General features: G+C 53.9%; 1 protein-coding gene and 1 long non-coding RNA gene across 2 annotated transcripts; both read right to left on the bottom strand.

Annotated features, from left to right (window-relative positions):
* Positions 1-12,240: 12,240 nt before the first annotated feature.
* LOC140691721 (uncharacterized) lies at positions 12,241-15,743 on the bottom strand. Its single transcript, XR_012067409.1, has 4 exons — positions 15,669-15,743; positions 14,397-14,471; positions 13,945-14,113; positions 12,241-12,397 (listed from the first exon to the last, which is right to left on the bottom strand). It is a non-coding gene; the product is annotated as an uncharacterized lncRNA (long non-coding RNA).
* Positions 15,744-32,570: 16,827 nt separating this feature from the next.
* Positions 32,571-62,638, bottom strand: LOC140691652 (uncharacterized). Its single transcript, XM_072955518.1, has 23 exons — positions 62,622-62,638; positions 61,049-61,137; positions 60,489-60,563; positions 60,290-60,400; positions 58,579-58,651; positions 56,430-56,565; positions 54,966-55,064; positions 54,039-54,099; positions 53,891-53,926; positions 53,749-53,816; positions 53,533-53,627; positions 52,296-52,366; positions 51,165-51,327; positions 50,574-50,647; positions 48,864-48,975; positions 48,247-48,320; positions 46,512-46,648; positions 38,939-39,012; positions 37,229-37,340; positions 36,612-36,685; positions 34,902-35,013; positions 34,285-34,358; positions 32,571-32,686 (listed from the first exon to the last, which is right to left on the bottom strand). Exons 1-23 carry the CDS (start codon positions 62,629-62,631, stop codon positions 32,571-32,573), a joined length of 2,046 nt encoding a protein of 681 aa, XP_072811619.1. The 5' UTR covers positions 62,632-62,638.
* Positions 62,639-71,270: the final 8,632 nt, after the last annotated feature.

Raw genomic sequence — 71,270 nt, 5'->3', positions numbered from 1 at the left:
AAGACCACCTTCTTACCTAACATTGGTACAATTGTCAAATTAGGAAATGTATCGCTGATGCAGGACTGTTAAGTGATCCAAACTTTCAGTCCTTGAATTCCTGTCATTATTGGTCTTGCTCTATTGGCTTTCTGTATTTTGCCATTAGCTTTCAGCACAGGATTTGCAAATGTCATTTGGTGTCCCAGAGAATTACCTGGGTCCCAGACTGCAGTCAGAATATTAACTCTTCTCACTGCCTGTTGGCAAAATTGTTAACAGAGGTGAATGTCGTGTGATGAGGTGGCAGCTGGCATTCTTTGTGGGTGCATCTATGAGAGGTTTCCAAAGCCTCGTGTCTTTTTCATGAGCATGTAGCAGTGACATAATTAGAAAAATCACATTTTAAAATAATACACCACTATGGAATAAGCCATGAGCCAAGAGTGAAAAAAATGTGCAGAACATAGTAGTTCATAGTCAGCTTACTGCCGCTGTAGTTGTCCCCTCCTCTGTGCCCTGTCACCACCGCTGGGCTCCCTCCTGGCAGTGTGTGTCACTCACCCCTGTCTCCCACCTCTCCCTCCCCACTCAGACTCAGTCCCTCCCAGGTTTCCTCGGCCTCCGCTGCTTATCAAATACGATTTTCCCTTTTCCACTCAAAAACAACATTAGGTAACATACAAAGGTACGTTCCATGAATTATACATTTCATCAAGTCACAAAATATTGAGGGAAAGTGGATATGTGAGTACATGTGTTTCTTTTTCATAAATGGTGCTCATTGGTGGTAGAGAAATATATGTAACTTATAAATGAAGACTAGGTGTATCAAAGGAAGTTCGGTTGGGGATTAACAGACACACGTTACTTCACATAAAACAGATAAACAAGGACCTACTGTAGAGCTCATTGAACTATATTCAGTTTCTTGCAATAACATATAATGGAAAAGGGCCTGAAAAGAAAATGTATATATGTATGTATACGTGTAACTGAATCACTCCACTGTAACCTGAAACTAACATTATAAATCCACTACACTTCCATAAAAATAAATATAAATAAATAAAATTTGGGGTACTTAGATTATGTTACACCTTTGGGGTCATATCCTGGCCTCCATACTTGCTAACCCTATGACAGAGGGTAAGTTGCTTAACTTCTGTGCCTCACTCCCCCTCTTTTTTATTGACGTAGAGTCGATTTACAGTGCTGTGTTAGTTTCAGGCATACAGCATGGTGATTCAGTCACAATACACATATATATATACTCTTTTTCATTACAGGTTACTACAAGACACTGAATATAGTTCCCTGTGCTATGCAGCAGGACCTTGTTGTTAATCTATTCTGTACATAGTAGTTTGTATTGGTTAATCCCAAACTCCCAGTTATCCCTCTCTCCTCCCTCCCTTTTATTTCTCATGAAAATGGAGTCACAATAATACCTACATTATAAAGTTTTTAAAAAAGGATTTGTGTGATCATTTGCACAGGAAAAATAGTGCTCAGAAAAGTAACTGCAAACAGGGAGAACTTACACATTAAGTGTTGTCAGGTGTGATGCCCAAAGTCACAAATATGGGTCTATTCAGGGATGTAAACTGGCTTGCTCTGGGCTCGCTAGTACCCTGTTCATCCCAGAACTCTTCCCTCTGGGTAAAACATCTCAACATGTTCAAGAAACAACAATGTGGGAGTTTTTGTTAAACTAGTGCAGGACGAAATATTTAGGAAGTGGGATACTGTGTTCTGGAAAGCTGCGTTTAAAATGTACATGAAGAATAAAATAAAATAAAATAAAATAAAATAAAATAAAATAAAATAAAATAAAAAATAAAATAAAATAAAATGCACATGGTTGAGAGCATGATCCAAAGCCCCCTTTCTTCCTCCCAGTGCTTGCTGGTCTCTCCCACCCAAGGCTGGGGCAGAGCTGGTCCACTGAGAGCTACACAGTTTGAAGGCACTGAAGCAGCAGGTGTCAGGAGCTGAGACTTCCTGCACCCACCACTCTTGTGTGGGCTGGAGTTTATCCTGGGAGTCTGGAATTCTTTGCCGAGGGGTGCCAGTTCATGTGCCAATCATTTGCATTTTAGATTGTGCAGATGGTGACCAGAAGTATGTCGAGGTGAAGACTGGGACCGATGTTCAGCTATGACTTAGCTTATGGGCTGTTTGCCTTCCTCAGAAAGATTATAAAATAAATCATGCCTACCATCTACCCATGAAAAAAATGACACAGAAGGGCTGCTGCCTCAAAATGGTGTGTTTTCTCCCTTGAGATGAGCTTGACTGGTGATACCACCATGTGACACATGTCCTGTCTTTTCTTTTCTTTTTTCTTTTCTTTTCTTTCTTTCTTCCTTTCTTGAGTTATAGTCAGTTTACAATGTTGTGTCAATTTCCAGTGTGGAGCACAATTGTTCTGTTAGACATGAACGTACGTATATTCATTGCTTTTGTTGTTGTTGTTCTATTTATTTATTTAGTGAGTTAGTTAGTTAGATACATGTCCTTAACTCTTCTTCAGATGAAAACAAACATACTTTACAGGTCTTTTCCCTCTTTCAATTGAAACCACTCTTCCACCACCATCCTTTGAGTCCCAGTCAGGCCAGCTCCACGTCTTCACAAGCACCTGCCCTCACTCTGCTCTTGGCAGCGGGATTCCCAAGGGACACCTCCCAGTCTCCCCGAAACACTCCATCTGTGGCCTGAGGGCTACTTCTCCTCTTGTTCAAAGAATGTCAGAAACATTTCAAGATTCAGTTAAAATTCTTCTGTTTTAAAAATCCTCCAGGGGCCAGTTATTCTGTTTTGAACTTGTGTACTTAATTCCTTTCCTACTGGCCCCTTGGTTTGTTTGAATTTTGCCTCCGACCTGTTTCCCAGGGGCTGTGGAAGTTATTGATCATTCTGGTCATGCCAAGCTGCTTTCTCTCATCTCACTAAAGTGTCAATTTTCTGCCTCAAAAAATAAAATCAAAATAAAACACTGTTTTCTTCTCTTCTGTTAATTAATTTACTTCTCTTCAAATAGTAGCACAACCGAAGCTTCTACATTATGGTTAGTATCTTCCACATGAAAGATGATAGAGGGGAAAAAAGTGGAAAATAGAAAGGTAGTATGGTTTTAATAAAAAGTTTTAGAGACAAAGAGGAAAAGACAGGTAGAAAGAAGATGGAATAGCCTTAATACTTCCCTACAAAATGGCCTTAATCACAAATAAATCAAAGTAAGGCTAATAATAGCTACCCCAAAACAGAGAGGAAACAAAACCTAAAACTCAGTATTATTTTCAAATTTAGTCATTGTTATCATCAAGCCACAGTAGAGTGGGAAATAAAATCCAGAATTCCTTTAAGCAATTAGTAGTATTTCCAATTAATACATGTATCAAAATAATGGAAATAGAAAATCTTTTTTTGGCATATACCACTGTAATAACTTTTGCAGGAAAAAAACCATCAATGGATGCCAAAGTTTGTGGCCAAAATTTCTGTATAATGGGGAAAAGGATATTTTCACATGTTTGTGTCTCCCCCCAAAATACTTCATAAATAGAAAAACTAATTTTGTAGTGAAGAAACCTGCTGGATATCATTTTAGTCAAGCTTTCATTTAACAGCACAGATAATGAGACATATCACTGTCACACACACCTCAGTATGAGGCACTGAGGAGGGCACAGAGCCACGTCTCTGGTGTTTTTGAAAAAAAAAAGGCAATTTAAACATAAAACTGAGGAATGTCAGACAAACCCAAATGAGGGAAAATACACAAAATGGCCTCTCTTCTTCCAAAGTGTCAAGTTCATGAAGGACAGGAGGGCTGGGAACTGCCCCAGATTGGAGGACACTGAGGACAGCTGATGACTAAACCCAGTGTGTGTCCCGGACCAGAGAAGGGACATTGGTGACTGAAGGGTGAAGCTCAAATAAAGCCTGTAGGTTAGTCAGTGACATCTCGTTACTGTTAACTTCCTGGGTCTTGATGACTGAGCTATGACTTTATAAGACATTCGTCTTTGGAGAAGCTGGGTAAAGGCTAGATGGACAATATTTGTAATATTTTACCCTTTTTGAAAGTCTAAAATTATTTCAAAGTAAAATTAAAGTGTGAAATAATGGAGAGTACAGGTGACCTCTAATTAAGAATGGAGGTTTAAAGATAAATTCAGGATCTCCAAATAAAACTTTTGGAAATGGCCTCTTTCTTCTTTTATTAGTTACAAAGTTATAACAGACTTGTCCAGTCAGCAAAGAATGAACTCTCTGGGTGTGTATTTAACTAAAGAAGATTACATGGTTTATGGGGTGTCTCTGGAGCTGTAATGGTCTTGGATGACACTTGGTCAGCCTTCTATTTTTATTTTGAGGTTGTTTTGTTTTCTGCATCTAACACCAAATTAGAAGTTTAAAATTTCACTTTCATCCCAGAAGGAATGGCACACTGATGTGAGACCACTCACCTGTCCTTTTAATCTCTTCCTAAACTAGAAATACACACACACAACATATACCCTGAACATCCAGTTGCTTGGTATCCAAACTATATTTAGAAAGGTGTGACCCTAGAATTTTTTTCTCTCAGAGAAACTTCAGAGGAAGATAACAGGCTATTTGTACTCAAAAGGACAATAAATATTTTTGAACATTGGTAATACTTCCAGAACCTAAAATTTAAATTGTGAAAAATCCTACAATGTAGATACAACCAGTAGCTTAGCTTTTTATAAGTCATCTGTATCTAGGGAAACTCTCCAGGGTATTTCTTAAACCTGATGTTTAAAAATTTATCTATTTACTTTACAGTTGGAGCGCTGTGATTCGGATTTCGTAGGAGTGAGCACAAGGACCCTGCCGAGCGCCCCCCAGAGGACGGCTTTAGGATGGCCACGCGCTGTCCGGCCGTCCCTCCCGCAGGACGGAGCGTCTGTATCCCGCGTCTCTTCTCTTGCATTGAAGGCTTGTCATGTCAGTTTTGAAGTCTGATTGCTAAGAGCTCGACAGCTTCCCTTTGACATGGATCGCCCACTCAGCATCTAAGTCACCAGGTAGGAGAGCAGCTACCCGCGGGGGAGACTGTGTGGAGAAGCCCTGAGAATACGTGGAGAGGGACAGTGCGCCCACCCAGCCGACCTTCATATTGCGCCCACCAGAGTCTCGGGCACGTGGAAAAAGCCTTTTCGGGCTAGGGACTGGCTGCTGCCAGCTGAATGCCACCGTGTGACCCCAGCCAACCCCGGGAGCAGAAGCATCACTCAGCTGAGTCCTACCTAAAGTCCTGACCCATGGATCCTGAACACAGAGAGGATCATTGCTTTGGGATGCTTTAGCGTGCAGCCACAGGTACCCAGAACACACGGGTGTGAGGAATGCTCTTTGATGGGCGTGTTTAAGACTGCGCTTTCTGAACTAGTCTCACCTCACCTTTAGAAACTGAATCTCAAATACAAGTCTCAATACACCCAGAGTAAGACAGAGAAAGACAAACACTCTATGGCAAATACTATATGATATCACTTATATGTGGAATCTAAAAAATAATAGAAATGAAACTATATACAAAACAGAAAAAGACTCACATAGAAAACAAATTTATGGCTGCCAGAAAGGGGGATGCAAATTGGTCATATGGGATTAACAGACACAAACTACCGAACATAAAATGGACAAGCAATAAGAATTTACTGTGCAGCATGGGGAATTATACCCAATATCTTGTAATAATCCATAATGAAATATAATCTGTAAGGAAAAAGCCAGCAAACAGAATCCCTATACTGTACGCCTGACACTAACAAATATTGCAAATCAACTCTACTTCAATTTTTAAAAAAGGAATCATAATTTCCAGACTCCTTTGAAGGTCTCTGTATGTGGTCAAGTGACAAAAATTCCCTCAGAGATAGAAATGGAAACGCCGTTTGCACTCTCGGGAGAATGTCCTTAAACCATCTCTTCTCCCTTCTCTAGGAGGGGGTGTGTGTGGATGGGATTATTGGTGTCGCAGCCTCGTCAGGAGCCTTGAAGACAAGGACTTCGCCCTTGAGGTGTGAGAACTTAGTGCTGCCAGGATCAGAAAACTTGGTGAGTTCAAGAAGCTAGTGCAAGACAGGAAGCTGGGTGCCCCAGAGCGCCAAATGTGTCTTCAGATGAATGGATGTCTGCAGAGAAGGCACAGGCGCTACCCCCGAGCTGAGAGCATCACCTGGTCCCGTCCCGAATCCTCCTTTCCTCTGTTTTCTTTTTCATTTCCCCCCTTCCCCTTGCCTCCCCCTTCCTGCTTCCTTCCTCCCCTCCCCCAGCCCATCCACAAGGACTGGCTGTTGACCCTGCTCAGGCCTGGGTGCGGGTGTGGGGGGGTGGTGGGGACCGGAGCCCCGCAGCGGCCCAGCAGTGCCCTCTGGCGAGTCGGCTGCCTTGTGCTCTGTGAAAGGGCGGCCACAGGCTCCGCAGCCCAGCCGCACTGTTCTCCCCATCGCTGATGGAGATGAAGGAGAAAGACAGTGTCCTTTGCCTGTGGTTGTTAGCTGAGGCCACCATCCAGGGATGCGAGAGGAGCTCTGCAGGCGAGGGTGGACTCCAACATGAAGCCAGCCCCCAGCTGTCAGGGGCTGCGGGCAGCACGCACCTGTGACAAGGAGAAGCCGAGGGACAGCTGGCCCAGGCTGCAGGTTGAGGTGACTGTTGAAAAAAGCATTTAGATGCTGGATGGGGTGTCTGTGCCCACCCCTGCCTTTGTGAATGTACTGCGCTCTTCCCCAGCCTTCCTGCCCCCAAGGGTGTTGTTCAAAGCCGGAACCACCTGAGGTGGGGGTGAGTGGATTGTGCTGTCACCTTAACCGGAAGAGACAAAAGTTGAGGGTCCCCCACACCCTGCCCTTTTCAGGGAGTCAAATAGAAACTTTACTCCCTAGAGAGGACAATCTCTGTCCTCCAGAGATTTGGGGAAGCACCTCTTTAAAGGTGGGGGTGAGGCTCTCCTTCCTGATAACAAAGCTTCCTACTCTGCTGCGTCCTTCTCAGGCAGCAAAGGAGATGGATCCTAAGCTTTTAGGTCACCCAGCGAACGGCTCCATAAAGTTCTCTGTCGCCAAATCCCATTCGGGACTGTGGAAGGACAGTCTCATTTGCTCCCAGCAATGGAGAAGCAGGCCTTGCTGCCACTGCTGCCGCCAGTTGGAGGCCCTCGGCTTCCTGGCAGCTGTGCTCCATCGTTGGTCATTTCTCTCTGCACCAGCCAACCCCTGGTACCAGGTGTTTCGAGTGCTTGGGAAGTTAAGAGTATTCAGGGACACACAGCAGTGACTAGGCACGTGGGCTCTGTAGGTGAGCTTTTTGGGTTCTGTTCTTAGTTCTTCACAGATGTATTAACTTAGCAGGTGGCTTAACCTCTGTGTCTATTTCTTTATCCCTGCTTGGTGGGGGCAGATTAATGATAGTCCCTGACTCTCAGGTTTGTTTTGAGGATTAAATGAGCCAATCTATGAGAGATTTAGCAGTTCCTGGCACGTAGTAAATAATGGTCCCTCAAACATTAGTAACCTTAGGAGCTTGACTGAGACAAGAGTTATAGCAAAAAGTCACGGTGCGTAACACTTCCATGTATAATTCCATTTCAGATTACTTTCAATGCTTAGTTTTAGAGACATTAAGGTGTGGCTGTACTTTAAAGAGTTAGGTTTCGTTTCTGAGAGTTTTTAATGTCTTTCTATGAAGTCAGTGGATGGGGGAGCTTTTCCAAACAATGAGATTACCCGGGTAGTAAACAGAACAAAAACATTAGTGTTTCTCCTATGCTAGGTCCCTTCTACTTCACTCTTAAGGTCTGCATTGCGGTGAAGAATCATTTGCGCTGCCTGGTTCTAAAACAAATTGTAAGGAATGGTCATCTGAGAGGTTTGTAGTTAGTTCTGCTTTGCAGTGTCTAATTTTAATTTATTCTCATTCTAGGCTTTTGGTTTCTCCCCTCCACCCTATCCCTTAATTTTATTTTTTGAAAGAGTCTGCATTTCAAGCTGCCAATGAGAGAGTGTGATTACAGAAGGGAGGGCTCCTCATTCCAGGTAACTTACTCTGTAGCTGTCACTAGGAAAGCCATTCGGAGTCAGGCTCTGACATGAGAAGCCCTTGCTTACTCAGTAGTCAAATCATAAAGTTTAAATCAAAAGTAGCTTTATTTAGGTAGACACAAAATGTGAATGCCTTAACTTATAAAGCCAGCATTCTTTAGAGGTCCTAAAACTTGCATTACCTTTCCATTTAATTATGCTTTTTAAAAGCTGTTCTATGAGGAATAAACCTATTAAAATGAGAGATTTTGTTTTCATTAGGTCTTCATTTAGCCCTCAGTAAAAAGTAATGGGATGCAGAGTAATCAGTAAAATATATACATTACATTCAATGAGTTTTATTCTGTATACTGTAAATATTTATGTAATTTTAAGTCCAGAGAAATAGTAACTAACTTTCAGTTTATAGTTTATTTTTCAATGTGAACACACAATAATTAGGATACAGCAGAATTTTGTGTCTTGCAAAACTTTGAACTATGTTTGTGTGTTTTTGACGTAGCTCATCAGAACAGTTGCTACCCTTGAAAGGAGCCTTCAGATGTATAATGGTGTCAACAACGAGTGTGTCTAATGGCAGCAGGCAGCAGAAAGCTCAAAGAGATTCCAGGACACTGTATCCATGAAAGGGGATGGTAAATTTTGGCCCCATCCTGGTTTTGTAAACAGAGATGTACTGGGACACCCCTGTGCTCATCCTTTACCGTATTGCCCGTGGCTGCTGCCACAGCTACAAAGCTGGGTTATTGCAACACAGACCGTGGGGCCCAATAAAGTAAAAAATATTTACCGTATGTTCCTTTACAGGAATCGTTTGCCAGCCCCTGCCATGGAACCTCGAAGTCCCTTCCTTAAAAATACACTTATGACCTCTTCATTATTTCTTAGCCCAATGGTTCCCAAACTGTCTTCTGCACAATATTGTCTAACTTAATAAGTGTTGTGGGGAAAAGATCCATGCTAACAGTAGTTTTCCCTTTGTAGTTTATTTTAAAATAAAATTTAAGACTACCAAACTCATTGCTATGGCTTTTATTTTTATGTGATAACCTACCTTTATGAAAAGATGTCCCAAGCCTGAGAGCACCAGGACATCGAGTGAGAGATCACCCGATATATGAGCATGCGGTGCTCCACCTGTGCCTTGGTGCCCAGGCAGCACTCACACAGACACTGACGAGATGCTTGGTAGCATCTCTTTGATGATGGCTCATCCTCTGTACCCTGTCTTATAATTTCAACACATTTGTGATACTCAATGTTTATTCTAAATTAACCTTGTTTTGTACCACAAACACATTGCCTATGGATGTGTTGCTGAAACAAGGAAGTCTTAAACAAGAAGTAGAATATTTTTTGTTATCAAATTGTGTCTGAATCAAGTGATCAAAAGGTCGGAATATTACAAAGTAAAGATGAGCACTGCAGCCTTCCATTTCTAAAAATTCAGGAAGTGAGATTTCCAGGACCAATTTTATGTCCAATTCCAACAAAATAACATTTAGTAAGAAACCACTAAGAAGAAAATATGATGAAAGTTATTTGTCTTTTGGATTTACATACATTGGAAATAGAGTTACACCTCATGCTCAGTGTGTGTTATGTAAGGAAATTTTATCGAAAAGCTCTTTGGCCCCTACTAAGCTTTGAAGACATTTGGAAACCAAACATGCTGCATATAAAGACAAAAACATAATCTTTTTCAAGCAACATCTTGATTCATCTGAAAACTATAAACCCCCAGCACCTAAAATTGTCAATACAGATCATGGAAGCACTAGAGAAGCATCATGCAGTGTCAACTACCATGCAGCCCCGAGCGGAGAGGCTCACGCATCAGAGAATTGCTCACCAAGCCTTGTGCAAAAGACATCGTGATGCGGGTGTGTGACGGACAGTATAGTAAAAACAAATAGACGCGGTGCAGCTGTCAGACAGCACTGCTGTTGAATTAAGGATCTAGCTGCTGCCACTGAAGAAGGAAGGGCCTGTTTGTCGACGGAAAACCTGCAGCGCATTCTCACTGCAGCTACATGAACCAGCCAAAGTCTCAGGACGTGCTGTGCTGCTCATGCTTGTTCGTTGCAGGTTTATCGAGTGCACTGAGGACGACCTGCTCTTACATGGATCTTTGCAGGGAATGCCGTTGGTGAGGACATTCTCAACTGTGTCCACAGCTTTATGGAAAAATGTGAAATTGAATGGGGAAAATGTGCTGGTGTTTGTAGTGATGCTTCTAGGGTGATGGAAGGGAAAATTGCTGGGGCTGTCACCTGGATAAAATATGTGGCTCCCGAAAGCACCTGTTATACAGACATGCACTTGCAGTTAAAATAATACCTGCATCTCTGGAAAACGTGCTTGATCAGGCAGTCCAAATCATCAATGATATTAAAGCTCAGCCACATCGGTCCAGACTACTAACAATTTTATGTGAAGAATTGGGTGCCCAGCATACAGCACCTCTAAATACAGAGGTGAGGTGTCTTTCCCGATGTAAAGTTCTTGTAAGATTTTGTGAGCTTCGTCATGAACTATTGGTTTTTGTGGATTCTGCTTTTTGAAGATCTGATTAACAAATTCATAGTGGTTGCTAAGACTTGTATATCTTGCAGATATTTTTACTAAATTATATGAGGTTACTCTGTCAATGCAAGGGGGAAATGTGACAGATTTTACAGTATTTGATAAATTATCATCAAAAGAAAGCTGTTTTCCTACACTCAGTGACTAGTCCTATGGTTGATGGAGACACTCGCAGGGCTGCTGTGCAGCACCCCAGGGGTTTGTGTTCTGTTTTGTTAATATTTTCCTGTAACAAAGGGTAAGAGTGCTTGGGTTAGAAATCCATCTACAGTAACTTAAACCAGCCTCATTAGTGGCATGGAACTTTGAGAGCCTGATTGATTTAACATCTGATTCCCAGGTGAAGCAAAATTTCACTGAACTTTCAGGAAATGATTTTTGGAGCACCCTGAGTCAGGAGCAGCCAAGCGTTGTGAGGCGTGCAGGTTGTGTACTGCTTCGTTTGCTACATGCACCTGTGTGAAGCAGGATTTTCCTATTATGCTGCAAAAAAAAAAAAACCTTAAAAAACAGGAAAAGACTTGATGTGGACCTTACTTAGCAACACCACACCTAACATTAAGTGGATATGCCTCCTCAAGTCCGCTTCCCCCTACCTGGTGTTCCATCACCTCCTGTCCCTCTCTAGGACTTAACCCCCACCTCTCTATCACTCACACCCTCTCTCTCCCTGCCTGTGTCTTTCTGTCTCTCCCCCAGGCCCTCCGGCCCTGAGCTCAGGTTCAGCCCTGTCCAGGGTCACAGGGCCCCAGCTCTCCCAGCCCTCCCACCCTCACGGCCAAGTTTGAGCCCTGGCCCTGCTCACAGAGGTGGAGCCGATTACAGAGCTGCTCTCACTGGCATTTACTGCTGCACCGCTGTTCACCCCCTTCCCAGGCAGTGCAGTCTCACCTTGACCTGTTGGTGGCCCAGCCTGGACCCTAGAGCTGCTGCAGGGCTGGCCGCCTCCCCAACCTGGAAGGAGGGAGGGCCCCGCGGGCTCCAGGGACAGCTGGTGCAGAGTGGAGTGGACTCATTTTATACCCAACACCACCTCCCTGGCAGTGGTGGCGCCCCACCCACTGACCCTGCCCCGCCCACCTCAGAGTCAGGAGGCTGTGGGAGGATGAAGGGCGCTCACGGGCTCACTGAGAGCACTGCCGCCCTCAGCCCCCCTCAGGGCCTGCCTGGAGCCGGGGCGGCCGGGCAGATGACACGCAGTGTGGGGACACGGGCCTGGTTAGTGCGGGGCCTCTCGCTGGATGCCCGTGGCCCCTTCTGCACCTCATCTGTTCCTCATCATGAGACACGGCCACTTCATTCTGATCATCTGGCTCACGACCAGATGCCCCTGTGACTGACAGGTCCACCTGCACAGTGAGTGTTTGCAGACTGAATCTGCACAGCCGTCACTGGATCAGACACAAGCTGTGCCCGCCGCCCAGAAGCAGCCCCGGGGCCCCTATGGTCACTGCTGCCCCACAGGGGTGACCTTGCTTCCGCCCTGTCATCCTAGTTCCTGCTGGTTTGTGAATTGTGTGCCTGTGAATCACTGTGTGCCCTCGAGAGGGTGTGACCACTGGTCCTCCAGGAAACAGACACTGACACAGAGAACTGTGACAGATTCATTAGGGGTGACAATAGGAGACAATAGCAGAGGTGGCAGGATGGAGCAGGGAGACATTTAGGCCGTAATGCACCTCCGACATCGTCTCTAAACACATCGTTGCCACAGCTTGGGGTCCCCTTCAGCTTTCAAACTTACTGGGCTGTAAGGCAAAAAGAAATATTTATTTTAATAGGATCTTATTTTTTCCCGATTTTGTCTTCTCTAACGTATGCATGGCCTCTGACAGACACTGCAGTCTGTGGGTGCAGCTCCATGTCTATATATAATGGAAATAATTGTTTTCACATCTCGGACACAGATCTGAAAATGTGCACATTCTCATTATTACATTTCCTTCTTTAACTTGTAGGACCAGAGGTTTAATAGAAGAAAGTGACCCTTCACCTTATCTCTAAAGCAGAGAATAGTAAGCTCTGGGCCTGAGCTCTTAGATCTTCAGTTTAATTTAATGTACTTCCCGAGGTCTCTTTTGATGATTCTGTGTGCAGACACTTTCTTTTAAACTATGAGTATGCTGAGTGAGAAATATGTCCCAGTCATATTGCAAAACAATGTGTGTGCTTCACCTGATCCTCCTGACAATGACATCAGGAGCCAGTGTTACCCCCGGCTCACAGACAACAAAGCTGAGACCCTGTGGGGGCCCCAATGGGTCTTGGTGTTGGGGGCTGAACTGCAGGAATTCAAACAAAGAATCAGAAATTGGATCTTCACACATAAACTTAGAGATGCTAAGCTGGCAGTGGGCATGGTGACAGGAGGGAGCAGGGGTGTGGGGACGGGGTCTTGGAGGGGGTCTCCTGACCACTCCTGACTTCCCCTAAAGAACCTGCCTCATGCTGAAGAGCAAGGCACCTGCTCAGCTGATCTGAATCCTGCCTGTACTTTTCAAATCACCGGGGCAGAAGAAAACTTTAGCCACACAAAATATTCTGAAAAAAACAAGCTAAATTTCACTTTCTCTGATATCCAGAGATTTCTTTCATCCAGATCTAGGACTTTCAGAAACCCAAGAGAACAATCATTTGTATATGACGTTGTGAACTGAGGGCTTTCTGGAGGCAGTGGGTTCTGACGGGGATACGTGCATGGCTGCACTGAGTCCCCTGCACACACACGTGGCTCTGAGTGGACCTCACGTTGCATTCAGAAAGCCTGCCTGGACTGCCCTCCCAGCTAGGAGTGACCTTCCAGCTCCAACAAACCCTCGCTGGGCACCTCAATTTCTTTCTTCCCCTTCACACCGTCCTATTCACTCCTGTGTGGCTCACGTGTCCCTCTTTTGCACTTTGGGGCTTTGTATTGGCACGTCTGTTATGGTGATGACAAGCTGAATGTCTCTCTCCCTCAACCCTCGAAGGAACACCCTGAGACCCCAAAAGTTAGTGGTGTGCTTCATCAAAAAAAAAGTACATCACATGGTCCAAGCCGGAGGCACATCTGCCAAACAGGGACTTAAAACTCATTTGATATTCTGTCAAAAGTCTCTTGTACTATACAAGAGACACCTGCTTCCCAGGATAGGATGGGGAAATGACAAAGCCCATCAAATGTGTGTGCTAGGAAACTACATGAACATTATAATGTCCCAAGATGGGTTTCCTCAGGCAACGCAAGGCCCTGGAGTGCCATCTCCCCTTCAGAAAAGACTCAACAATGGAAAAGGACAACATGCTCTCATCTTACCAAGTGGAGAAACTGGTGGCTCTGCCTATGCCTGAGGACCCAGAGGCCACGTGGGTGGTCCAGGTGGAGGTGGCGAATAGCCCATGAAGGGTGACGTTTGGCCACTCATACAGGGGGAAACATGAGCTGGCCCTGAGTAAGAACGGGGCGCTTTGCCATCCACAGTGCCCTGTGGAACAGAAGAGAGATCTGCTGAATGACAGACAAAAGGATAAACACAGACAAAACCAGAAACATAATGCAGCACCTGTCAGCACCTGTCACCCTCACCTCCACCAGGTGGCCAGACAGCAGAGCACTACCACATGCTCCACCCAGCCTGGGTCGACAGAAGGACACAGGGATACGACACGGAGGCTGCACGTCACCAACAAATTCTGTAAGTTCATGCAGCCAAGGGTCCTAACCGATAAAAAACTCATAGAGGTTCCAGCAAATTGACTAATATTCACCTTATGAAAACGAAACTTCTCCATGGAGAACAAAATTTTAAGGAATCTTCCAAAGCTCCAACGACACGTAATGTTCTGCAGAACAAGAACACAGAGAAACAAAGAATGTTAAAACACATTCTCCACACGTGCAGAGTCACACCTGGGTTACTGCTCTGCCTGCAGCACCCTGCCAGGCCCTTTCTGCCCCCTCCTCATGTAGGGCCCTCCGCCACCCTGCAGGGGCTGCCCCTGGGTGCAAAGAGCCCTGGGGAGCTTGGCAGCCTGCAGTCCTATGGGGGAGCTGCTCAAGTGATCCTGAGGAGATAAGGCTGTCCTTAGGAGGTAGTCAGGCTCCGCTACAATCTCCGCTATCCCCAGGGATGTCTGGGTTTTAACTGTGCTACGAAGCACACACTACATGTGTCCTTTGGGAAATTGAAGAGGAAAGTCTTGATTTCACAACTGACACCAAAGGGACCCTACTAGCCCGTGCGAAAAATCCCGCGGCATCTCATGCTGAATCAGAAGATCAGCTCTGACAGCTCCCAGGACAGGACCAACTCGGAGCAGGGTGGGGAGCACAACGGGAGGATGCTGCTGAGCGTCGCAATTCCCCTGCAGGGAAGTAGGCCTCTTCACTGTGTGCTATTTCCCTTCAAGCCTCTACATCCTACTACAAAAGCAACAACTCTGAGAGTCAGGCTTTTCTACCCAGAGTACAACTGGAGGCAGTGGGCCAGGCACATATCCCTCCCGAGAAAAGACAGAGGTGGGTTGTGACATTTACCCCACCCAGGAAGACTCAAAGCTGCACAAAGCCCACGGAACAAAGCTGGAGGGAGACCTCTGCACTTTCCCAGTCATGAGGAATTGAACGGCCATGCAAAACAGGAGAATCACCTGGCATGAGCCGGGAAACCAAAGAAGGACAACAGGAATTTCGATAACTTAACCAGCAACAATCAGAAAAGAAAGTGTTAGGGAAGCAACAGAAAAGCGAGGAGACATAAGTGTGGAGCAAGGGCTCACACTGAAGACCCACATTCGACAAACAGACAAAGTCTACGATACTCAGCATGTAAGAACTCTGATGCTTCCTGAAGGCACCATCGAAGGTGATAGGCCTGAGGGGAGAAGACCACTGCGCCCATGGGCAACAGTTTGAACTTCTAATGACAAAAAAAACTTGTCTAAAAACACATGTCTACAGAAGAGGATAATAAATTGGCAAGGGAAAAAAAACAACACATTCCCTAGAGAGACATCAAACGGTATGAACACTCACTTTACCTGAGCCTCCACATCGGAATCAGGGGTCAGGAAGGGGCCAGGCTGAAGTTCAGACACGTCAGTTCCTGCGTGGGCTGAAAACCACAAAAGGGATGGAGGATTAAGCTCGCCTGCGAAGACTTTGCTGAAGCCACACAAAACCTGGTGAGACTTCCTTCCCCGTATCCCACTCGTCCCCGCATCAGACCGAGTGGGAGACAGGTCTCGTGACCCTGAGGGAGACACCACAGGCCACGGGTTCAGGTGTCTCTTCCATAGCCGATCAACGGCCGTGGAAGGTCAGGGCTCCACACGCTGCACACAATAGCAGGGGTGGGCTTCTCCTTCGGGGAGCCCGGAACGTGCTCCCTGTTGAAGCCCCGTGTGCAGAACTGACACGCCTGCCTTCTGCCACAGGCCTCTTACTCCTTACCACTCTACAAGAGACACCTCCTCCCCTGGGCAGGATGCGGGAGGGGAAGACGCGGTCCATCAATTGCGTCCGCTAAGGGACCAGGGGAGCACGGCCGACAGCCCAGTCAGGGTGGCCCATGGCCTGGGAGGGACCTGGAGAGCGATCTGCCCTTCTCCTGCAGTGACGCAAGGAACAAACAGAGGAATGGACGCTTTCATCTTACCAAGTGGAGCATCCGGTACTGGTGAGCGAGGCTGCACAGGGCCCAAGGGGGGCCCAGGTGCTGGTGGCAACACGGGCCGGTCCCTGCAAACGCCGGGACGCTGCAAGGTAACCTGCAGGGCAGAAGGGAGAGCCGTGTCAGGCGACAGAAACGGAGCAACCACCGACAAAAGCCGAAACCCAACGCATCAGCTGTCGGCACCGGGCACCCTCCCCACACCCCGCCGGGTGCCCACCCAGCAGCACAGTGCCCCACGCTCCACCCAGCCCTCTGGGGCCTGCAGCCGGCAGCCCGGGCCGCGCAGCAGGACACGGGGGGACAACAATGGCGCCACACGCCGCCGCCGCTGTCTCCAAGTGGACGAAGCCAAGGGTCCTGCCTGCGAGGAGGCACACAGAGCTGCCAGCACTCTGACAAAAGCAGCGCCTTCCCAACAGGCAGCCCCTTTGGGCAGGACAGCCCTCCTCGCCACCACCCCAGCTCCACGGGAGCTGGCCCGGCGCGGACCAGGAACACGCAGAAGGGACGGACGGGAAAAGCTCGTCCTCCACACGTGCAATCAGAGCCGCACCTGGGTCACCGCTCTGCCTCCAGGACCCTGCCTGGCCCTCTCCTTCCCCCCAAACCAAGTAATCTCCTCCGACCTGCAGGGGCTTCCCCTGGGCGCAACGTGCACTGGGGAGCTGGGCACCCCGGAGTCCTGCGGGGGAGCTGCCCAAGTGCTCCTGAGGGGACAACGCTGCCCACAGGAGGTAGTCAGGCTCCGCTACAATCACCGCTATCCTCAGGGACGTCTGGGTTTTCAGTGCGCTACGAAGCGCGCACTACTTGTGTCCTTCGGCAAACTCAAGTGGGATGTCTGGATCCCACAACTGACACCAAAAGGACCCTACAGGCCCGTGCGCAAAATCCCGCGACGTGTCAGGCTGACGCACACGAGCAGCTCTGGCAGCTTCCGGGGCAGGCCCGACCCGGCGCAGGGGTGGGGAGCACGACGGGAGGACGCTGCTGCGCGTCGCAATTCCCCTGCAGGGAAGTAGGCCTCTTCACTGCGGGCTCTTTCCCTTCAAGCCTCTATTTCTTACGACAAAAGCAACATCTACCCAGAGTACAACTGGACGCAGCGGGCCAGGCACATCTCCGTCCCGAGAACAGACGGTCACGGGTTCTGACATTTACCCCACACCAAACAGGTAGACTCAAAGCTGCACAAAGCACACAGGACAAAGCTGATGGGAGGGCTTTGCCCCTTTCTCAGTTACGAGCATTTCAATGGCCATGCTAAACAGGAGAATCACCTGGCCTCAGCAAGGAAACAAGTCAAACGAGTGACGACACAGGACTCTGCCTCAGTGACCCAGGAGCAACCCCAGGTGCAGGTCGGCAGGAAGGAGTCAGCAGAGCCAGGAGAAGCCAGTGTGGAGCGAGGGCTCACCCTCCGCACGCTATCTCGACAAACCCACAGCCAAAGTCTGCGGTCCTCGGCTTCTGAGCACTCCCTCATGGCTTCTGCAGGCACCAGCCAAGGTGACGGGCTCCAGGGACAAGCAGCCCACTGGCCCCTGGGGAGACTGAATCGGAAAGCGAACGACATGCCAGACCCGTCACAGGACACACAGTCTGGAGATGAGGGCGGGAATGGCTTCCGGGAAAACAGGAAGCTCACCTTTCCCAGGACGACGTCCAACGGAGCACGGCCACCCCACTTACCTGGGCCTCCGGGGCCGCCGCAGGCGGGCGGGAGCTGCCGGCCAATGCCGGGGCCGGGCCAGGTCCTACGTGGGCTGAAAACCACAGAAGGGATGGAGGATTAGGCTCGCCTGCCAAGACTTTGCTGAAGCCACACAAGACCTGGCGAGCCTTCCTTCCCCGTATCCCACTCGTCCCCGCATCAGACCGAGTGGGAGACAGGTCTCGTGACCCTGAGGGAGACACCACAGGCCACGGGTTCAGGTGTCTCTTCCATAGCCGATCAACGGCCGTGGAAGGTCAGGGCGCCACACGCTGCACACAATGGCAGGGGTGGGCTTCTCCTTCGGGGAGCCCGGAACGTGCTCCCTGTTGAAGCCCCGTGTGCAGAACTGACACGCCTGCCTTCTGCCACAGGCCTCTTACTCCTTACCACTCTACAAGAGACACCTCCTCCCCAGGGCAGGATGGGGGAGGGGAAGACGCGGTCCATCAATTGCGTCCGCTAAGGGACCAGGGGAGCACGGCCGACAGCCCAGTCAGGGTGGCCCATGGCCTGGGAGGGACCTGGAGAGCGATCTGCCCTTCTCCTGCAGTGACGCAAGGAACAAACAGAGGAATGGACGCTTTCATCTTACCAAGTGGAGCATCCGGTACTGGTGAGCCAGGCTGCACAGGGCCCAAGGGGGGCCCAGGTGCTGGTGGTAACACGGGCCGTTCCCTGCAAACGCCGGGACGCTGCAAGGTAACCTGCAGGGCAGAAGGGAGAGCCGTGTCAGGCGACAGAAACGGAGCGACCACCGACAAAAGCCGAAACCCAACGCATCAGCTGTCGGCACCGGGCACCCTCCCCACACCCCGCCGGGTGCCCACCCAGCAGCACAGTGCCCCACGCTCCACCCAGCCCTCTGGGGCCTGCAGCCGGCAGCCCGGGCCGCGCAGCAGGACACGGGGGGACAACAATGGCGCCACACGACGCCGCCGCTGTCTCCAAGTGGACGAAGCCAAGGGTCCTGCCTGCGAGGAGGCACACAGAGCTGCCAGCACTCTGACAAAAGCAGCGCCTTCCCAACAGGCAGCCCCTTTGGGCAGGACAGCCCTCCTCGCCACCACCCCAGCTCCACGGGAGCTGGCCCGGCGCGGACCAGGAACACGCAGAAGGGACGGACGGGAAAAGCTCGTCCTCCACACGTGCAATCAGAGCCGCACCTGGGTCACCGCTCTGCCTCCAGGACCCTGCCTGGCCCTCTCCTTCCCCCCAAACCAAGTAATCTCCTCCGACCTGCAGGGGCTTCCCCTGGGCGCAACGTGCACTGGGGAGCTGGGCACCCCGGAGTCCTGCGGGGGAGCTGCCCAAGTGCTCCTGAGGGGACAACGCTGCCCACAGGAGGTAGTCAGGCTCCGCTACAATCACCGCTATCCTCAGGGACGTCTGGGTTTTCAGTGCGCTACGAAGCGCGCACTACTTGTGTCCTTCGGCAAACTCAAGTGGGATGTCTGGATCCCACAACTGACACCAAAAGGACCCTACAGGCCCGTGCGCAAAATCCCGCGACGTGTCAGGCTGACGCACACGAGCAGCTCTGGCAGCTTCCGGGGCAGGCCCGACCCGGCGCAGGGGTGGGGAGCACGACGGGAGGACGCTGCTGCGCGTCGCAATTCCCCTGCAGGGAAGTAGGCCTCTTCACTGCGGGCTCTTTCCCTTCAAGCCTCTATTTCTTACGACAAAAGCAACATCTACCCAGAGTACAACTGGACGCAGCGGGCCAGGCACATCTCCGTCCCGAGAACAGACGGTCACGGGTTCTGACATTTACCCCACACCAAACAGGTAGACTCAAAGCTGCACAAAGCACACAGGACAAAGCTGATGGGAGGGCTTTGCCCCTTTCTCAGTTACGAGCATTTCAATGGCCATGCTAAACAGGAGAATCACCTGGCCTCAGCAAGGAAACAAGTCAAACGAGTGACGACACAGGACTCTGCCTCAGTGACCCAGGAGCAACCCCAGGTGCAGGTCGGCAGGAAGGAGTCAGCAGAGCCAGGAGAAGCCAGTGTGGAGCGAGGGCTCACCCTCCGCACGCTATCTCGACAAACCCACAGCCAAAGTCTGCGGTCCTCGGCTTCTGAGCACTCCCTCATGGCTTCTGCAGGCACCAGCCAAGGTGACGGGCTCCAGGGACAAGCAGCCCACTGGCCCCTGGGGAGACTGAATCGGAAAGCGAACGACATGCCAGACCCGTCACAGGACACACAGTCTGGAGATGAGGGCGGGAATGGCTTCCGGGAAAACAGGAAGCTCACCTTTCCCAGGACGACGTCCAACGGAGCACGGCCACCCCACTTACCTGGGCCTCCGGGGCCGCCGCAGGCGGGCGGGAGCTGCCGGCCAATGCCGGGGCCGGGCCAGGTCCTACGTGGGCTGAAAACCACAGAAGGGATGGAGGATTAGGCTCGCCTGCCAAGACTTTGCTGAAGCCACACAAGACCTGGCGAGCCTTCCTTCCCCGTATCCCACTCGTCCCCGCATCAGACCGAGTGGGAGACAGGTCTCGTGACCCTGAGGGAGACACCACAGGCCACGGGTTCAGGTGTCTCTTCCATAGCCGATCAACGGCCGTGGAAGGTCAGGGCGCCACACGCTGCACACAATGGCAGGGGTGGGCTTCTCCTTCGGGGAGCCCGGAACGTGCTCCCTGTTGAAGCCCCGTGTGCAGAACTGACACGCCTGCCTTCTGCCACAGGCCTCTTACTCCTTACCACTCTACAAGAGACACCTCCTCCCCAGGGCAGGATGGGGGAGGGGAAGACGCGGTCCATCAATTGCGTCCGCTAAGGGACCAGGGGAGCACGGCCGACAGCCCAGTCAGGGTGGCCCATGGCCTGGGAGGGACCTGGAGAGCGATCTGCCCTTCTCCTGCAGTGACGCAAGGAACAAACAGAGGAATGGACGCTTTCATCTTACCAAGTGGAGCATCCGGTACTGGTGAGCCAGGCTGCACAGGGCCCAAGGGGGGCCCAGGTGCTGGTGGTAACACGGGCCGTTCCCTGCAAACGCCGGGACGCTGCAAGGTAACCTGCAGGGCAGAAGGGAGAGCCGTGTCAGGCGACAGAAACGGAGCGACCACCGACAAAAGCCGAAACCCAACGCATCAGCTGTCGGCACCGGGCACCCTCCCCACACCCCGCCGGGTGCCCACCCAGCAGCACAGTGCCCCACGCTCCACCCAGCCCTCTGGGGCCTGCAGCCGGCAGACCGGGCCGCGCAGCAGGACACGGGGGGACAACAATGGCGCCACACGCCGCCGCCGCTGTCTCCAAGTGGACGAAGCCAAGGGTCCTGCCTGCGAGGAGGCACACAGAGCTGCCAGCACTCTGACAAAAGCAGCGCCTTCCCAACAGGCAGCCCCTTTGGGCAGGACAGCCCTCCTCGCCACCACCCCAGCTCCACGGGAGCTGGCCCGGCGCGGACCAGGAACACGCAGAAGGGACGGACGGGAAAAGCTCGTCCTCCACACGTGCAATCAGAGCCGCACCTGGGTCACCGCTCTGCCTCCAGGACCCTGCCTGGCCCTCTCCTTCCCCCCAAACCAAGTAATCTCCTCCGACCTGCAGGGGCTTCCCCTGGGCGCAACGTGCACTGGGGAGCTGGGCACCCCGGAGTCCTGCGGGGGAGCTGCCCAAGTGCTCCTGAGGGGACAACGCTGCCCACAGGAGGTAGTCAGGCTCCGCTACAATCACCGCTATCCTCAGGGACGTCTGGGTTTTCAGTGCGCTACGAAGCGCGCACTACTTGTGTCCTTCGGCAAACTCAAGTGGGATGTCTGGATCCCACAACTGACACCAAAAGGACCCTACAGGCCCGTGCGCAAAATCCCGCGACGTGTCAGGCTGACGCACACGAGCAGCTCTGGCAGCTTCCGGGGCAGGCCCGACCCGGCGCAGGGGTGGGGAGCACGACGGGAGGACGCTGCTGCGCGTCGCAATTCCCCTGCAGGGAAGTAGGCCTCTTCACTGCGGGCTCTTTCCCTTCAAGCCTCTATTTCTTACGACAAAAGCAACATCTACCCAGAGTACAACTGGACGCAGCGGGCCAGGCACATCTCCGTCCCGAGAACAGACGGTCACGGGTTCTGACATTTACCCCACACCAAACAGGTAGACTCAAAGCTGCACAAAGCACACAGGACAAAGCTGGAGGGAGGGCTTTGCCCCTTTCTCAGTTACGAGCATTTCAATGGGCATGCTAAACAGGAGAATCACCTGGCCTCAGCAAGGAAACAAGTCAAACGAGTGACGACACAGGACCCTGCCTCAGTGACCCAGGAGCAACCCCAGGTGCAGGTCGGCAGGAAGGAGTCAGCAGAGCCAGGAGAAGCCAGTGTGGAGCGAGGGCTCACCCTCCGCACGCTATCTCGACAAACCCACAGCCAAAGTCTGCGGTCCTCGGCTTCTGAGCACTCCCTCATGGCTTCTGCAGGCACCAGCCAAGGTGACGGGCTCCAGGGACAAGCAGCCCACTGGCCCCTGGGGAGACTGAATCGGAAAGCGAACGACATGCCAGACCCGTCACAGGACACACAGTCTGGAGATGAGGGCGGGAATGGCTTCCGGGAAAACAGGAAGCTCACCTTTCCCAGGACGACGTCCAACGGAGCACGGCCACCCCACTTACCTGGGCCTCCGGGGCCGCCGCAGGCGGGCGGGAGCTGCCGGCCAATGCCGGGGCCGGGCCAGGTCCTACGTGGGCTGAAAACCACAGAAGGGATGGAGGATTAGGCTCGCCTGCCAAGACTTTGCTGAAGCCACACAAGACCTGGCGAGCCTTCCTTCCCCGTATCCCACTCGTCCCCGCATCAGACCGAGTGGGAGACAGGTCTCGTGACCCTGAGGGAGACACCACAGGCCACGGGTTCAGGTGTCTCTTCCATAGCCGATCAACGGCCGTGGAAGGTCAGGGCGCCACACGCTGCACACAATGGCAGGGGTGGGCTTCTCCTTCGGGGAGCCCGGAACGTGCTCCCTGTTGAAGCCCCGTGTGCAGAACTGACACGCCTGCCTTCTGCCACAGGCCTCTTACTCCTTACCACTCTACAAGAGACACCTCCTCCCCAGGGCAGGATGGGGGAGGGGAAGACGCGGTCCATCAATTGCGTCCGCTAAGGGACCAGGGGAGCACGGCCGACAGCCCAGTCAGGGTGGCCCATGGCCTGGGAGGGACCTGGAGAGCGATCTGCCCTTCTCCTGCAGTGACGCAAGGAACAAACAGAGGAATGGACGCTTTCATCTTACCAAGTGGAGCATCCGGTACTGGTGAGCCAGGCTGCACAGGGCCCAAGGGGGGCCCAGGTGCTGGTGGCAACACGGGCCGGTCCCTGCAAACGCCGGGACGCTGCAAGGTAACCTGCAGGGCAGAAGGGAGAGCCGTGTCAGGCGACAGAAACGGAGCGACCACCGACAAAAGCCGAAACCCAACGCATCAGCTGTCGGCACCGGGCACCCTCCCCACACCCCGCCGGGTGCCCACCCAGCAGCACAGTGCCCCACGCTCCACCCAGCCCTCTGGGGCCTGCAGCCGGCAGCCCGGGCCGCGCAGCAGGACACGGGGGGACAACAATGGCGCCACACGACGCCGCCGCTGTCTCCAAGTGGACGAAGCCAAGGGTCCTGCCTGCGAGGAGGCACACAGAGCTGCCAGCACTCTGACAAAAGCAGCGCCTTCCCAACAGGCAGCCCCTTTGGGCAGGACAGCCCTCCTCGCCACCACCCCAGCTCCACGGGAGCTGGCCCGGCGCGGACCAGGAACACGCAGAAGGGACGGACGGGAAAAGCTCGTCCTCCACACGTGCAATCAGAGCCGCACCTGGGTCACCGCTCTGCCTCCAGGACCCTGCCTGGCCCTCTCCTTCCCCCCAAACCAAGTAATCTCCTCCGACCTGCAGGGGCTTCCCCTGGGCGCAACGTGCACTGGGGAGCTGGGCACCCCGGAGTCCTGCGGGGGAGCTGCCCAAGTGCTCCTGAGGGGACAACGCTGCCCACAGGAGGTAGTCAGGCTCCGCTACAATCACCGCTATCCTCAGGGACGTCTGGGTTTTCAGTGCGCTACGAAGCGCGCACTACTTGTGTCCTTCGGCAAACTCAAGTGGGATGTCTGGATCCCACAACTGACACCAAAAGGACCCTACAGGCCCGTGCGCAAAATCCCGCGACGTGTCAGGCTGACGCACACGAGCAGCTCTGGCAGCTTCCGGGGCAGGCCCGACCCGGCGCAGGGGTGGGGAGCACGACGGGAGGACGCTGCTGCGCGTCGCAATTCCCCTGCAGGGAAGTAGGCCTCTTCACTGCGGGCTCTTTCCCTTCAAGCCTCTATTTCTTACGACAAAAGCAACATCTACCCAGAGTACAACTGGACGCAGCGGGCCAGGCACATCTCCGTCCCGAGAACAGACGGTCACGGGTTCTGACATTTACCCCACACCAAACAGGTAGACTCAAAGCTGCACAAAGCACACAGGACAAAGCTGGAGGGAGGGCTTTGCCCCTTTCTCAGTTACGAGCATTTCAATGGCCATGCTAAACAGGAGAATCACCTGGCCTCAGCAAGGAAACAAGTCAAACGAGTGACGACACAGGACTCTGCCTCAGGGACCCAGGAGCAACCCCAGGTGCAGGTCGGCAGGAAGGAGTCAGCAGAGCCAGGAGAAGCCAGTGTGGAGCGAGGGCTCACCCTCCGCACGCTATCTCGACAAACCCACAGCCAAAGTCTGCGGTCCTCGGCTTCTGAGCACTCCCTCATGGCTTCTGCAGGCACCAGCCAAGGTGACGGGCTCCAGGGACAAGCAGCCCACTGGCCCCTGGGGAGACTGAATCGGAAAGCGAACGACATGCCAGACCCGTCACAGGACACACAGTCTGGAGATGAGGGCGGGAATGGCTTCCGGGAAAACAGGAAGCTCACCTTTCCCAGGACGACGTCCAACGGAGCACGGCCACCCCACTTACCTGGGCCTCCGGGGCCGCCGCAGGCGGGCGGGAGCTGCCGGCCAATGCCGGGGCCGGGCCAGGTCCTACGTGGGCTGAAAACCACAGAAGGGATGGAGGATTAGGCTCGCCTGCCAAGACTTTGCTGAAGCCACACAAGACCTGGCGAGCCTTCCTTCCCCGTATCCCACTCGTCCCCGCATCAGACCGAGTGGGAGACAGGTCTCGTGACCCTGAGGGAGACACCACAGGCCACGGGTTCAGGTGTCTCTTCCATAGCCGATCAACGGCCGTGGAAGGTCAGGGCGCCACACGCTGCACACAATGGCAGGGGTGGGCTTCTCCTTCGGGGAGCCCGGAACGTGCTCCCTGTTGAAGCCCCGTGTGCAGAACTGACACGCCTGCCTTCTGCCACAGGCCTCTTACTCCTTACCACTCTACAAGAGACACCTCCTCCCCAGGGCAGGATGGGGGAGGGGAAGACGCGGTCCATCAATTGCGTCCGCTAAGGGACCAGGGGAGCACGGCCGACAGCCCAGTCAGGGTGGCCCATGGCCTGGGAGGGACCTGGAGAGCGATCTGCCCTTCTCCTGCAGTGACGCAAGGAACAAACAGAGGAATGGACGCTTTCATCTTACCAAGTGGAGCATCCGGTACTGGTGAGCCAGGCTGCACAGGGCCCAAGGGGGGCCCAGGTGCTGGTGGCAACACGGGCCGGTCCCTGCAAACGCCGGGACGCTGCAAGGTAACCTGCAGGGCAGAAGGGAGAGCCGTGTCAGGCGACAGAAACGGAGCGACCACCGACAAAAGCCGAAACCCAACGCATCAGCTGTCGGCACCGGGCACCCTCCCCACACCCCGCCGGGTGCCCACCCAGCAGCACAGTGCCCCACGCTCCACCCAGCCCTCTGGGGCCTGCAGCCGGCAGCCCGGGCCGCGCAGCAGGACACGGGGGGACAACAATGGCGCCACACGACGCCGCCGCTGTCTCCAAGTGGACGAAGCCAAGGGTCCTGCCTGCGAGGAGGCACACAGAGCTGCCAGCACTCTGACAAAAGCAGCGCCTTCCCAACAGGCAGCCCCTTTGGGCAGGACAGCCCTCCTCGCCACCACCCCAGCTCCACGGGAGCTGGCCCGGCGCGGACCAGGAACACGCAGAAGGGACGGACGGGAAAAGCTCGTCCTCCACACGTGCAATCAGAGCCGCACCTGGGTCACCGCTCTGCCTCCAGGACCCTGCCTGGCCCTCTCCTTCCCCCCAAACCAAGTAATCTCCTCCGACCTGCAGGGGCTTCCCCTGGGCGCAACGTGCACTGGGGAGCTGGGCACCCCGGAGTCCTGCGGGGGAGCTGCCCAAGTGCTCCTGAGGGGACAACGCTGCCCACAGGAGGTAGTCAGGCTCCGCTACAATCACCGCTATCCTCAGGGACGTCTGGGTTTTCAGTGCGCTACGAAGCGCGCACTACTTGTGTCCTTCGGCAAACTCAAGTGGGATGTCTGGATCCCACAACTGACACCAAAAGGACCCTACAGGCCCGTGCGCAAAATCCCGCGACGTGTCAGGCTGACGCACACGAGCAGCTCTGGCAGCTTCCGGGGCAGGCCCGACCCGGCGCAGGGGTGGGGAGCACGACGGGAGGACGCTGCTGCGCGTCGCAATTCCCCTGCAGGGAAGTAGGCCTCTTCACTGCGGGCTCTTTCCCTTCAAGCCTCTATTTCTTACGACAAAAGCAACATCTACCCAGAGTACAACTGGACGCAGCGGGCCAGGCACATCTCCGTCCCGAGAACAGACGGTCACGGGTTCTGACATTTACCCCACACCAAACAGGTAGACTCAAAGCTGCACAAAGCACACAGGACAAAGCTGGAGGGAGGGCTTTGCCCCTTTCTCAGTTACGAGCATTTCAATGGCCATGCTAAACAGGAGAATCACCTGGCCTCAGCAAGGAAACAAGTCAAACGAGTGACGACACAGGACTCTGCCTCAGGGACCCAGGAGCAACCCCAGGTGCAGGTCGGCAGGAAGGAGTCAGCAGAGCCAGGAGAAGCCAGTGTGGAGCGAGGGCTCACCCTCCGCACGCTATCTCGACAAACCCACAGCCAAAGTCTGCGGTCCTCGGCTTCTGAGCACTCCCTCATGGCTTCTGCAGGCACCAGCCAAGGTGACGGGCTCCAGGGACAAGCAGCCCACTGGCCCCTGGGGAGACTGAATCGGAAAGCGAACGACATGCCAGACCCGTCACAGGACACACAGTCTGGAGATGAGGGCGGGAATGGCTTCCGGGAAAACAGGAAGCTCACCTTTCCCAGGACGACGTCCAACGGAGCACGGCCACCCCACTTACCTGGGCCTCCGGGGCCGCCGCAGGCGGGCGGGAGCTGCCGGCCAATGCCGGGGCCGGGCCAGGTCCTACGTGGTCTGAAAACCACAGAAGGGATGGAGGATTAGGCTCGCCTGCCAAGACTTTGCTGAAGCCACACAAGACCTGGCGAGCCTTCCTTCCCCGTATCCCACTCGTCCCCGCATCAGACCGAGTGGGAGACAGGTCTCGTGACCCTGAGGGAGACACCACAGGCCACGGGTTCAGGTGTCTCTTCCATAGCCGATCAACGGCCGTGGAAGGTCAGGGCGCCACACGCTGCACACAATGGCAGGGGTGGGCTTCTCCTTCGGGGAGCCCGGAACGTGCTCCCTGTTGAAGCCCCGTGTGCAGAACTGACACGCCTGCCTTCTGCCACAGGCCTCTTACTCCTTACCACTCTACAAGAGACACCTCCTCCCCAGGGCAGGATGGGGGAGGGGAAGACGCGGTCCATCAATTGCGTCCGCTAAGGGACCAGGGGAGCACGGCCGACAGCCCAGTCAGGGTGGCCCATGGCCTGGGAGGGACCTGGAGAGCGATCTGCCCTTCTCCTGCAGTGACGCAAGGAACAAACAGAGGAATGGACGCTTTCATCTTACCAAGTGGAGCATCCGGTACTGGTGAGCCAGGCTGCACAGGGCCCAAGGGGGGCCCAGGTGCTGGTGGTAACACGGGCCGTTCCCTGCAAACGCCGGGACGCTGCAAGGTAACCTGCAGGGCAGAAGGGAGAGCCGTGTCAGGCGACAGAAACGGAGCGACCACCGACAAAAGCCGAAACCCAACGCATCAGCTGTCGGCACCGGGCACCCTCCCCACACCCCGCCGGGTGCCCACCCAGCAGCACAGTGCCCCACGCTCCACCCAGCCCTCTGGGGCCTGCAGCCGGCAGCCCGGGCCGCGCAGCAGGACACGGGGGGACAACAATGGCGCCACACGACGCCGCCGCTGTCTCCAAGTGGACGAAGCCAAGGGTCCTGCCTGCGAGGAGGCACACAGAGCTGCCAGCACTCTGACAAAAGCAGCGCCTTCCCAACAGGCAGCCCCTTTGGGCAGGACAGCCCTCCTCGCCACCACCCCAGCTCCACGGGAGCTGGCCCGGCGCGGACCAGGAACACGCAGAAGGGACGGACGGGAAAAGCTCGTCCTCCACACGTGCAATCAGAGCCGCACCTGGGTCACCGCTCTGCCTCCAGGACCCTGCCTGGCCCTCTCCTTCCCCCCAAACCAAGTAATCTCCTCCGACCTGCAGGGGCTTCCCCTGGGCGCAACGTGCACTGGGGAGCTGGGCACCCCGGAGTCCTGCGGGGGAGCTGCCCAAGTGCTCCTGAGGGGACAACGCTGCCCACAGGAGGTAGTCAGGCTCCGCTACAATCACCGCTATCCTCAGGGACGTCTGGGTTTTCAGTGCGCTACGAAGCGCGCACTACTTGTGTCCTTCGGCAAACTCAAGTGGGATGTCTGGATCCCACAACTGACACCAAAAGGACCCTACAGGCCCGTGCGCAAAATCCCGCGACGTGTCAGGCTGACGCACACGAGCAGCTCTGGCAGCTTCCGGGGCAGGCCCGACCCGGCGCAGGGGTGGGGAGCACGACGGGAGGACGCTGCTGCGCGTCGCAATTCCCCTGCAGGGAAGTAGGCCTCTTCACTGCGGGCTCTTTCCCTTCAAGCCTCTATTTCTTACGACAAAAGCAACATCTACCCAGAGTACAACTGGACGCAGCGGGCCAGGCACATCTCCGTCCCGAGAACAGACGGTCACGGGTTCTGACATTTACCCCACACCAAACAGGTAGACTCAAAGCTGCACAAAGCACACAGGACAAAGCTGGAGGGAGGGCTTTGCCCCTTTCTCAGTTACGAGCATTTCAATGGCCATGCTAAACAGGAGAATCACCTGGCCTCAGCAAGGAAACAAGTCAAACGAGTGACGAAACAGGACTCTGCCTCAGGGACCCAGGAGCAACCCCAGGTGCAGGTCGGCAGGAAGGAGTCAGCAGAGCCAGGAGAAGCCAGTGTGGAGCGAGGGCTCACCCTCCGCACGCTATCTCGACAAACCCACAGCCAAAGTCTGCGGTCCTCGGCTTCTGAGCACTCCCTCATGGCTTCTGCAGGCACCAGCCAAGGTGACGGGCTCCAGGGACAAGCAGCCCACTGGCCCCTGGGGAGACTGAATCGGAAAGCGAACGACATGCCAGACCCGTCACAGGACACACAGTCTGGAGATGAGGGCGGGAATGGCTTCCGGGAAAACAGGAAGCTCACCTTTCCCAGGACGACGTCCAACGGAGCACGGCCACCCCACTTACCTGGGCCTCCGGGGCCGCCGCAGGCGGGCGGGAGCTGCCGGCCAATGCCGGGGCCGGGCCAGGTCCTACGTGGTCTGAAAACCACAGAAGGGATGGAGGATTAGGCTCGCCTGCCAAGACTTTGCTGAAGCCACACAAGACCTGGCGAGCCTTCCTTCCCCGTATCCCACTCGTCCCCGCATCAGACCGAGTGGGAGACAGGTCTCGTGACCCTGAGGGAGACACCACAGGCCACGGGTTCAGGTGTCTCTTCCATAGCCGATCAACGGCCGTGGAAGGTCAGGGCGCCACACGCTGCACACAATGGCAGGGGTGGGCTTCTCCTTCGGGGAGCCCGGAACGTGCTCCCTGTTGAAGCCCCGTGTGCAGAACTGACACGCCTGCCTTCTGCCACAGGCCTCTTACTCCTTACCACTCTACAAGAGACACCTCCTCCCCAGGGCAGGATGGGGGAGGGGAAGACGCGGTCCATCAATTGCGTCCGCTAAGGGACCAGGGGAGCACGGCCGACAGCCCAGTCAGGGTGGCCCATGGCCTGGGAGGGACCTGGAGAGCGATCTGCCCTTCTCCTGCAGTGACGCAAGGAACAAACAGAGGAATGGACGCTTTCATCTTACCAAGTGGAGCATCCGGTACTGGTGAGCCAGGCTGCACAGGGCCCAAGGGGGGCCCAGGTGCTGGTGGCAACACGGGCCGGTCCCTGCAAACGCCGGGACGCTGCAAGGTAACCTGCAGGGCAGAAGGGAGAGCCGTGTCAGGCGACAGAAACGGAGCGACCACCGACAAAAGCCGAAACCCAACGCATCAGCTGTCGGCACCGGGCACCCTCCCCACACCCCGCCGGGTGCCCACCCAGCAGCACAGTGCCCCACGCTCCACCCAGCCCTCTGGGGCCTGCAGCCGGCAGCCCGGGCCGCGCAGCAGGACACGGGGGGACAACAATGGCGCCACACGCCGCCGCCGCTGTCTCCAAGTGGACGAAGCCAAGGGTCCTGCCTGCGAGGAGGCACACAGAGCTGCCAGCACTCTGACAAAAGCAGCGCCTTCCCAACAGGCAGCCCCTTTGGGCAGGACAGCCCTCCTCGCCACCACCCCAGCTCCACGGGAGCTGGCCCGGCGCGGACCAGGAACACGCAGAAGGGACGGACGGGAAAAGCTCGTCCTCCACACGTGCAATCAGAGCCGCACCTGGGTCACCGCTCTGCCTCCAGGACCCTGCCTGGCCCTCTCCTTCCCCCCAAACCAAGTAATCTCCTCCGACCTGCAGGGGCTTCCCCTGGGCGCAACGTGCACTGGGGAGCTGGGCACCCCGGAGTCCTGCGGGGGAGCTGCCCAAGTGCTCCTGAGGGGACAACGCTGCCCACAGGAGGTAGTCAGGCTCCGCTACAATCACCGCTATCCTCAGGGACGTCTGGGTTTTCAGTGCGCTACGAAGCGCGCACTACTTGTGTCCTTCGGCAAACTCAAGTGGGATGTCTGGATCCCACAACTGACACCAAAAGGACCCTACAGGCCCGTGCGCAAAATCCCGCGACGTGTCAGGCTGACGCACACGAGCAGCTCTGGCAGCTTCCGGGGCAGGCCCGACCCGGCGCAGGGGTGGGGAGCACGACGGGAGGACGCTGCTGCGCGTCGCAATTCCCCTGCAGGGAAGTAGGCCTCTTCACTGCGGGCTCTTTCCCTTCAAGCCTCTATTTCTTACGACAAAAGCAACATCTACCCAGAGTACAACTGGACGCAGCGGGCCAGGCACATCTCCGTCCCGAGAACAGACGGTCACGGGTTCTGACATTTACCCCACACCAAACAGGTAGACTCAAAGCTGCACAAAGCACACAGGACAAAGCTGGAGGGAGGGCTTTGCCCCTTTCTCAGTTACGAGCATTTCAATGGCCATGCTAAACAGGAGAATCACCTGGCCTCAGCAAGGAAACAAGTCAAACGAGTGACGACACAGGACTCTGCCTCAGGGACCCAGGAGCAACCCCAGGTGCAGGTCGGCAGGAAGGAGTCAGCAGAGCCAGGAGAAGCCAGTGTGGAGCGAGGGCTCACCCTCCGCACGCTATCTCGACAAACCCACAGCCAAAGTCTGCGGTCCTCGGCTTCTGAGCACTCCCTCATGGCTTCTGCAGGCACCAGCCAAGGTGACGGGCTCCAGGGACAAGCAGCCCACTGGCCCCTGGGGAGACTGAATCGGAAAGCGAACGACATGCCAGACCCGTCACAGGACACACAGTCTGGAGATGAGGGCGGGAATGGCTTCCGGGAAAACAGGAAGCTCACCTTTCCCAGGACGACGTCCAACGGAGCACGGCCACCCCACTTACCTGGGCCTCCGGGGCCGCCGCAGGCGGGCGGGAGCTGCCGGCCAATGCCGGGGCCGGGCCAGGTCCTACGTGGGCTGAAAACCACAGAAGGGATGGAGGATTAGGCTCGCCTGCCAAGACTTTGCTGAAGCCACACAAGACCTGGCGAGCCTTCCTTCCCCGTATCCCACTCGTCCCCGCATCAGACCGAGTGGGAGACAGGTCTCGTGACCCTGAGGGAGACACCACAGGCCACGGGTTCAGGTGTCTCTTCCACAGCCGATCAACGGCCGTGGAAGGTCAGGGCGCCACACGCTGCACACAATGGCAGGGGTGGGCTTCTCCTTCGGGGAGCCCGGAACGTGCTCCCTGTTGAAGCCCCGTGTGCAGAACTGACACGCCTGCCTTCTGCCACAGGCCTCTTACTCCTTACCACTCTACAAGAGACACCTCCTCCCCAGGGCAGGATGGGGGAGGGGAAGACGCGGTCCATCAATTGCGTCCGCTAAGGGACCAGGGGAGCACGGCCGACAGCCCAGTCAGGGTGGCCCGTGGCCTGGGAGGGACCTGGAGAGCGATCTGCCCTTCTCCTGCAGTGACGCAAGGAACAAACAGAGGAATGGACGCTTTCATCTTACCAAGTGGAGCATCCGGTACTGGTGAGCCAGGCTGCACAGGGCCCAAGGGGGGCCCAGGTGCTGGTGGCAACACGGGCCGGTCCCTGCAAACGCCGGGACGCTGCAAGGTAACCTGCAGGGCAGAAGGGAGAGCCGTGTCAGGCGACAGAAACGGAGCGACCACCGACAAAAGCCGAAACCCAACGCGTCAGCTGTCGGCACCGGGCACCCTCCCCACACCCCGCCGGGTGCCCACCCAGCAGCACAGTGCCCCACGCTCCACCCAGCCCTCTGGGGCCTGCAGCCGGCAGCCCGGGCCGCGCAGCAGGACACGGGGGGACAACAATGGCGCCACACGACGCCGCCGCTGTCTCCAAGTGGACGAAGCCAAGGGTCCTGCCTGCGAGGAGGCACACAGAGCTGCCAGCACTCTGACAAAAGCAGCGCCTTCCCAACAGGCAGCCCCTTTGGGCAGGACAGCCCTCCTCGCCACCACCCCAGCTCCACGGGAGCTGGCCCGGCGCGGACCAGGAACACGCAGAAGGGACGGACGGGAAAAGCTCGTCCTCCACACGTGCAATCAGAGCCGCACCTGGGTCACCGCTCTGCCTCCAGGACCCTGCCTGGCCCTCTCCTTCCCCCCAAACCAAGTAATCTCCTCCGACCTGCAGGGGCTTCCCCTGGGCGCAACGTGCACTGGGGAGCTGGGCACCCCGGAGTCCTGCGGGGGAGCTGCCCAAGTGCTCCTGAGGGGACAACGCTGCCCACAGGAGGTAGTCAGGCTCCGCTACAATCACCGCTATCCTCAGGGACGTCTGGGTTTTCAGTGCGCTACGAAGCGCGCACTACTTGTGTCCTTCGGCAAACTCAAGTGGGATGTCTGGATCCCACAACTGACACCAAAAGGACCCTACAGGCCCGTGCGCAAAATCCCGCGACGTGTCAGGCTGACGCACACGAGCAGCTCTGGCAGCTTCCGGGGCAGGCCTGACCCGGCGCAGGGGTGGGGAGCACGACGGGAGGACGCTGCTGCGCGTCGCAATTCCCCTGCAGGGAAGTAGGCCTCTTCACTGCGGGCTCTTTCCCTTCAAGCCTCTATTTCTTACGACAAAAGCAACATCTACCCAGAGTACAACTGGACGCAGCGGGCCAGGCACATCTCCGTCCCGAGAACAGACGGTCACGGGTTCTGACATTTACCCCACACCAAACAGGTAGACTCAAAGCTGCACAAAGCACACAGGACAAAGCTGGAGGGAGGGCTTTGCCCCTTTCTCAGTTACGAGCATTTCAATGGCCATGCTAAACAGGAGAATCACCTGGCCTCAGCAAGGAAACAAGTCAAACGAGTGACGAAACAGGACTCTGCCTCAGGGACCCAGGAGCAACCCCAGGTGCAGGTCGGCAGGAAGGAGTCAGCAGAGCCAGGAGAAGCCAGTGTGGAGCGAGGGCTCACCCTCCGCACGCTATCTCGACAAACCCACAGCCAAAGTCTGCGGTCCTCGGCTTCTGAGCACTCCCTCATGGCTTCTGCAGGCACCAGCCAAGGTGACGGGCTCCAGGGACAAGCAGCCCACTGGCCCCTGGGGAGACTGAATCGGAAAGCGAACGACATGCCAGACCCGTCACAGGACACACAGTCTGGAGATGAGGGCGGGAATGGCTTCCGGGAAAACAGGAAGCTCACCTTTCCCAGGACGACGTCCAACGGAGCACGGCCACCCCACTTACCTGGGCCTCCGGGGCCGCCGCAGGCGGGCGGGAGCTGCCGGCCAATGCCGGGGCCGGGCCAGGTCCTACGTGGGCTGAAAACCACAGAAGGGATGGAGGATTAGGCTCGCCTGCCAAGACTTTGCTGAAGCCACACAAGACCTGGCGAGCCTTCCTTCCCCGTATCCCACTCGTCCCCGCATCAGACCGAGTGGGAGACAGGTCTCGTGACCCTGAGGGAGACACCACAGGCCACGGGTTCAGGTGTCTCTTCCATAGCCGATCAACGGCCGTGGAAGGTCAGGGCGCCACACGCTGCACACAATGGCAGGGGTGGGCTTCTCCTTCGGGGAGCCCGGAACGTGCTCCCTGTTGAAGCCCCGTGTGCAGAACTGACACGCCTGCCTTCTGCCACAGGCCTCTTACTCCTTACCACTCTACAAGAGACACCTCCTCCCCAGGGCAGGATGGGGGAGGGGAAGACGCGGTCCATCAATTGCGTCCGCTAAGGGACCAGGGGAGCACGGCCGACAGCCCAGTCAGGGTGGCCCATGGCCTGGGAGGGACCTGGAGAGCGATCTGCCCTTCTCCTGCAGTGACGCAAGGAACAAACAGAGGAATGGACGCTTTCATCTTACCAAGTGGAGCATCCGGTACTGGTGAGCGAGGCTGCACAGGGCCCAAGGGGGGCCCAGGTGCTGGTGGCAACACGGGCCGGTCCCTGCAAACGCCGGGACGCTGCAAGGTAACCTGCAGGGCAGAAGGGAGAGCCGTGTCAGGCGACAGAAACGGAGCGACCACCGACAAAAGCCGAAACCCAACGCATCAGCTGTCGGCACCGGGCACCCTCCCCACACCCCGCCGGGTGCCCACCCAGCAGCACAGTGCCCCACGCTCCACCCAGCCCTCTGGGGCCTGCAGCCGGCAGCCCGGGCCGCGCAGCAGGACACGGGGGGACAACAATGGCGCCACACGCCGCCGCCGCTGTCTCCAAGTGGACGAAGCCAAGGGTCCTGCCTGCGAGGAGGCACACAGAGCTGCCAGCACTCTGACAAAAGCAGCGCCTTCCCAACAGGCAGCCCCTTTGGGCAGGACAGCCCTCCTCGCCACCACCCCAGCTCCACGGGAGCTGGCCCGGCGCGGACCAGGAACACGCAGAAGGGACGGACGGGAAAAGCTCGTCCTCCACACGTGCAATCAGAGCCGCACCTGGGTCACCGCTCTGCCTCCAGGACCCTGCCTGGCCCTCTCCTTCCCCCCAAACCAAGTAATCTCCTCCGACCTGCAGGGGCTTCCCCTGGGCGCAACGTGCACTGGGGAGCTGGGCACCCCGGAGTCCTGCGGGGGAGCTGCCCAAGTGCTCCTGAGGGGACAACGCTGCCCACAGGAGGTAGTCAGGCTCCGCTACAATCACCGCTATCCTCAGGGACGTCTGGGTTTTCAGTGCGCTACGAAGCGCGCACTACTTGTGTCCTTCGGCAAACTCAAGTGGGATGTCTGGATCCCACAACTGACACCAAAAGGACCCTACAGGCCCGTGCGCAAAATCCCGCGACGTGTCAGGCTGACGCACACGAGCAGCTCTGGCAGCTTCCGGGGCAGGCCCGACCCGGCGCAGGGGTGGGGAGCACGACGGGAGGACGCTGCTGCGCGTCGCAATTCCCCTGCAGGGAAGTAGGCCTCTTCACTGCGGGCTCTTTCCCTTCAAGCCTCTATTTCTTACGACAAAAGCAACATCTACCCAGAGTACAACTGGACGCAGCGGGCCAGGCACATCTCCGTCCCGAGAACAGACGGTCACGGGTTCTGACATTTACCCCACACCAAACAGGTAGACTCAAAGCTGCACAAAGCACACAGGACAAAGCTGGAGGGAGGGCTTTGCCCCTTTCTCAGTTACGAGCATTTCAATGGCCATGCTAAACAGGAGAATCACCTGGCCTCAGCAAGGAAACAAGTCAAACGAGTGACGACACAGGACTCTGCCTCAGGGACCCAGGAGCAACCCCAGGTGCAGGTCGGCAGGAAGGAGTCAGCAGAGCCAGGAGAAGCCAGTGTGGAGCGAGGGCTCACCCTCCGCACGCTATCTCGACAAACCCACAGCCAAAGTCTGCGGTCCTCGGCTTCTGAGCACTCCCTCATGGCTTCTGCAGGCACCAGCCAAGGTGACGGGCTCCAGGGACAAGCAGCCCACTGGCCCCTGGGGAGACTGAATTGGAAAGCGAACGACATGCCAGACCCGTCACAGGACACACAGTCTGGAGATGAGGGCGGGAATGGCTTCCGGGAAAACAGGAAGCTCACCTTTCCCAGGACGACGTCCAACGGAGCACGGCCACCCCACTTACCTGGGCCTCCGGGGCCGCCGCAGGCGGGCGGGAGCTGCCGGCCAATGCCGGGGCCGGGCCAGGTCCTACGTGGGCTGAAAACCACAGAAGGGATGGAGGATTAGGCTCGCCTGCCAAGACTTTGCTGAAGCCACACAAGACCTGGCGAGCCTTCCTTCCCCGTATCCCACTCGTCCCCGCATCAGACCGAGTGGGAGACAGGTCTCGTGACCCTGAGGGAGACACCACAGGCCACGGGTTCAGGTGTCTCTTCCATAGCCGATCAACGGCCGTGGAAGGTCAGGGCGCCACACGCTGCACACAATGGCAGGGGTGGGCTTCTCCTTCGGGGAGCCCGGAACGTGCTCCCTGTTGAAGCCCCGTGTGCAGAACTGACACGCCTGCCTTCTGCCACAGGCCTCTTACTCCTTACCACTCTACAAGAGACACCTCCTCCCCAGGGCAGGATGGGGGAGGGGAAGACGCGGTCCATCAATTGCGTCCGCTAAGGGACCAGGGGAGCACGGCCGACAGCCCAGTCAGGGTGGCCCATGGCCTGGGAGGGACCTGGAGAGCGATCTGCCCTTCTCCTGCAGTGACGCAAGAAACAAACAGAGGAATGGACGCTTTCATCTTACCAAGTGGAGCATCCGGTACTGGTGAGCGAGGCTGCACAGGGCCCAAGGGGGGCCCAGGTGCTGGTGGCAACACGGGCCGGTCCCTGCAAACGCCGGGACGCTGCAAGGTAACCTGCAGGGCAGAAGGGAGAGCCGTGTCAGGCGACAGAAACGGAGCGACCACCGACAAAAGCCGAAACCCAACGCGTCAGCTGTCGGCACCGGGCACCCTCCCCACACCCCGCCGGGTGCCCACCCAGCAGCACAGTGCCCCACGCTCCACCCAGCCCTCTGGGGCCTGCAGCCGGCAGCCCGGGCCGTGCAGCAGGACACGGGGGGACAACAATGGCGCCACACGACGCCGCCGCTGTCTCCAAGTGGACGAAGCCAAGGGTCCTGCCTGCGAGGAGGCACACAGAGCTGCCAGCACTCTGACAAAAGCAGCGCCTTCCCAACAGGCAGCCCCTTTGGGCAGGACAGCCCTCCTCGCCACCACCCCAGCTCCACGGGAGCTGGCCCGGCGCGGACCAGGAACACGCAGAAGGGACGGACGGGAAAAGCTCGTCCTCCACACGTGCAATCAGAGCCGCACCTGGGTCACCGCTCTGCCTCCAGGACCCTGCCTGGCCCTCTCCTTCCCCCCAAACCAAGTAATCTCCTCCGACCTGCAGGGGCTTCCCCTGGGCGCAACGTGCACTGGGGAGCTGGGCACCCCGGAGTCCTGCGGGGGAGCTGCCCAAGTGCTCCTGAGGGGACAACGCTGCCCACAGGAGGTAGTCAGGCTCCGCTACAATCACCGCTATCCTCAGGGACGTCTGGGTTTTCAGTGCGCTACGAAGCGCGCACTACTTGTGTCCTTCGGCAAACTCAAGTGGGATGTCTGGATCCCACAACTGACACCAAAAGGACCCTACAGGCCCGTGCGCAAAATCCCGCGACGTGTCAGGCTGACGCACACGAGCAGCTCTGGCAGCTTCCGGGGCAGGCCCGACCCGGCGCAGGGGTGGGGAGCACGATGGGAGGACGCTGCTGCGCGTCGCAATTCCCCTGCAGGGAAGTAGGCCTCTTCACTGCGGGCTCTTTCCCTTCAAGCCTCTATTTCTTACGACAAAAGCAACATCTACCCAGAGTACAACTGGACGCAGCGGGCCAGGCACATCTCCGTCCCGAGAACAGACGGTCACGGGTTCTGACATTTACCCCACACCAAACAGGTAGACTCAAAGCTGCACAAAGCACACAGGACAAAGCTGGAGGGAGGGCTTTGCCCCTTTCTCAGTTACGAGCATTTCAATGGCCATGCTAAACAGGAGAATCACCTGGCCTCAGCAAGGAAACAAGTCAAACGAGTGACGACACAGGACTCTGCCTCAGGGACCCAGGAGCAACCCCAGGTGCAGGTCGGCAGGAAGGAGTCAGCAGAGCCAGGAGAAGCCAGTGTGGAGCGAGGGCTCACCCTCCGCACGCTATCTCGACAAACCCACAGCCAAAGTCTGCGGTCCTCGGCTTCTGAGCACTCCCTCATGGCTTCTGCAGGCACCAGCCAAGGTGACGGGCTCCAGGGACAAGCAGCCCACTGGCCCCTGGGGAGACTGAATTGGAAAGCGAACGACATGCCAGACCCGTCACAGGACACACAGTCTGGAGATGAGGGCGGGAATGGCTTCCGGGAAAACAGGAAGCTCACCTTTCCCAGGATGACGTCCAACGGAGCACGGCCACCCCACTTACCTGGGCCTCCGGGGCCGCCGCAGGCGGGCGGGAGCTGCCGGCCAATGCCGGGGCCGGGCCAGGTCCTACGTGGGCTGAAAACCACAGAAGGGATGGAGGATTAGGCTCGCCTGCCAAGACTTTGCTGAAGCCACACAAGACCTGGCGAGCCTTCCTTCCCCGTATCCCACTCGTCCCCGCATCAGACCGAGTGGGAGACAGGTCTCGTGACCCTGAGGGAGACACCACAGGCCACGGGTTCAGGTGTCTCTTCCATAGCCGATCAACGGCCGTGGAAGGTCAGGGCGCCACACGCTGCACACAATGGCAGGGGTGGGCTTCTCCTTCGGGGAGCCCGGAACGTGCTCCCTGTTGAAGCCCCGTGTGCAGAACTGACACGCCTGCCTTCTGCCACAGGCCTCTTACTCCTTACCACTCTACAAGAGACACCTCCTCCCCAGGGCAGGATGGGGGAGGGGAAGACGCGGTCCATCAATTGCGTCCGCTAAGGGACCAGGGGAGCACGGCCGACAGCCCAGTCAGGGTGGCCCATGGCCTGGGAGGGACCTGGAGAGCGATCTGCCCTTCTCCTGCAGTGACGCAAGGAACAAACAGAGGAATGGACGCTTTCATCTTACCAAGTGGAGCATCCGGTACTGGTGAGCGAGGCTGCACAGGGCCCAAGGGGGGCCCAGGTGCTGGTGGCAACACGGGCCGGTCCCTGCAAACGCCGGGACGCTGCAAGGTAACCTGCAGGGCAGAAGGGAGAGCCGTGTCAGGCGACAGAAACGGAGCGACCACCGACAAAAGCCGAAACCCAACGCATCAGCTGTCGGCACCGGGCACCCTCCCCACACCCCGCCGGGTGCCCACCCAGCAGCACAGTGCCCCACGCTCCACCCAGCCCTCTGGGGCCTGCAGCCGGCAGCCCGGGCCGCGCAGCAGGACACGGGGGGACAACAATGGCGCCACACGACGCCGCCGCTGTCTCCAAGTGGACGAAGCCAAGGGTCCTGCCTGCGAGGAGGCACACAGAGCTGCCAGCACTCTGACAAAAGCAGCGCCTTCCCAACAGGCAGCCCCTTTGGGCAGGACAGCCCTCCTCGCCACCACCCCAGCTCCACGGGAGCTGGCCCGGCGCGGACCAGGAACACGCAGAAGGGACGGACGGGAAAAGCTCGTCCTCCACACGTGCAATCAGAGCCGCACCTGGGTCACCGCTCTGCCTCCAGGACCCTGCCTGGCCCTCTCCTTCCCCCCAAACCAAGTAATCTCCTCCGACCTGCAGGGGCTTCCCCTGGGCGCAACGTGCACTGGGGAGCTGGGCACCCCGGAGTCCTGCGGGGGAGCTGCCCAAGTGCTCCTGAGGGGACAACGCTGCCCACAGGAGGTAGTCAGGCTCCGCTACAATCACCGCTATCCTCAGGGACGTCTGGGTTTTCAGTGCGCTACGAAGCGCGCACTACTTGTGTCCTTCGGCAAACTCAAGTGGGATGTCTGGATCCCACAACTGACACCAAAAGGACCCTACAGGCCCGTGCGCAAAATCCCGCGACGTGTCAGGCTGACGCACACGAGCAGCTCTGGCAGCTTCCGGGGCAGGCCCGACCCGGCGCAGGGGTGGGGAGCACGACGGGAGGACGCTGCTGCGCGTCGCAATTCCCCTGCAGGGAAGTAGGCCTCTTCACTGCGGGCTCTTTCCCTTCAAGCCTCTATTTCTTACGACAAAAGCAACATCTACCCAGAGTACAACTGGACGCAGCGGGCCAGGCACATCTCCGTCCCGAGAACAGACGGTCACGGGTTCTGACATTTACCCCACACCAAACAGGTAGACTCAAAGCTGCACAAAGCACACAGGACAAAGCTGGAGGGAGGGCTTTGCCCCTTTCTCAGTTACGAGCATTTCAATGGCCATGCTAAACAGGAGAATCACCTGGCCTCAGCAAGGAAACAAGTCAAACGAGTGACGACACAGGACTCTGCCGCAGTGACCCAGGAGCAACCCCAGGTGCAGGTCGGCAGGAAGGAGTCAGCAGAGCCAGGAGAAGCCAGTGTGGAGCGAGGGCTCACCCTCCGCACGCTATCTCGACAAACCCACAGCCAAAGTCTGCGGTCCTCGGCTTCTGAGCACTCCCTCATGGCTTCTGCAGGCACCAGCCAAGGTGACGGGCTCCAGGGACAAGCAGCCCACTGGCCCCTGGGGAGACTGAATTGGAAAGCGAACGACATGCCAGACCCATCACAGGACACACAGTCTGGAGATGAGGGCGGGAATGGCTTCCGGGAAAACAGGAAGCTCACCTTTCCCAGGACGACGTCCAACGGAGCACGGCCACCCCACTTACCTGGGCCTCCGGGGCCGCCGCAGGCGGGCGGGAGCTGCCGGCCAATGCCGGGGCCGGGCCAGGTCCTACGTGGGCTGAAAACCACAGAAGGGATGGAGGATTAGGCTCGCCTGCCAAGACTTTGCTGAAGCCACACAAGACCTGGCGAGCCTTCCTTCCCCGTATCCCACTCGTCCCCGCATCAGACCGAGTGGGAGACAGGTCTCGTGACCCTGAGGGAGACACCACAGGCCACGGGTTCAGGTGTCTCTTCCATAGCCGATCAACGGCCGTGGAAGGTCAGGGCTCCACACGCTGCACACAATGGCAGGGGTGGGCTTCTCCTTCGGGGAGCCCGGAACGTGCTCCCTGTTGAAGCCCCGTGTGCAGAACTGACACGCCTGCCTTCTGCCACAGGCCTCTTACTCCTTACCACTCTACAAGAGACACCTCCTCCCCAGGGCAGGATGGGGGAGGGGAAGACGCGGTCCATCAATTGCGTCCGCTAAGGGACCAGGGGAGCACGGCCGACAGCCCAGTCAGGGTGGCCCATGGCCTGGGAGGGACCTGGAGAGCGATCTGCCCTTCTCCTGCAGTGACGCAAGGAACAAACAGAGGAATGGACGCTTTCATCTTACCAAGTGGAGCATCCGGTACTGGTGAGCGAGGCTGCACAGGGCCCAAGGGGGGCCCAGGTGCTGGTGGCAACACGGGCCGGTCCCTGCAAACGCCGGGACGCTGCAAGGTAACCTGCAGGGCAGAAGGGAGAGCCGTGTCAGGCGACAGAAACGGAGCGACCACCGACAAAAGCCGAAACCCAACGCATCAGCTGTCGGCACCGGGCACCCTCCCCACACCCCGCCGGGTGCCCACCCAGCAGCACAGTGCCCCACGCTCCACCCAGCCCTCTGGGGCCTGCAGCCGGCAGCCCGGGCCGCGCAGCAGGACACGGGGGGACAACAATGGCGCCACACGACGCCGCCGCTGTCTCCAAGTGGACGAAGCCAAGGGTCCTGCCTGCGAGGAGGCACACAGAGCTGCCAGCACTCTGACAAAAGCAGCGCCTTCCCAACAGGCAGCCCCTTTGGGCAGGACAGCCCTCCTCGCCACCACCCCAGCTCCACGGGAGCTGGCCCGGCGCGGACCAGGAACACGCAGAAGGGACGGACGGGAAAAGCTCGTCCTCCACACGTGCAATCAGAGCCGCACCTGGGTCACCGCTCTGCCTCCAGGACCCTGCCTGGCCCTCTCCTTCCCCCCAAACCAAGTAATCTCCTCCGACCTGCAGGGGCTTCCCCTGGGCGCAACGTGCACTGGGGAGCTGGGCACCCCGGAGTCCTGCGGGGGAGCTGCCCAAGTGCTCCTGAGGGGACAACGCTGCCCACAGGAGGTAGTCAGGCTCCGCTACAATCATCGCTATCCTCAGGGACGTCTGGGTTTTCAGTGCGCTACGAAGCGCGCACTACTTGTGTCCTTCGGCAAACTCAAGTGGGATGTCTGGATCCCACAACTGACACCAAAAGGACCCTACAGGCCCGTGCGCAAAATCCCGCGACGTGTCAGGCTGACGCACACGAGCAGCTCTGGCAGCTTCCGGGGCAGGCCCGACCCGGCGCAGGGGTGGGGAGCACGACGGGAGGACGCTGCTGCGCGTCGCAATTCCCCTGCAGGGAAGTAGGCCTCTTCACTGCGGGCTCTTTCCCTTCAAGCCTCTATTTCTTACGACAAAAGCAACATCTACCCAGAGTACAACTGGACGCAGCGGGCCAGGCACATCTCCGTCCCGAGAACAGACGGTCACGGGTTCTGACATTTACCCCACACCAAACAGGTAGACTCAAAGCTGCACAAAGCACACAGGACAAAGCTGGAGGGAGGGCTTTGCCCCTTTCTCAGTTACGAGCATTTCAATGGCCATGCTAAACAGGAGAATCACCTGGCCTCAGCAAGGAAACAAGTCAAACGAGTGACGACACAGGACTCTGCCGCAGTGACCCAGGAGCAACCCCAGGTGCAGGTCGGCAGGAAGGAGTCAGCAGAGCCAGGAGAAGCCAGTGTGGAGCGAGGGCTCACCCTCCGCACGCTATCTCGACAAACCCACAGCCAAAGTCTGCGGTCCTCGGCTTCTGAGCACTCCCTCATGGCTTCTGCAGGCACCAGCCAAGGTGACGGGCTCCAGGGACAAGCAGCCCACTGGCCCCTGGGGAGACTGAATTGGAAAGCGAACGACATGCCAGACCCGTCACAGGACACACAGTCTGGAGATGAGGGCGGGAATGGCTTCCGGGAAAACAGGAAGCTCACCTTTCCCAGGACGACGTCCAACGGAGCACGGCCACCCCACTTACCTGGGCCTCCGGGGCCGCCGCAGGCGGGCGGGAGCTGCCGGCCAATGCCGGGGCCGGGCCAGGTCCTACGTGGGCTGAAAACCACAGAAGGGATGGAGGATTAGGCTCGCCTGCCAAGACTTTGCTGAAGCCACACAAGACCTGGCGAGCCTTCCTTCCCCGTATCCCACTCGTCCCCGCATCAGACCGAGTGGGAGACAGGTCTCGTGACCCTGAGGGAGACACCACAGGCCACGGGTTCAGGTGTCTCTTCCATAGCCGATCAACGGCCGTGGAAGGTCAGGGCTCCACACGCTGCACACAATGGCAGGGGTGGGCTTCTCCTTCGGGGAGCCCGGAACGTGCTCCCTGTTGAAGCCCCGTGTGCAGAACTGACACGCCTGCCTTCTGCCACAGGCCTCTTACTCCTTACCACTCTACAAGAGACACCTCCTCCCCAGGGCAGGATGGGGGAGGGGAAGACGCGGTCCATCAATTGCGTCCGCTAAGGGACCAGGGGAGCACGGCCGACAGCCCAGTCAGGGTGGCCCATGGCCTGGGAGGGACCTGGAGAGCGATCTGCCCTTCTCCTGCAGTGACGCAAGGAACAAACAGAGGAATGGACGCTTTCATCTTACCAAGTGGAGCATCCGGTACTGGTGAGCCAGGCTGCACAGGGCCCAAGGGGGGCCCAGGTGCTGGTGGTAACACGGGCCGGTCCCTGCAAACGCCGGGACGCTGCAAGGTAACCTGCAGGGCAGAAGGGAGAGCCGTGTCAGGCGACAGAAACGGAGCGACCACCGACAAAAGCCGAAACCCAACGCATCAGCTGTCGGCACCGGGCACCCTCCCCACACCCCGCCGGGTGCCCACCCAGCAGCACAGTGCCCCACGCTCCACCCAGCCCTCTGGGGCCTGCAGCCGGCAGCCCGGGCCGCGCAGCAGGACACGGGGGGACAACAATGGCGCCACACGACGCCGCCGCTGTCTCCAAGTGGACGAAGCCAAGGGTCCTGCCTGCGAGGAGGCACACAGAGCTGCCAGCACTCTGACAAAAGCAGCGCCTTCCCAACAGGCAGCCCCTTTGGGCAGGACAGCCCTCCTCGCCACCACCCCAGCTCCACGGGAGCTGGCCCGGCGCGGACCAGGAACACGCAGAAGGGACGGACGGGAAAAGCTCGTCCTCCACACGTGCAATCAGAGCCGCACCTGGGTCACCGCTCTGCCTCCAGGACCCTGCCTGGCCCTCTCCTTCCCCCCAAACCAAGTAATCTCCTCCGACCTGCAGGGGCTTCCCCTGGGCGCAACGTGCACTGGGGAGCTGGGCACCCCGGAGTCCTGCGGGGGAGCTGCCCAAGTGCTCCTGAGGGGACAACGCTGCCCACAGGAGGTAGTCAGGCTCCGCTACAATCACCGCTATCCTCAGGGACGTCTGGGTTTTCAGTGCGCTACGAAGCGCGCACTACTTGTGTCCTTCGGCAAACTCAAGTGGGATGTCTGGATCCCACAACTGACACCAAAAGGACCCTACAGGCCCGTGCGCAAAATCCCGCGACGTGTCAGGCTGACGCACACGAGCAGCTCTGGCAGCTTCCGGGGCAGGCCCGACCCGGCGCAGGGGTGGGGAGCACGACGGGAGGACGCTGCTGCGCGTCGCAATTCCCCTGCAGGGAAGTAGGCCTCTTCACTGCGGGCTCTTTCCCTTCAAGCCTCTATTTCTTACGACAAAAGCAACATCTACCCAGAGTACAACTGGACGCAGCGGGCCAGGCACATCTCCGTCCCGAGAACAGACGGTCACGGGTTCTGACATTTACCCCACACCAAACAGGTAGACTCAAAGCTGCACAAAGCACACAGGACAAAGCTGGAGGGAGGGCTTTGCCCCTTTCTCAGTTACGAGCATTTCAATGGCCATGCTAAACAGGAGAATCACCTGGCCTCAGCAAGGAAACAAGTCAAATGAGTGACGACACAGGACTCTGCCTCAGGGACCCAGGAGCAACCCCAGGTGCAGGTCGGCAGGAAGGAGTCAGCAGAGCCAGGAGAAGCCAGTGTGGAGCGAGGGCTCACCCTCCGCACGCTATCTCGACAAACCCACAGCCAAAGTCTGCGGTCCTCGGCTTCTGAGCACTCCCTCATGGCTTCTGCAGGCACCAGCCAAGGTGACGGGCTCCAGGGACAAGCAGCCCACTGGCCCCTGGGGAGACTGAATTGGAAAGCGAACGACATGCCAGACCCGTCACAGGACACACAGTCTGGAGATGAGGGCGGGAATGGCTTCCGGGAAAACAGGAAGCTCACCTTTCCCAGGACGACGTCCAACGGAGCACGGCCACCCCACTTACCTGGGCCTCCGGGGCCGCCGCAGGCGGGCGGGAGCTGCCGGCCAATGCCGGGGCCGGGCCAGGTCCTACGTGGGCTGAAAACCACAGAAGGGATGGAGGATTAGGCTCGCCTGCCAAGACTTTGCTGAAGCCACACAAGACCTGGCGAGCCTTCCTTCCCCGTATCCCACTCGTCCCCGCATCAGACCGAGTGGGAGACAGGTCTCGTGACCCTGAGGGAGACACCACAGGCCACGGGTTCAGGTGTCTCTTCCATAGCCGATCAACGGCCGTGGAAGGTCAGGGCTCCACACGCTGCACACAATGGCAGGGGTGGGCTTCTCCTTCGGGGAGCCCGGAACGTGCTCCCTGTTGAAGCCCCGTGTGCAGAACTGACACGCCTGCCTTCTGCCACAGGCCTCTTACTCCTTACCACTCTACAAGAGACACCTCCTCCCCAGGGCAGGGTGGGGGAGGGGAAGACGCGGTCCATCAATTGCGTCCGCTAAGGGACCAGGGGAGCACGGCCGACAGCCCAGTCAGGGTGGCCCATGGCCTGGGAGGGACCTGGAGAGCGATCTGCCCTTCTCCTGCAGTGACGCAAGGAACAAACAGAGGAATGGACGCTTTCATCTTACCAAGTGGAGCATCCGGTACTGGTGAGCGAGGCTGCACAGGGCCCAAGGGGGGCCCAGGTGCTGGTGGCAACACGGGCCGGTCCCTGCAAACGCCGGGACGCTGCAAGGTAACCTGCAGGGCAGAAGGGAGAGCCGTGTCAGGCGACAGAAACGGAGCGACCACCGACAAAAGCCGAAACCCAACGCATCAGCTGTCGGCACCGGGCACCCTCCCCACACCCCGCCGGGTGCCCACCCAGCAGCACAGTGCCCCACGCTCCACCCAGCCCTCTGGGGCCTGCAGCCGGCAGCCCGGGCCGCGCAGCAGGACACGGGGGGACAACAATGGCGCCACACGACGCCGCCGCTGTCTCCAAGTGGACGAAGCCAAGGGTCCTGCCTGCGAGGAGGCACACAGAGCTGCCAGCACTCTGACAAAAGCAGCGCCTTCCCAACAGGCAGCCCCTTTGGGCAGGACAGCCCTCCTCGCCACCACCCCAGCTCCACGGGAGCTGGCCCGGCGCGGACCAGGAACACGCAGAAGGGACGGACGGGAAAAGCTCGTCCTCCACACGTGCAATCAGAGCCGCACCTGGGTCACCGCTCTGCCTCCAGGACCCTGCCTGGCCCTCTCCTTCCCCCCAAACCAAGTAATCTCCTCCGACCTGCAGGGGCTTCCCCTGGGCGCAACGTGCACTGGGGAGCTGGGCACCCCGGAGTCCTGCGGGGGAGCTGCCCAAGTGCTCCTGAGGGGACAACGCTGCCCACAGGAGGTAGTCAGGCTCCGCTACAATCACCGCTATCCTCAGGGACGTCTGGGTTTTCAGTGCGCTACGAAGCGCGCACTACTTGTGTCCTTCGGCAAACTCAAGTGGGATGTCTGGATCCCACAACTGACACCAAAAGGACCCTACAGGCCCGTGCGCAAAATCCCGCGACGTGTCAGGCTGACGCACACGAGCAGCTCTGGCAGCTTCCGGGGCAGGCCCGACCCGGCGCAGGGGTGGGGAGCACGACGGGAGGACGCTGCTGCGCGTCGCAATTCCCCTGCAGGGAAGTAGGCCTCTTCACTGCGGGCTCTTTCCCTTCAAGCCTCTATTTCTTACGACAAAAGCAACATCTACCCAGAGTACAACTGGACGCAGCGGGCCAGGCACATCTCCGTCCCGAGAACAGACGGTCACGGGTTCTGACATTTACCCCACACCAAACAGGTAGACTCAAAGCTGCACAAAGCACACAGGACAAAGCTGGAGGGAGGGCTTTGCCCCTTTCTCAGTTACGAGCATTTCAATGGCCATGCTAAACAGGAGAATCACCTGGCCTCAGCAAGGAAACAAGTCAAACGAGTGACGACACAGGACTCTGCCGCAGTGACCCAGGAGCAACCCCAGGTGCAGGTCGGCAGGAAGGAGTCAGCAGAGCCAGGAGAAGCCAGTGTGGAGCGAGGGCTCACCCTCCGCACGCTATCTCGACAAACCCACAGCCAAAGTCTGCGGTCCTCGGCTTCTGAGCACTCCCTCATGGCTTCTGCAGGCACCAGCCAAGGTGACGGGCTCCAGGGACAAGCAGCCCACTGGCCCCTGGGGAGACTGAATTGGAAAGTGAACGACATGCCAGACCCGTCACAGGACACACAGTCTGGAGATGAGGGCGGGAATGGCTTCCGGGAAAACAGGAAGCTCACCTTTCCCAGGACGACGTCCAACGGAGCACGGCCACCCCACTTACCTGGGCCTCCGGGGCCGCCGCAGGCGGGCGGGAGCTGCCGGCCAATGCCGGGGCCGGGCCAGGTCCTACGTGGGCTGAAAACCACAGAAGGGATGGAGGATTAGGCTCGCCTGCCAAGACTTTGCTGAAGCCACACAAGACCTGGCGAGCCTTCCTTCCCCGTATCCCACTCGTCCCCGCATCAGACCGAGTGGGAGACAGGTCTCGTGACCCTGAGGGAGACACCACAGGCCACGGGTTCAGGTGTCTCTTCCATAGCCGATCAACGGCCATGGAAGGTCAGGGCTCCACATGCTGCACACAATGGCAGGGGTGGGCTTCTCCTTCGGGGAGCCCGGAACGTGCTCCCTGTTGAAGCCCCGTGTGCAGAACTGACACGCCTGCCTTCTGCCACAGGCCTCTTACTCCTTACCACTCTACAAGAGACACCTCCTCCCCAGGGCAGGATGGGGGAGGGGAAGACGCGGTCCATCAATTGCGTCCGCTAAGGGACCAGGGGAGCACGGCCGACAGCCCAGTCAGGGTGGCCCATGGCCTGGGAGGGACCTGGAGAGCGATCTGCCCTTCTCCTGCAGTGACGCAAGGAACAAACAGAGGAATGGACGCTTTCATCTTACCAAGTGGAGCATCCGGTACTGGTGAGCGAGGCTGCACAGGGCCCAAGGGGGGCCCAGGTGCTGGTGGCAACACGGGCCGGTCCCTGCAAACGCCGGGACGCTGCAAGGTAACCTGCAGGGCAGAAGGGAGAGCCGTGTCAGGCGACAGAAACGGAGCGACCACCGACAAAAGCCGAAACCCAACGCGTCAGCTGTCGGCACCGGGCACCCTCCCCACACCCCGCCGGGTGCCCACCCAGCAGCACAGTGCCCCACGCTCCACCCAGCCCTCTGGGGCCTGCAGCCGGCAGCCCGGGCCGCGCAGCAGGACACGGGGGGACAACAATGGCGCCACACGACGCCGCCGCTGTCTCCAAGTGGACGAAGCCAAGGGTCCTGCCTGCGAGGAGGCACACAGAGCTGCCAGCACTCTGACAAAAGCAGCGCCTTCCCAACAGGCAGCCCCTTTGGGCAGGACAGCCCTCCTCGCCACCACCCCAGCTCCACGGGAGCTGGCCCGGCGCGGACCAGGAACACGCAGAAGGGACGGACGGGAAAAGCTCGTCCTCCACACGTGCAATCAGAGCCGCACCTGGGTCACCGCTCTGCCTCCAGGACCCTGCCTGGCCCTCTCCTTCCCCCCAAACCAAGTAATCTCCTCCGACCTGCAGGGGCTTCCCCTGGGCGCAACGTGCACTGGGGAGCTGGGCACCCCGGAGTCCTGCGGGGGAGCTGCCCAAGTGCTCCTGAGGGGACAACGCTGCCCACAGGAGGTAGTCAGGCTCCGCTACAATCACCGCTATCCTCAGGGACGTCTGGGTTTTCAGTGCGCTACGAAGCGCGCACTACTTGTGTCCTTCGGCAAACTCAAGTGGGATGTCTGGATCCCACAACTGACACCAAAAGGACCCTACAGGCCCGTGCGCAAAATCCCGCGACGTGTCAGGCTGACGCACACGAGCAGCTCTGGCAGCTTCCGGGGCAGGCCCGACCCGGCGCAGGGGTGGGGAGCACGACGGGAGGACGCTGCTGCGCGTCGCAATTCCCCTGCAGGGAAGTAGGCCTCTTCACTGCGGGCTCTTTCCCTTCAAGCCTCTATTTCTTACGACAAAAGCAACATCTACCCAGAGTACAACTGGACGCAGCGGGCCAGGCACATCTCCGTCCCGAGAACAGACGGTCACGGGTTCTGACATTTACCCCACACCAAACAGGTAGACTCAAAGCTGCACAAAGCACACAGGACAAAGCTGGAGGGAGGGCTTTGCCCCTTTCTCAGTTACGAGCATTTCAATGGCCATGCTAAACAGGAGAATCACCTGGCCTCAGCAAGGAAACAAGTCAAACGAGTGACGACACAGGACTCTGCCGCAGTGACCCAGGAGCAACCCCAGGTGCAGGTCGGCAGGAAGGAGTCAGCAGAGCCAGGAGAAGCCAGTGTGGAGCGAGGGCTCACCCTCCGCACGCTATCTCGACAAACCCACAGCCAAAGTCTGCGGTCCTCGGCTTCTGAGCACTCCCTCATGGCTTCTGCAGGCACCAGCCAAGGTGACGGGCTCCAGGGACAAGCAGCCCACTGGCCCCTGGGGAGACTGAATTGGAAAGCGAACGACATGTCAGACCCGTCACAGGACACACAGTCTGGAGATGAGGGCGGGAATGGCTTCCGGGAAAACAGGAAGCTCACCTTTCCCAGGACGACGTCCAACGGAGCACGGCCACCCCACTTACCTGGGCCTCCGGGGCCGCCGCAGGCGGGCGGGAGCTGCCGGCCAATGCCGGGGCCGGGCCAGGTCCTACGTGGGCTGAAAACCACAGAAGGGATGGAGGATTAGGCTTGCCTGCGAAGACTTTGCTGAAGCGACACTAAACCTTTGAGCCTTCTTTCCCCGTATCCCACTCGTCCCCACGTCACAAATATAGGAATGCAGGTCTCCTGACTTTTCTGGAAGAGACCATATTTCTCTACTTTTTTTGTTTTGAGACGTATCATCATCTGTGCAAGTTCACGGCTTAAATTAGTTGCAGAATTCATTATCGGTGCTTCATCCCTCAGAGAGCCCATATCATGGTGTATGTTGAAGGTATGTAGTAGTGATGTTTTTGCCTTCTGTCAGACCTTCTTTTCTCTGCAAGATACTCCTTTCTAGGTCATGATTGGGAAATGACATGGGCTATGAAATAAATGTGTATCCTAATTACCTAAAAGAACGTTACAATTTACTCAATCTGATTTTCCCAGGCATTGGAGATTCTTGGCTTGGCATCTTGCATTCTTCTGCAGAGACTCAACAAGAAAACAGACATACGCTTTCATCTTACCAATGACTGGAGATATAGGTTGTGGATAAGGTCCTAGAAGGCACATGGGTCGTCTAGGTGCCAGTGGCCTGTATCTAATGAATGGTTCTGGTGGACATCCCCAGGGGTAGAAATCTTCCCATGGTGCTGGGATAGTTCTGGGGCCTCTTCTAGGCCCATAGTCCTGCAGAACAAGAGATGCAGTTTTTAAATATATCAGTATTATTGGAAAAGAGAGAAACACCAACTGGAACAGGGATAGTCCCCAACACCTTCAAATGCACCAGGGTTCTAAAGAACAGCATCAGTGCCAGAAATCTCTACTCTCCTGTGTCACCGTGCGAGCTTATGGAAGTTTTAGGCCCAGCAGTAAGCCACTGCCAGTGTCTGGAAATGTAGGGAGGAAAGGGGCTGGTCCTGGGGCATCACAGAGACAAGCATGCTTCTACCCCCAGTGCCACTCTCCAATCAGCCCTTCACCAGCAGAAAAGCCCCTTGTTTGCATATTATGAGCAGAGAGAATGAGAGAGGATGGTGGTTTTAGGTGTTACCTTTAAGTCTTTAATTCATTTCAAGTCAACCCCCTTGAGGAACATGTGACAGGGATTTAAGCCTTTTACATGGGAGCATCCTATTTTCCCAGCACCATTTATTTCAGACACTGCCTTTTCTCCATTTAGTACTGTTGGCTCCCTTGTCAAATGTCAATTGACTGTATTTGCGTGGGTGTATTTCTGGGCTCTTGAGCGTGTTACATTGGTGTTGAGTCTGTTTTCATGCCAGTTCTGATAACTATAGTTTTAGGATACAGCTTGAAATCCAGAGTAGTGGTGCCCCCACTGTGTTTTTCTTTCTCAGGGAGACTGCTTTGGCTCTCCAGTAGAGAATTCATGTAACTATTTAGAGTGTTTTTCCTACTTTTATAAAAACATGAAAATTTCCACCAAAGATGACCAGCTGTGTGTTGAGGCCTTGGGGAAGATCCAGCAAAGAGTTTGCTTTTGAAAAGTAAATGACACAGCAGACCCATCACGGAACACACAATCCAGATGCAAGGCAGGAGAGGGCGATTGGAAAGACAGCAGATATCTCCAGAGATCAAATCCCAACACAAAGTGATCACTGCGACACAACTGGAAACAAATCACTTACTTGTGTCTCCTCGGCCTCCTGAGCACGGAAGTCGCTGCCGTTCCTCACAGGGGCACCACCAGGCCCTGAGGCTGTAAAGGGAGAGCAGCGCTGAGGGCGGGTCCTCTCTGACAGAGGCCGTGGGGGGAAGTACGAGCCGTCCATGCCCTCCCCCAGGAGCTGTCACTCCTGCCCGAGCCCCGGGCTCCGCACAGAGGCCGCAGGTCCCCCTCATGTCTCAGGTGACCCCGAGGACGAGGAGAGGCTGGACCCCTGACCCGTGGTGAGGACACCACAGAGCCCTGGTTCAGGTGTTTTCATAGCTAATCACCCTGGATGGGAGCTCAGGGCTCAGATCCCTGGAAATCAACACTAACACAGGTGGCTCACAATGCAGTTCAGGGGAAACCAGTCTCTGCATATTACCTATTAAAGTGAGAAGTGTCTTTCATAGGAACAGCATAACAACCCCTGACCATGAGCTGCACCTCTCCCTCCTCAGCCTGCTGGTAAGCTGTTACAATCCTCGTCCGATAGGACATGTCTTGTACAAGTGACTGTGTGTTATGTAAACATTTATGAAACAAGTAGCCTTAGAAAGACTAATATTGTAATAATCAGCAGAAGAACGGTGAATTACACGGAGAACCTGTTGGAAAACTTTAGAGTTACACGTGTGACTCTAGAAGAGGGAGACTACGTAGTCATGTCACTTCCTAGCGGGCTACTCTAGGTCACCGTGCAACATTTCTTATAAGAATGAAGGGACCTGCATAATTAATAAAGAAATGCCTGCTGTCTTAAAGCAGATCTTGAATAGAATATTTATCCACCAAGGCAAATGAAGAAAAATTTTTTCTCATCAGGACATACTGCCTTCATTCCAAAACTCTGTGCATGTTATTTTTCTCAACTACAAGGAGAAAGCAGCCTTCAACACTGTGTCCAGGCTGGAAGAGAGTGCTGACACTCATGTCTTCTAGCGCACAGAAAGAAGCCATGCCAGCCAACCAAGGGCCTGGAGGGTGGCCCACAGTCCCTGGAGGGGCATGAGCTCCACTGCTCACAGGAGACAGAGCCCTGCTGGCTGGCAGCACGTGAAGAAAACATCTTGTCACCCAGCTGAGAACCTGCCCCCTGTGGTGAGTGTGTGGTGTGGTGTCCAGGAAACCCAGCAATCACCCGCGGGGACAAGAAGCCCACTTGGAGGCTTTTGCAGCAGAAATGAAGCTGCTGCAGTTCACAGTGTGCTCCTTACGTCTCAGGGAAGGATGCAGCCTGTACGGTCCTCCTGGGGTGGGCTCCTGCCTCATGTACTTCTCTGTCTGCCTCTGTATGCAGATTGCATCCAATCTTAAAGACACAGAAAGAATGGCTTCAATGAGAATTACATCATCAATTCCTCTTCTAGACACAAAACAGCCAATCCTTAAAAATCTCAGAACACCCTTAAAAATGTGTGAAAATTCTGTACCTCTGTTTCAGGTGGGCGGCCTCCCTTCTAAGCTCAGTGTTTTCCCTCTCCAGCTCCCGAGCCCTGATCTGTGGGGGAAAACACATCGATGTTCAGCCGTGGCAGACTGTGCACAAAGGGAAGGAAGGAAACAAATTCTTACCCAGTTGTCTTGGGACTTCTTCTTGGCACGAGTGATCTGAAAAAGTCAACACATCAAGAAACACCCCATGGCAAGGGGTTCTCAGGCCCACAGTAACCATCTGCTTCAGGTGCTGAGGACTCCGTGTGTCAGGAGGAAGTCAGGTTACCTGGAGTCTCAAGGCGATGTCTGCTCCCTGCATCTGCCTGTGACATTCTTCAAGCCTTCTCCTACGAGTTACAAATTGTTTCATCAGAGAAAACACAATGTTGGGCATGCTGTTAAATAACTTGCTCCAGTCCATGTTATCTGCACTGCACACTCACATACATTATCTAACCATACAAGACACACTGCACACTCACACACTCACACACTCACACACAGTATCTCATCACGTTATCTGCAATGCACACTCCACACATCATCTCACCACACAAGACACACTGCACACTCACACACAGTATCTCACGTTATCTGCACTGCACACTCACACACAGTATCACCACACAAGACACACTGCACACGGCTGTAGAAGCACATCAGGTTCAAAGCTATCACTGCAGTCACTCCTTCTGTCACTATTATTTTACGTCTGCCAGGTTCTGCGCTGACACAATTTCCTTTCCCATTCTCAACACTTCCCTCACTTATCCTGTGTTGAGCATCTTTCATCATAAACCTTGAATCTTCTTTTCCTTACATCCTTATCCTATTTCTCAGGCTTACAAGTGGGTCTCTCCAGTGACATGGTCATATTTATTGGTCCAACTGATGCTACACCAAACTGCTTACCTCAGGTTGAGAACAATTTATAGCACCTTCAGAAACATCTCTGTGAACTGTCTTTCCACTCACTCAGTCTGGCCAGCATTGAGACCAGGAAATTCTTAGTAACTTAATACTTTCTAAAGTTAAACCTTTAATGTAACATGTGTAAAACTTAACATTTTTTCTTCTGTGTGAAGTATCTATACAAATCTCTTCTAAACATGTGTTTTGGTCTGTGTGTGATATTGTGCCTGAACATTTTAGAAAAGTTTTTAAAAACCCAACAGTGGTGTCAGCACCGCAGGTGCACAGGAGCTGAACTCACTTGTACTGTTGTGTCTCGTCTTCAGCCAGTTTTGCCTTCTCCTCTGCTGCCAATAGCTGCTGCTTCTCCACCAGCTCACATCCTTTCATGTCCACCTTCCTGAGAGGGGAAAGAAACTCTGCAAAATTCTGCCAGTTTCCCTCCCAGAAATTGGAGGGGAACAATTCAATGTTCCTTTTGCCCTTCCCCATAAGTGCTCAGACTGACAGATACAAAGGAAAGAATTAAAGGCCCCCACTAATACATATGAAAAACCTACACTCAGGCCTCTGGCAAGTGTTTGGTATCTGGCCTTCCCTTCAGCGTCCCCACACCTATTCTAATCTGTGCATAAAGTAAACACACAGGAAAAGCCCACATGAGGTGCACTCTGCGCCCCTCCTTGGCTCAGGCTCCTATGACGGGGACAGCGCGAGTTCACGTTTCAATGTGGGACTCAGGGTCTGACCAAGTCTTCACTACCAAACACATTAGGGTGAAGCAAGTGTTCATGACTTGTTTGATTTCTCCCACAGAGAGCCCTGATTTCAGTCAAAGCTTGGGGCAAACCTGGTTTTTCAGGGAATATGAGAAAATGTTTGGTTTTGAATGTGGGCTAATGGGTGTGATGTCCATGACCTCTCCCTGAGAATGACAGGAACTCTGTACAAATTATGAAATCCATGCTCAAATGTACCAAACTGCTAACAAGCCAGGAAGGAACATGAGGCCAAGATGGGAGAAGGAAGCTCAGGACTGGGTCCACCTTCCCCGAGGGTCACCTGTTAACTGCAGGGGAAGCCACTGAGATGCAGAGCAGCCCGGCAGCTGGTGCCCCCCAAACATGGGCACCACAGTCAGATAGCTGGAGCTCGCAGCCTGTCAGCGCAGGCAATCCCTAGTGACACCTGCAGGCCTTAGCTGGGATCCATGAGAGCTACATGCCAGGAATAAAGCTGGACAGCAGACACACTGGCCTCAGGAAGGCTGGCTGCACTGACTGATCTCAGCTGCTAACTGGGTTAACAGGATGTAGCACTGCTGGTACCCTGATCACCTGCCAGCTGTCACGCCCACCTTCTCTGCAGCAAATTAACCTCACACCAGGCCTCAAATTTTCTCTATTTTCTACCCCATATCTAGAGTTCAGTAAAAATGATAGACACATGGCAGGTCATGACAGTATGATGCAGTTGAAACCTAAGGACAATAAAAATGGATCTGGGGGATCTAGATAATGAAGTGACTAAATCTGGCCCAAGAACCCGCTAAGATCTCAAACTAAATACAACAAGAACTCTGGTAACCAGTCAGAATGAACAGAAGCAGCAGGTTACAGAAATCAAGGCAGAAAAGTAAACACAAATCTGTGCTGGCTGAATGTGGTAAAGGAAATATGGTGGTTAAGTATTCTGAAATATAATATCTACGTGATTTCACACATTCATTCACACATTTGTCATAATTAACATGGGAACATCTTACTCTTCAACGTGCCCGTCTGTCTGTCCAGAAATATCTTTAGGGAAACGTATTCTCTGCTCCAGCCTCTGGAAATTGGCTTCCTCTCCTGTCACAGATCCCGATGTGGCATGGTGGTCTTGCATTTTCTTTTCAAGTTCTGTGAACATGAGACAGTTTGTCTATGTATGTGCACTCAACAGCTTGGCTGTGCTGGGCAGTGGAGAAAGGAGAGAATCCTGAATGCAGGAACCTTCCCAGTGTAAACTCATGTCTACTATAGGTGTGTCTCATTTTATTGTCCTTCCCAATAATGCATTTTTTAAAACAAATTGAAGACCTGTAGCAACCCTGAGTCCAGCAATTTTATTGGTGACTATTTTTTCTGACAGCATTTGCTCATTTCTTATCTCTGTGTCACATTTTGGTAATTCTTGAAATACTTCATTCTTTATCATTTTCATTAAAATAGGCATGACATTCTTTTAAGGCAAAGCCTAAGCCAGTGGAAGTCCCTAATTCTCAGCAATTCTGCAAGCCTGAGAGATGAAGAGGCTACAAAAGGAAACTCTGAAGCCAGCAGGGATTGGTCCATGAAGTTTAAGGCAAGATTCCATCTCCACTGCATACCTGTGCAAGGTAAAGCAGGAAGAGCTAAACCAGACGCTGCTGCACGTTCTCTAGGAGATGAAGCTAAGACAGCTAATAATGAAGGTGGATACACTAAACAACAGATTTTCAATGCAGAGAACTGCAAGGGGAAGCCATCCAGCACTTTCATAGCTGGAGAGGAGAAGTCAGTGCCTGGCATCAAAGCTTCAATGGACAGGCTGATTTTCTTCTTAGGGGCTAATGCAGCTGATGGTTGTAAAGTTGAAGCCAATGCTCATTTAACATTCTGAAAATCCTCTGTCCCATGAGAATCATGGGAAATCTATCTGTGCTCTATAAATGGAATAAAGCCTGGATGACAGCACATCTGTTTACAACATGAATATTTTAGCCCACTGTTGAGAACTAATACTCAGAAAAAAAAATTCTTTCAAAATATTACTGCTCATGGACAATGCACTGGGTCACCCACGAGCTCTGATGGAGACATATGAGATGAGTGCTGTTTCCATGCTTAATATGATATCCATTCTGGAGCCCATGGATCAGGACTAATTATGACTTTCAAGTCTTATTTAAAATACATTTTGGAAGGCTTTAGCTGCCACAGACAGTGATACGACTGATGGGTCTGGGTAAATAAATGGAAAACTTTCTGGAAAGGATTCAGCATTTTAGGTGCCATTAAGAACATTCATGATTCATGAGAAGAAGTCAAAATATCAACAACCAGGGTTTGGACGGAATTGATTCCAATCTTGATGTGTGACTTTGAGGGGCTCAAGACTTCAGTGCAGGAAGGAACTGCAGATGTGCTGAAAACAGCAGGAGAACTAGAGTTAGAAGTGGAGCCTGAAGACGTGACTGAATGGCTGCAGTCTCATGATAAATGTGCATGAATGAGGAGCTGTTTCTTATGCACGAGCAAAGAAGTTGTTTTCTTGAGATGGACTCTACTGGTGAAGATGCCGTGAAGAAGGTTGAAATAACAAAGGACTTATAAGAGTGCACAAACTTAGCTGAGAAACTACCACAGGGTTTGAGAGGATTGACTCCAATTTGTAAAGAAGTCCTCCTGTGTGTAAAATGTATCAAATAGCACTTCCTGCTACAGAGGACTTGCTCCTGAAAGGGAGAGTTAATCCTGTGACAAACTTCATTGTGGTCTTACTTTAAGAAATTGCAAAAAGCCACACCAATCTTCAGCAACCACCACAATGATCGGTCAGCAGTCATTATCAATTCCAGACCATCCACCAAAATGACTGTAACTCAATAAAAAAAAAAGTTTAAAAAAAGACCATCCACCAACAAAAAGATAACACCTCACTGGAGGCTCAGATGATGGCTAGTAGCTTTTAGTAATAAAGTATATTTTCATTAAGTTACGAACATTGGGGGTTTTAGACACAGTGGTGTTGCTCACTTAATAGACTACAGTATAGTGTACATTTGATTCTCTTTACTATGATATTAACTTTATTCTAGGGGTCTAGAACTGAAGCCATAGCATCTCCCAGGAAGCCTGCATATGAGGTTTTCTTCCCAACAAGCAACATACCTTCCAGGCTGCAGTCCTCAGTTGTCTCGGCTCTCTGCATCGTATCCTCAGATCTGGTCTTCAAAGCACGTGGCTGCAAGACATGTGAGAAAAGACGTTCAAGAAGTACTGCTCCACAGCAACGTGAACGTACTTAACGTGAGAGGATCGTACACTTGGAATCAGCTAAGATGGGCCATCTGCTTTATGTGTGTCACAGCACAATTAGACACTGACACAGTGATGCTCAGTTCTCTTGAGTTAAGTACCTCTGGGGTTGAGTAACGTCTCTTACTCTCTTCTTGCTGCTGAGCTGAACATCCTCCTGCACATGCATTTCTTCAGATTTCACTGTGGCTTCACAGACATGAGATTTATTAAGAGCAATTTCAACCTAAAACTCTCTCATTGATGACTAAATCCCAAGAAAAGTAACTTGAATAGACATCAACATTTAATCTTCTAAGGCATGAGATTGTTGTTCCTTGTGAAAGCTCATGTGTACAGTGGAAATCCTGCTGCATCTGGAGGCATTTACCTCAGATTCCTGAAGTGTTCATTGAAACAGCACCTTTCAAGGTCTCTGGAGACGTTCTTTTTTCCAGTATCTTCACACAGGACAGAATTAAAGCATGTACTATGATTTCAATGAAAACTCAGGGTGACATACTTAAAAAGTGTAACTTTTTTTCCCAAAAACAAAGTATTTTGTTAACTGCAAAACAAACCATAGAAAATAAATATATTAGCCCTGGTGCACGTCCAAAGACTTTGGTGAGCATTCTCTCCAGAAGATTTTAAGGCAGCGAAATGATTCTGAACATTCAAGTTTTATAAAGAAAGCAAGTGTCATTCGTTCCCTTACACATGCTTGAAAGCATCTGGGACTTTCCCTGAGTTTCAGTTTGGGGCTGAAGACAGTGCTCCGTTTGAGAGTTTACAGCAGACAGGGCCTCTCCTTCGAGTTCTAGCACCGGGTGTCCTAGCAGCTCGTTCTGACACCCTGCGTCTTGCATTTCCTTCCTCAGCGGGTCCTCTTCCACTGCCAGCCTGCCAAGCTCTTCCAGCAAGTCTTGGTTTGTTCTGATGGGCACTTGCTTCTCTTCAACCCTTTTGGAATCCTGTCCCTTCTCAGCCAGAACCCACAGCCGCCCCTAAGTTTCCTGTGATGGCAGCTGATCCAGGCTGGGCCCAGGACAGATGTCAAGCCCATGAAGAAATGTGGAAAGAAGAGACCTCCAGGCACAGATATTTCCTCGCCTCCACAGACTTCCTCCTCACTGGACAATGGAGGGCATGACTGGACGACAAGGGGAAGCAAGGGTGGGAAACTGCTCATGTCAAAGAGCTCACAAATGAGCATCCCTAGTGAAATGTAAACAAAGTTTACCCAAATTCATGTGGAAAATTCTCTGTTTAACATCAACAGGGCAAGGGGCTGTACAACTCAGCTAGTAACTTCCTTCACCTCTCAGGTATTTCCTGGCATTTTCCATGTATCTTGGAGGGCAGTGTGAGTGGTGAGAAAACTCTCTAGGTTGTGAAAATAAGACATATTTCCTAGTCTCTGAAATAGGAAAAGTCACAGAGGCTTTAGTCCATGAAATTCTGGGTCATTGTTCACAGGGAGGTTCTGCTCCTGGGCTCTCACACTCTGCTGTGGCCAAAAAACAGGAGGAGTGGGAGCACGCATCTCGCCCAGCTGTGGTCAATGTGGCAGCCAAGCTCTTACCAAGTGTGGGCTCTTGGCGTTCTGGTCCCTCGCTGCCTGCAGCTTAGCTCGAGCAATCTGAATGATGTCATTCAAATACTCACTCTTCCTCTTAATGATTTTCAAGTTCTCCTTCAATGAAACATTGAATTAGTAACAATTACTTATTACTTTCAATTCTGTTTTCAGAATGTAATCTAGGAGAAGAAGAGGCTTGTACCTTAAACTTCAGTGCTTCCTCAGAGAGCATCTTCTTTTGCCTAATGGCCTCTAAGCATTTCTTTGCGTTGTTGGTCTATGCAAATGCGTAATGAAGGAAACAGAATTACAAATACTAATTACTCTGCTAGCCGAACCTATCTTGTGTGTGACCCCTTCCACTAATACAGCAAGTGGTGCTTTACATCTACGACATTTGCTTAGTTTATTTTTTTTTTCTGAAATATAGTCAGTTACAATGTGTCAATTTTCTGGTGTACAGCATAATGTCTTTCAGTCACATATATATATATACCTGTGCTTGTCTTCACATTCTTTTTCATTATACATTTCAAGATAACATGTAGAGTTCCCTGTGCTCTACAGAAGAAATTTGTTTTGTTTTGTTTTGTTTTTATCTAGGACACTTGCTTTGCTTTGAATCTAGACCTCTTATAGAACATACGGAACAGGACAGTTAAGGATGAAAGAAAAGAGAGCCAAGAACTGAACTGCCAGAAGGGGGAAGGAACTGAAGGTGAAGTCACACACACACACAAAAAATCAAAAGGACAATGATACCTTCTGCTCCCAAGAGGATACATTTTCTTCAAGTTCTTTGTTTTCTTTCTGAAAATTCTTGATCTTCTCAGTCATCTGCTTTAAAGTAACTAAAAGGAGGTAAAGCATTTTGGCAGGAAAACCCAGTAAAAAAGAATTATCCCAATTTATTAGCAGCAGAGACATCTCTCTGGCTGGCACTATGAGTGTAATTAACTTTGTAACTTTACTACTGTGCCTAAAGGAAGCAAATCTTAGTGGCATTCTAAATGTGAGATTGCTGAGATTCCTAGTTCAATTTTTTTCAAAGATGCAGAAACACAATAAAAAGTCTTCTCCTAAATTCTCTCCTGGCTATAAGTTAAGCACCATTCTTAGAAAATTCAATCATTCAAATACTTCTGACATCACCAGAGATGAAAAAGAAAAACCAAGCATCCTGTCCTCTTAACATTCTCTCCTTCTAAGTAAACATGACCCTGCTTAAAAGAAAAGAAAAAAAAAGAACCCTCATCCCACGCAGGTTCACTGCACAGCCAGGCCCTATCTGCAGCACCACAGAAGGCAAGTTCAACATGTCGCCTGACTGGGCCCGCACAGGCCCCCAGTGTTGTCCTGCTGCCTGTCAGATCGTATTTCATGAAAACCACGCTGGGGGCCCTGGAGGACAAGGTCACTGGAATTAAACACTTTGATACCATGTGGGCTTCCCCACCTAGTCACTGGAGGACCTGGGTAACACACAGTCCCTAAATGACAAGTTTTCCATCGCCAGGATGAGAATGCTCCCATCACTGCTTCAGGAAAAAAGCACACATAAAGCAGCCAGTCACAGGTGACTCCACATGTGACGCTCTAGAACGTGGCCGTCAGAACCAGCCTCCTGTCTTGGGCATCTAATTCCCTCATCTGACTGCACAGTGCACACGCGTCTTTTCTCTGCTCAGCAGGGACGCTCTGATGCTAAGATTCCTCTTCTCAGCACCAGCACTTGTGCATCCACTGTCACCAACACCAGCCCTCGAGGGCCTACTGAGCATCAGGCAGCCACCCTGTCCACCATGCACAGCCCCACTCAGTCAGCAGAGCCTGTGAAGCCTGCACAGAAAGCATCATCCTCAGGCTGGATCACACATTCCATTAAGTCCTCATTGCCAGGAGTGGCTCCCTTCACCCATGCTTCCCCTCTGCTGTGACACACACGCCTGGCCACTTCTGCATCCCTCCCTGAGCCTGGAGAGTCCTGACAGGCTCAAGTCATGTTTCAGTGTCTTTCCTTTTCACCAGGAGCCAGGTCATGTCAGGGACTCACTCCGAACATTAGACTCTTCTCATCACCTGCTTCCTCAAGGTTGCTATGCAAAATTAAACTCATCCTAGTTTCCCTACTCCTGTGACCCTTCTGGTCTCTTATCTCAATAGATGCCAACTTCCTCTACAATGTCATTCAGACACCATCACAGGAGTAGAATTTTCAAGAGTTAAGGAGTCTGACATCAGAAGTCATTGTGTTTGCTTTTAGTTGAACTAAAACCCACACTGAATCCTGGTATTGAGAAAACATTACAAAGGAAACTAAACCCTAATATTTTACCTTGAAACATTGGAGGCTTTACCTAGAGAGGAAGAAACATTAAATTTGAAGTCAAAACATATAATTAGTAAACATACAGTTTCTAATAAACTATCAAAACAGTAATCCATTGAAATTATGATTACCACTTTGGATCAGCATAATGATTTATCTGGTTAAAACTCAGGAAAAATCGAATTTCCTACTTCAGGCATGATCTTTCACTCACCATTTCTGATAGCACACTGGTAAATAACTTATTTTACACAAAAGATCTGTTTACATTTTATTAAGTAAACACCACTCTATTCAATTTTCATAATGCATATTCATGTTTCATAACACTGAATTATATTATTATCATAATACGTTCTTCTAATGCACCATTTATCTGATTCTTTTTGGCAAACCAAACATCCACACATAAGTGCAGAACCTGGATTGTTGTGTAACCTTCAAAAGAGAGAGAGACAGAGGAGAAAAACTAAAAGAAAAATAAAGGCAAAATCTTTATACTAAGATGCACCCCTTTCACTCAATGAAAGGTTTTCTGATATCTTATAGAGTTTACTGTTGAATTGACAAGCAATTGTAACATATTAGGTCGTAAGATTTGTCGAGACCACTAAAAACAAACAGACATCAAATGAGACATCAGATGAGAATGAAAGTGAGCAATGGCTGTAACAAAAGCACATGCAGCAGCAGGACAGACAGTGACCATTTTCAAGAAGTGAATGTGCTTCTTGACTCAGACATGAGTCATCATTTGAGGAAACATAGCTCAATAAAACCCAGGCAGGACTCCACTGTAATACCACAAAAAGACACATTTTCTTGACCCTTAACACACATTTCTTCATTCAAAACTGTAAGTGAGGATCAGAGACTGAGGCCAGCCCTAACTTTGCCAAGACACTGGAGCATCATCACAGTATCGAAGCTCCAGGGGCAATACCGTGGCTGTAGAAGAATGCACCCATGGAGGGCAAACAGAAAGCCACAGATGTTCCCTTCACTTCACACTTGCTCAGGGAACACTGAGAGTCCCTGTCCCCTGTCACCCAACACACAGGTGGGGCAGGTGGGGAGAGAGATGGGCTCACCAAACACTTAACCCTCCTATTTTATTATTGAATAGAAGAGTTTATAAATTGTCATTTGCTCATTGAGAATATACTGTTATCTTGCTCAATGAGTTCTTACTATAAAGATTTTGCAACAAATTTCCATTTCAAAACTAATTCCTGTTCAAGTTAGTAATCTAAAAGGAAACAAAAAAAAGACTTCTGGATTCTGGCCCAGGCAGGCAAATAAAATGTCCAGTGACTATAAAAATTCCTGTTAGGTGTGATTAAAAGGACACTATAAGGTACTTTAGTAATACTCACCGCAAGGACGGTCTTCCAGACGAACAAGAGAAAACTACATACTCCCCAGAAGGCAGCAAGAAGAATAAGCTTCCACAGAAGTTCATAAACATCAGACCCAGTATGGGAAAGGAGAACGAGAGAGTGGAGGATCTGAGAAGATATTGGAGATAATGAGGAACCTCAAAGACATTCACAGTGTATCTGTCACAGAGAATCATCTTTAGAAACCCTCAACCACACCCCTCAAATAGCTCCACAGAGAGGCGAGAAGGGACACAAGTTCAAAAGGAGCAGGAGGATGCTCTTGGGAGTGTGGGTATGTCTACTGTCTTTGTTTGGTGATAGTTTCACTGCTGCTCACATATGTCAAATATCTGATACACAAAATGTTAGAGCTTTGACTTTGCTGACAGACACACAGTAAATATTTTTAAAATAGTTAACAGAACTTATGTATGTAGAAGCCAACTTGAAATTGAAAATAAGCAAAAACAAACCTACAGGGCATGGGACGCCTTCATTTTCTATTGTATGTTCACGAAGTACCTGGACAAACCCCTATGAAACGTCTCCAAAAATACACCCAACATTATGGGGAAAGAGCAATGAAGGTATGTGTTAAAATACAGAGAGCTGTACAGAGATGTATTTCTACATTTATAGACTGGACATGAGTGAGAAAGCAGACGAGCGCTTATAATAATGTCAAAATTACTATTTCAGCAAAAATTAATGATTTATTTTAGCCCAACTATCTAAAAACCATGGAGGTTTTCTTCAATATTCCCTTTGGTTCTGAACCAGAGCACGTCAGACTTCTGAAATAGATAAGAATTTGTATAATAGAGTTTTAATTATATTATACAAGATCACTCAAAGAATGAAGTTACATAAAAAGAGAACTCAAAATAATAAGTACAAATAATTTACATGCATACTTCACAGAACTGCACCTACATCCATTAACAGCCACCACAAAAATTAATTTGTATTTCTGGAATGTACAGTCACGAAAACAAAAGGCAAACACATAGTTTTGTAAAAACTAGATTTGTAAGTACTATAGGAGGGAATAAATGTGCGATGTAATTTGTACTAATCTAGACACTAAGCTTCAGTCTTGTGCAAACAAAACCTCTCTAGAAAGCAGCCTCTGAAATCGATAATATCGTTTTTGACAGCTCTCACAGTTGAGGTCAGTAAAATGTGTGCTGGTGGGAAACATGCACTGTCTTTGAGTAGACGCTGCCTGAGAGAGCAGTGGGTCTCAGCACAAAGGAGAGACATGAAGGTCAAAGGCACAAAAACACAAACACCATTTAGTCGCTAACTGGTAGAACCCCCTCTGTCGTGGGCATGCTTGTTACACAGGGCACTGTCTGAGTGCTGACGTCAGTAGGTGCCTCGTACCTAGAGTCTACCCACCAGGGCCGATGGACTCAGGTTCTGTGAGCAACAGTGGAGAAGGACAAGTTAGTTTATCCAAATGCTCAAAGATGTGGTAGGGAAAGAGGGCTAACTAACCTATGAGAACTCAGCCTCATTCCCTCTAAGGGAAAAAATCCCAATAAAGATGACCTAGAAACGCCCTCTTTAGCAGGCTCAGAAGACACAGAACACGCTTTTCTTTGGGTGGACTGTTCACATGGTGTGATTCTGCCTCAGTGCAAAGATTGTTCCTGACACGTGATTTTTCCAGGTCCATAAGAATCTGCTGCAAGCCTATCTGAACAAACCCACTTAAATCCATGAGGTGTTCTCAGTCTTTCTTTTTTGGGGTGTGGAGGTGCTTTTTCCTGACACAGTAAAAATTTCACAGCATGTAAATGAATTTTCTTTATATTTGGACAATTCTAAGGAAGCACACTTTCTGCTTTGGGGAAATCAACATTCTTCACAGGGATACGTCACTAAAAATAAAACAACTTGTCCACCTCCTGGTCATGTCCCTCCTAAGCATTTCCTCATTATAAACGTCACAGCAGGTTGCAGCCACTGGTTTTCACATCAGCTCGGCTCTCAGGGCTCCCATCAACCTAGCTGGACACAGAGTCCCTGGGGGCAGCCTCCAAGATGAGAAGGAAAGGGATAACTAAGAATTTGCTAGAAGTACAATAAAAATAAAAGCAAAAATAAACAAATGGGACCTAATTAAACTTGGAAGTTTTTGCACAGCAATGGAAACCATAAGCAAAACAAAAAGACAACCTACAGAATGGGAGAAAATTTTTGCAAAAGATGAAACTGACAAAGGCTTAATTGCCAGAATATATAAACAGCTCACACAACTAAATAAGAAAAACAAACAACTCAATCCAAAAATGGGCAGAAGACCTAAACAAGCAGCTCTCCAGTGAAGACATACAAATGGCCAACAGGCACATGAAAAAAAATGCTCATTATCACTAATTATCAGAGAAATGCAAACCAAAACTACAACAAGGTATCACCTCACACCAGCCAGAGTGGCTATCATTCAAAAGTCCACAAATGACAAATGTTGGAGAGGCTGTGGAGAAAAGGGAACCCTCCTACACTGCTGGTGGGAATGCAGGTTGGTGCAGCCACTGTGGAAAACAGTATGGAGATTCCTCAAAAGACTAGGAATAGACTTACTCTATGACCCAGGAATCCTGCTCCTGGGCATATATCCAGAAGGAACCCTACTTCAAAAAGACACCTGCACCCCAATGTTCATAGCAGCACTATTTACAATAGCCAAGACATGGAAACAGCTTAAATGTCCATCAACAGATCACTGGATAAAGAAGAGGTGGTATATTTATACAATGGAATACTACTCAGTCATAAAAAATGATAAAATGATGCCATTTGCAGCAACAGGGAATGGACGGACCTGGAGATTATCATTCTAAGTGAAGTAGTCAGAAAGCAAAAGAAAAATACCATATGATATCACTTATATGTGGAATCAAAAAAAAAAAAAGACAAACTTATTTACAAAACAGAAACAGACTTACAGCAAAGAAAACAAACTTATGGTTACCAGGGGGAAGGGAGTGGGAAGGGAAAAATTGGAAGTTTGAGATTCATGGATACTAATCTATATAAAGTAGACAACTAGTTTACACTGTACAGCACAGGGAAGTCTATTTAATATCCTGTAATTTATGGTAAAAAAGAATATGAAAATGAATATATGCATTTTCCTATATGAATAAAGCATTCTGTTGTACACCAGAAATGGACACAACATGATAAGCTGACTATACTTCAATAAAAATATTTTAAATTTATATGGCTATTGAATATTTGTTACATTAAAATTCCTGAAAAAAACACACTTCAAAGAAAAAACAAAGTTGCTGTAAGTCAACAAACCAGAAAACACAGAGCACAGATGACATTTCACTGTTTAACAAACCAGCACCAACCCAGTGCTGAGACCCCACTGCTCCCAGGACTGCCAGACGTCACCACCAGGAAGGGCGCACGCACAGGACAGCGCACCACACGGGGATGGGGACAGCACCAGAATGCGCATAACTTGAAGCAGGATCCTGACCAGCTTTCCGGGAGAAAGTCTCACTATGACTTCTAGTAAATAAGAGTTTCTCGCTTTTTAAAAAACTGCTTTAGTGAGATATAATTCCCCCATTCCCCCATTTTAGGCATACAACTCAGTGGCTTTTAGTACATTCACATTTCCTTCTTTGATGCAATAAAGTAACTATTTCAGGTTTCATCCTGTCAACCTGCTGTGCTTGGTCCAAGAGGTCCTGACAGGACTCAGATCTTGAGGACGCCAGTGGCCAGGGCTGGTGCAGGTTGGTCAAGAAACCTGTCCTGAGGGCCTCGGGCTTCACCAATGATGCGTTCCCATCAAGGACCCCATGAGAAAGCAGGGATTTAACCACAGTGTGAAAGAGCCCAGGAAAAAGGAGAACACCCCTGGTGCCCGATGTTTACTCACAGTTGTGTTTTCATATCCGGTACACCCCAGCACGTGGGGCCAGAACATCCCCATCATCTCCATGCCTGAAGTCCCCAGGCAGGAGGTGGGGGGAGGGGAGGGGGAGGAACATGGAGGGGAGGGGAGGGGAGGGGAGGGGAGGGGATTGGGGAAGGAGTGTAATAGGAAGAGGGGTTGGGCACTTGGGAGGAGGAGAAGGGGACCACAGAAAGGATGAGGGCCAATCAAGCTCTTAAGGGAAGGAAGGAGGGTTCAGTCAGGTCAGGAGACGGTCAGCAGGTCAGAAAAACAAACAGCAAGCAAGCGAACTCTCAGGAGCAGCTGGAGGGGACGAGACGCCTCCCTCCAAGCCTCCTCCTGTCTGAACGCTGCCTTAGCAACGCCAGTGCCTTATGCCCTCTCTCTGACCAATCACCTGCCTTTGCCCCTGGTACCTCACAGTGGACATTCCGAGTGACCTCACTTTTAGAACGTGCCCTGCCTAACTGATCCCCCACCACCAACTGCCATCCAACCCTGGGTCCTCTCTGCAAACTTTTCTGACCTTATGCTTTCTGGTCCTGCCCAACCCATGTCCCCTGCCCCCTACTCCTGGGGTGCTCCCTCCTCCTTTTCCAAATTCCCAGGATTTCCCTTGGGCAGTGGCTGAAAACCATGTGAGGCAAAGAATGACAGAACCAAGAGGAATCAAATATACAGGCAGGGTGGGAGGTCCTCACTGCCCTTCACTCAGCACTGCACACAAAATGCAGAGAGAACGTCCACAAGGTGGAGAAGATCCTAACAGCACACCATCTTAATCACACCACCACACCCATGTGGCCGTCCTTATCTGTAGTACACCTGTAGGTGACACATTGATTTTAAATACCTATCTTATATGCATATAAATAAGCCCTATGGTTTTTGCCAAATATATATATAACTATAAAAAATAGTTATATATTGTCACACCCCCTACACTTGGGTGATTTGTGTACACCCAGGTCCAAGGAGGCAGAAACTACCATGTGGGACAGAAGCAAAGTTGTGCTTTGGGGCAGTACTGGCTCTGAGGGGGACTGAGAAACCCTTTTGGGGCGGTGGGAAGACTTGGTGTCTAGATATGGGAGGTGGTTGTGTTCACTCAATCAAGAAATACTGAGCACGTGGGGTCTGCCAGTCTTAAGGGTCAGAGAGACCCTCGTATCTGTCCCCATGAAGTGACCAACTGCTGACAGCGAGGAAGGGATGAGACGCCTGGAGTGGCCACCAGAGTCCAGTGAGAGGGCCCCGTGCTCATCCAGGCTTTGGGCCCCAGCCCTGCCAGCTGCCCCCAGGAGCCCCAATTCCAAGCAAACTCTGACGGGGGCTGAGGGCAGCAGCTCGCTCCTAAGTCTCAGGAGCTCCCACAGTCTGCCCAGTGTTCTTAGTGAGAAATGGGCAGGGGGCAGCCAGTGGTTTGGGACGCTCTGCCATTGACAAAGAGGAGTTGGGTGAAAATACCTGGCTCATTACACGTTCCTGAATCCAATCCCCCAGGAGCCCCTTAAGCCCGCAGTGCCCTCCCGCCTTCCAGCTGGGGCAGGTGGCCAGCCCTGCAGCAGCTCTGGGGTCCAGGTTGGGCCACCAGCTGGTCAAGGGCCACCAACAGGTCAAGGTGTGACTGTGCTGCCCGGGAAGAGGGGGAAGAGCAGTCCAGCCGTACCAGCAGGAGCAGCCTCTGTAACCGGGCTCCTCCACTGTGAGCAGGGCTGGGGCCAAAACATGGCAGTGAGGGTGGGAGGGCTGGGAGAGGTGCAGCCCTGTGGCCCTGGACAGGGCTGGACCAGAGCCCAGGGCCTAAGGGGCCTGTGGAGAAAGACAGAGAGAGGCAGGCAGGGAGAGAGACAGTGCATGAGTGACTGAGAGAGGGAGGTGGGGGTCAAGTCCTAGAGTGACAGACAGTGACAGGGGGAACCACGTAGGGAGAGCAAGTACAAGACAAGGCAAGAAGAAAAGAGGGAGCCAGCCCACAGTGCATGGTGGAGGATGAAGGGCCAGGGTGGCCTGACTCTGGGAAGGGGCCCTGAGTGGAGGGGGCAGAAAAGGCAGGAATCCTGGCATCACAGTCCCTCCCACGCCAAGGCTCTCACCTCCCTGGAGCTGAGCTCCCCAGGGGTCACTGTACTTGCAAAGACTGGTACCTCCCATTTTTCTTGGGACTGCTGGTAGCAGCCTCTGTGTCTGTCCCTATCGGGGCTGACGTCCAGGAGAATGGGCTGCCCTTGGGGAGGAAACTCCAGAGCCTGCCCTGTGGAGAGCTGGCCCTAATCCTCACAGACCCAGTGGGGCTGCATTTCCAACCACACTGCTGGGCCTTCCTGGTCCCACAGCCAGGCTTCAGGCGCTGTGCTGGCTCCAGGATCCCCTGGTCTGGAGGGACTGAGTCCCATCCAGGGTGAGCAGGCTTCAGGGATCCTGGGTCTCCTTCTACTGTCAATCAGAATTCCTTCCAACTCTCAGGAGTCGGGACCCCCTATAAATCAATTATCATCAGGTCAAAGGTATTGAGGTCTCAAACTAAGCAATAAAATGTGCCAACTGACCAAATTCAAAAGTGCAGTGTTCCAACTACACAACATTCTCAACAACCCATTTTATGGATGAGAAGACCGAGGGGATGTGAATCAGCTAAGGGTCTCGGGGCTGGCGAGCGCTGTAACTTTACCCTGAACCAAGGTCTACCTTGGAAAGGGATCCACCTGGAGCCCATCCTGTGACCTGCTCCCTGGGGTTCTGAGGAAGACTGTTGGCTTTTCCTTGGGAAATTCCTCTTGCAATGGCATTAAGTCATGCATCAGTCAGGACAAACGGTGAGGATGTGTTCACGAGGGATCCTGTGTCTTAACGGCAAGTCAACTTTGTCTCAGGAAACGGGTCTTCTATTATTAATTTGGGCACCAAGGTAAATAAGAGTAAAAACATAAAATCTATCATACATATGAGTATTTAATTAAAAATATAAATAACTTTATGAACTATAAATGGATGCATTGCATTGGTCCATGACAAACAGGACATTACATACATTCATTACAAAGAAGTGCTGTCATGGGTGGGGATGTGGTGACAAGAGCAGGGTCATTTTTAGCAGGGAAGGAGGTCCTACAGCTCTCAGTACAGGGTGGGTTAAGTTCACAGTGCTTCTCCCCATGACCAAACTCTCAACACACACACACACACAAACACACACCACACACATGCACACACACACACACACAAAGGCAAATAAATGCACACAGATCCTAAAACGACCATCTACCTTCTGATCAAAAAAAAGATAAAGATATGTACTCATACCACCTAACAACACACTGACCACACACACAGTTCCCACAGTAA

This window comes from Vicugna pacos, chromosome 36, assembly GCF_048564905.1.
Source record: "Vicugna pacos chromosome 36, VicPac4, whole genome shotgun sequence".
In the NCBI taxonomy this organism is placed as follows: Eukaryota; Metazoa; Chordata; class Mammalia; order Artiodactyla; family Camelidae; genus Vicugna; species Vicugna pacos.
Note: the sequence above shows the minus strand (reverse complement) of the source record. Positions and strands in the feature narration are given on the sequence as shown.

What these genes read in the sequence shown, in the direction of transcription:
- LOC140691652 (XM_072955518.1), bottom strand. An exon ending in AGGAAGCACTGAAGTTTAAG is followed by an intron (nt 60,401 to 60,488) that starts GTACAAGCCTCT and finishes GTTTCATTGAAG; the next exon opens with GAGAACTTGAAAATCATTAA. An exon ending in AGTACCGGATGCTCCACTTG is followed by an intron (nt 34,359 to 34,901) that starts GTAAGATGAAAG and finishes TGTGGTTTTCAG; the next exon opens with CCCACGTAGGACCTGGCCCG.